Raw genomic sequence first — 72089 nt, 5'->3', positions numbered from 1 at the left:
ATTTAGACGCAAATAAGTATTAGGACGTGGAGGAATTGGTGTTAGAAGACCACTTTCAAAGAGAAAGGGTAATAAATATGTATATGACCCTGGAATAAGAATGAGATGTATCTTCTTCTTTTTATTCTTGTTCTTTTTAGCCTTATTTACTGGCATTTGAACTTCCTCTACGCCTATCTTCTTTGAGTCAGACTCAACTCTCATGTAAGAAGTTTCACCCTCAATTTTTGCTTTTCTCAGCATGATATTTGTCACATTTTCTAGAATCGTACCCGGTTTTGGAGTTGACTTAGATTACCATACTCCCCAATAGGTTCTTGATCATCTGCTGTTATCACATTGGCTGCACAACCAACATTCATATTTTCACTCGAAATCTTCATTTTTTCTGCATAATAGGGTCCTCTAATGATTTCTCCCCATATATTATTGTAACCATCATGTTCATCAACTTGGATATATGTTCTCTGGATTCAACTTGGAACTTCCTTGATTTATCAATCATTTCTTGTTGGGTATTTACGAGTTGTTCCTGGATTATCTCAATCTTACTAACACTTGTTAATATCTCATTCATCGCTTTCAATCTTTCGATAGACACACCCCATGTAACTTCAATTTACTTTTAGAGCTTCTGTCACAGTATTTTTCATGAGTTACTCTCACGTTTTCATGATTGATGCATGTAAAAATGCTTAAATTAAAGCAGTGCGAATGCAAATGTAAATGCCAAATGCGAATACAAAATGTGTTAATTTCATAAGTGACCACAATATAACAACCTTCATTTAGACAACAAGGTTTCAGTACACTAGGTAGTCAAAATAAAATTGTAATTCTTCATTTCATTGAGTCGTACTCTTCAAGGAATCTAACATTGCACCCAAAGTTGTTGGTGTATTTTATCACATTTGATGACGCCTGATGTCCTTAAATTATATATGGTTGAATCTTGAGATCTCCATTTTTACTTCAAATGTGAAGTGGCCTTCATGTCTTTGTGAAGGTTCTTCTCGTCCTTGGTATGATTGTATCTATCTCTTGAGGAAAAAATATTGGCCTTTACGCGTTTAAAGGAAGTCTTCAATCAGCTTCAAATTTCTTCATTCATCAGATGCCTTTCCTCATTGGTCTTTAAAACATCTTTGGATCTTCTGATTTTGACTACATGGCTAAGAATTTATTGTCTCATTATGAACAACCTTCTTATTTAGTCAATCACTTGTGAATTAACACCTTTGGATGACATAAAGATGCAAATGCAATAAAATCAAAATAAAATAGACATAAAACAAAAATGGGTTAGTACACATAAGATAAACAACAAGATAGTAAGTACTATAAGCATTAAATAAAACCAACCCTCACGGGTTGACTACCCATAAATGGTATGATAAATCCTACCCAAACATGTTTTCTGCCCACATGCTTTGTTATTCACAAAAAAAAAGCTCATCCACGTGATATCTAATTCGCATGACTGTTTGAAAAATAAACCTAACTGTATAATTTCTAGTTCTCAAACATTTATTCAGAAAACAAAATTAAACTAGAAAAATTAAAAGACTCAAAAGTGCTTTTCCTTGTGTATTCTTCTCACGGGACACTTAAGGTTTGGGTTAGGCTCTACATAGGTTCGGATTCTAGGTTCACTATATGTTGGGTTCATCTCTAAAGTAAAAGGTTCTCGAATTGTCTTTGTCGGTGCCCCTTGGGCTATCAGACCCTCAATCCTGGCCCATCACATGATTTCAGATCAAGTTAAATTCGAGGGAACACACCTCCTTATGTCCTTACGGAGGTGAAAACCATCACGAGGACCATAAGGCGTGAGCTCCAGGAGAGGTCCATTATCCCATACGGAGGTGAAACCACACGAATGAGTAGTTTCTCACTCCTACTTAAATCGGACAAAGCGGAGTTTTAGCTCATGTTATGATAATGCGAGTGCATAGTATATGAGGAAAAGCAAAAACAATACACAATCACATAACACAAAACTCAATCCTCAAATTACTTTTAAAACACACAATTAATCTGAAAACATTAGCAAACAAGTCATTACAACTATTTAGTGGTTAATCAAATGACAAACAAAAATTATTTAAAACCAAACAGGGGATCAAAAACCAAATTAGAACGAACTTGTAATTTTCATTTGCAAAGACAATTAATTAATTGACTATCGGCCTAACTCTTTAAAAAAAGTCCCTAGCGGAGTCACCAAGCTATCGAAACGATTTTTTCGTTGGATTTTAAAAAACACATTTTTTTAATTATTTTTTGATTAATTTTTAATTAAAAAGTAATGTGATTTTAAAAAATCCCTCGCTTTGAAAAATTTGGGATTCCCTTTAAATAAAATAAAATATGGTTCGAGGAGTCACCACCAATCTTTGATTAGGGTGTGATTGGGCACCCAAAAACATTTTGTCATTTTAATAATATTAATTTTAATTAAAACAAAAAATTTGCGGTATGCGTACCAGAAAATTGAGTTCGGGAGTCGGTTACGTGTGGGGAAGGATTAGCACCCCCACATCACCCTAAATCGGTACCTAGTCGATTAATTAATTGTCTTTGCAATGAAATTTACGAGTTCAAATTTAATTTAATTTAATTTAAGATCCCTTAAAACAACATTCGTGAATATTAAAACGAAACTAAGTAATATTTAATTATATTTCCTATTGAGAAGAAACAACCTCTCGTACTTTGAGACAACCAATTCCTACTCTAATCGAAATAAAGAAATAATACAGTTTCATTGCAATATTCAAATACACGAAATTAAACAAATTAAATTAAAAATTACCAACCATTTTAGAAAGAAGAAGAATATTTGATTATTTAAAGACTTCGAGATCAAACCTTAGATTAGTTTTAACAATCTTTTCTCGAAGAATCTAAATAGAGGAACATTTCTTGTTCTCTCATTCAAAATTTTAGATGCGGTCAAATTTTAGGTGCGGTCAAATTTTAGGGTTTCACCTAACGAGATACATCTTCGTTTTAAAACTGTCGGAAGTAGCTTTCTCATGAGTTAAGATAACCACCTCACGTCAATTTTAAAACGAAAAGGTATTACCTTTAGTCAAATTATTTGGATCGAGTCAAGTTATGCTCATGAATGTAACATACATATTATGCAAAAGTATGTATTTACAAACAATTACAAATATTTATATACATGTGGTTCACGAGCATATTAACAACATTTGAATGTGGCCAAGAAAAATACACACCCTAGTAATTTAAAAACAATAAAATGAGACATCATTAACACTAAATTACATAATGATTAAAGGAAAACATTTTAATTATCATTAAACAAATAACAAAGTTAAAATGGGGCTTAAACATGCTTTAAATGGATATACATGTATACGCACGTGACGTAGTAATTTGGACAGGTAATTAACATGCATTTATATTAATGTCATGAAGGACTAAAACCATAGATATTAAAAATAAGAGGGCAAAATGTGAAACAACAGATACATGAAATAAACATGTTATAGGCTAAAATGCAACTTAGCAAAAGTACAAACACTAGAACCAGCATAAACCCCAAACACGCATAGGACTATAATTAAAATCAGGCAAAAATACATTCCAAATGTTAGATAACATGGATTAAGAACAAGGTAACGCATGACGAAAAACTAATGCGCATGAAATATAAGGCCAAATTCAAAAGTTCGTAAGATTCTGTCCCCCATTTCCACCTTCAGCCGCTTCTTTCTCCCCTCTCACGCATCCCCTCTCTTCTGCTCTCAAACCCCAGCAAAACAAAAGGTCATCGTGGCCTTCCAACATGCCGGCTCCGACGAGAAACCAGGAGACCCTAAACCAGAACCTAAAAACTGGTTTCCTCTCTTTAGGCTAAAACCTCACCTACAACACTCCTCTGTGAACACCGATGAGGGTCAAACCACCCTAAAACGAGCCTAAAATCTGAAACCCTCTAAATCTCTCCGAAACAAAGCACTCAACGACCTCCTTTTCTTCAGAACCCGACACCCTAAGGCTTAAATGCCTACGAAGTATGACCTCCGAAAACTACCCGATACCATACAACGAGAAGCTAGAAGACTCGAGGGCTTACCCTCAGCTGATCAACGTCGTCTGGACACTGGGAGATGGTAACGAAGCTTTTCGGATGGGAAAGGTGAGACTTTTTTTTTTTTGCTCTTTTCTTTTGGTTGGTTTCTCCCTCATAAACAGAGAGAGTTCTTTTGGTTTTGGGATGGATGATTTATTTTTGGTTGCTCTCTTTCTTTTCTTTCTCTTGTTGCTTTCGGTTGCTCCATCTCCTTTTCCTTTGTGTGTTTGCATGTTATATATGGAGAGGGATTTTTCTTCTCTCGTGCGAGACCGTTGGGGGCACTCCTCATACTACTCTATCTCGGGTAAGGACTAGTGATTCCTTTTCCATTTCTGTTGTCCTTTCTTGCTGACGTGGAAAATTTGTTGAGGTGGCCGACGTGGAACAATCGACGATGGTGGAGACCACTGGAATTCGTTAGTTGTGACGGCGGTTGAGAGTTTTTTAGGTGACGTTTAGTTCGTTGAAATGTTTTTGAGGGAATTAGAATCTGTGAAGAAATTAGAATCTGTCAGAAATTAGAATCTGTCAGGAAATAGAATCCAATTTCATATTCTGTTTGGTTGGAAGGAATTAAATTGGAAACCAATTCCATATTTTGTTTGGTTCGCAGATATATAAAATGACAGGATTGCTCTTCTTCTTCTTTGTTTAATTTTAGTTTTACAGGATTGCCCTTCTTTCTTTTTTTTTAAATTTTAGTTTGTTTTATAAATTACATGTAGCAATATATTATAAAAATTTAAATTTAAATTTTATTGATTGATTATTCATTTCAATAAATTATAAAAATCATACTAATAAACATCATAAGTTAAAATCATCTCAATTAGGGATGACCATGGGTCGGGTTGGGTTGGGTTTTTGATCCATTTGACCCGACCCGAGAACAAGGGAACCTCCATCCGAGACCCGACCTGACCAAAATAAGGTTTCACCCGACCCAACCCGAATATATGAATTAGAAACCCGACCCGAAATAATAAAAAAATTATTTTTATTCAATAAAAACAGTGACTTAATTGAAAATATATATAGAGAGAGGGGTATTATTGTAATTATTCCTAAATATATAAGGTAAAATTATATATTTTTGGGTCGGGTCGGGTATTTTTCACCCTGAACACGAACTCGACCCGAATAGCACACTTAAAAAAACCGACCCGACCCGACAAAAATAAAGTTTCACCCGACCCAACCCGAATATATGAATTAGAAATCCGACCTTACCCGACCCGAAATAATAAAAAATTATTTTTATTCAATAAAAATAGTGACTTAATTGAAAAAAATTCTATATAGAGGGGTATTATTGTAATTATTCCTAAATATATAAGGTAAAATTATATATATTTTCGGGTCATGTATTTTTCACCCTAAACCCGAACTCGACCCGAATATCACACTTAAAAAAACCGACCCAACCAAAATAAAGTTTCACCAGACCCGATCCGAATATATGAATTACAAACCTGACCCAACCCGAAATAATAAAAAATATTTTTATTCAATATATAAATAAGTTACCAAAAGATTTATGAGGGTGGTATGGTCAAATTTCAATTCCCTCCAACAAGGGAATTGAATTCCATCATAGAATGGATGGAATTCATTTTCCCTCATTTGATGGAAAGTTGAAGCCATGAGGGATTTCAATTCCCTCAGAAAACTTGAACCAAACATAGGAAAGTGGTGGAATTGGATTCCAGTTCCCCTTAATTCCAAGGGATTCATGCGAACTAAAGGCCACCTTAGGGTTTGAAAACCCTACATATTACTCACGATCTGGGCTGTTGGATTAGCACTAGATCTGACGGCTCAGATCACTTGGCGACATTGGAGACTTGTGGGAAAACCCTAGTGGGCTGTAGTACTGGGCTTCCATTTTGGTTCGGGTTTGGCTATTGTTCGGGCCTCAATCCGGACTCCCTCGTTGGGTTGTTTTGTAATTTATTGTGGGCCTGTAACATAAAAATAAAAATAAAATTTAATACATTTTAAATTAATATATATATATATATATATATATATATATATATATTGATTAGTTAATTGCTTATTATATATATATTTATACGCATATACATATGTAATGGTTACACATTCAAATCATTATGTATATGACCACAAGCATAATTATGTGTAATCATAAGTAATTATTAATAAGTAATATATATAAACAAAAACTAGAATGAAACTCCGGACAAAATGAGTGTCTACGATAGTGGGTGACTCAAGATCTGTAATCACTGAGCTCTCCTCGGATGAAGATTTCTCGAAAGTAAGCGCCCGTATCTGGGAGGCATAGCGGTGAGAGGAGCTTTTTGATGCATGAACCTGTAATTTTATTCCTCGAGCTGGTAATCGGGCGATACACCTGTTGTTGTATGATGATGGATTGGATTTGGGGTATAACTTTTGGATTGAAGAAGTCCCTCGGCGGGTCGAGGAACAACCTAATGAGGACAAGAGGTGGTTAGACCCTCGTTAGATTTGAGATTTGGTTGGATATTGCTGTGGAGTGAAAGGCTCAATCTGTGTTCTTCTCTACTTCTCTGATCGGTGGGAGATGTCAACGTTCCTTTGTAGTTTAGTCCGGAGAAGATGAAAAACATGCCATCTCTTACTTTGCTTTGCTTTTAATTTCCTATTTTATGAGTTTTCCTTGTTTTTATTTAACTTGCTCAGCATAAATTCTTTGGTTAGTCCTAAGATATTGTTTCTTCGATATTATTATTTCAATAAATGACGGGCATTTCTTTTGGCTCAAAAATATTATTTCTAAATCTATTACTGATAAATACAATATGAGAAGCGGAATATGAACGGTGCTGGGTGGAATTGGGAACAGGTACCGATACATCAGAAACCTGATGTACAGACCATGAAATTGGGCCTGGTTGGAAAATTTCTCAACAGGTCCTTTTAAAATTACAACTTACCAGGACCCATAATAATACAGCCCTAGTTTAATTTCTCCTTTTAACTTGCCATAAATGCATGTTTGCACTCAACGATCCACTTGCTCATGGCACTCATTTGCTGCTTCTAGGCCACATCTCTACTGATCGGACTAAAAGCTCTGCCAATTAACAAAATAAGACTCTTCAAAATAAAATAAAATAAAATAAAATTAGAGAAGTGTTATATTTCCTTTTATTTCCCGTTTGGTTTTGTTTTATGCTAAGTTATGGGTTGTCGTTTTCCAATTCTTTTCATTTATTGTATTTGTCGGTCCAAAGTAGAGAGAGCTGATTTTGACCAAATGCTTAACTAACTTTAACCTAATAATTATCTAACCCCAAGAAAGGAGGCTTAAAAATCTCACCAACCATCTCCACGTCACCCCTCAATAATTATATTCATGTTTGATACTTTATGGACTCTTGGTATAGTTTAGTGTCTAACTTTGAGTATCCTTGTATTTTTTTTTAGGATAAATTATGCGTTTAATATCTAAATTATTTGTTTTGATCCGTTTTAGTATCTAAACTTTCAAATTTTTTCAAAACTATACTTAAAGTTTAGTTTTTGTTTCATTTTATTATCTCGCCTTTAAAAACTTTAGTTTTTATTTTATTTTAGTATCCATATTCAAAAATTAACGTTAACTTTTGAATTTATTTTTTGAATTTTAGGTACTAAAACATATCAAATTTGATGGTTTAGGTACTAAACGCATTAAGCTTTCAATGGCGGGTATTAAAATGAATTAAAAACTAAATGTTAGGTACGATTTTGAAAAAATTAAAAATTTAGGTACTAAAATAGACTAAAACTATTAGTTTAGATTCTAAATGTGTAGTTTACTCGTTTTTTTATCTTCTTAGTGATATAAATAAATAAAAAATTATATGTGAACTGATGATGGAAAATGATATAGAATAAGGTACACAAATCCCCTACTAGGATACTATTTTGTTGAGTCTTCCAACTATTAGAAGTTACAAAATGGTCCTCTGACTATAGCATCCTACTTTTTTGAGTTCCATGACCATTACAAATTACTAAATGGTCCTCGACTATTGGGCATTGCTTTGTTGATTTCTTATACTATTAAAAGTAACAAAATGTTTACTCGACTATTAATTATATTCCAAACTGGATTTTTTATTAAAAATTTGATGGTCATATCAGCCAGATGTTAACATGTTGAATAGGATATGATAGTCATTTGAGATTCTGTGAATAGATTTTAACATATCTCAGTCTGTAAGTTAACGTCCAGCTCAGACTACTGTCAATTTTTTAACGAAAAATACGAGTTTGGAACATAATGAATAGTCATGTTACAATTTTATAAATTTTAATAGTCGAGGGACTCGAAAAAGCAATACCCTATAATCAATGGACTATTTTGTAACTTTTAATAGTTTGAAAACTCAACAAAGTATCATCCTATAGTTGAGGGATCGTTTGTATACTTTATCTTAAAAATAATAAAAATTAATTTTTTAAACTATAAGTGACTAAAATAAAAAATATATAAAATTTTAAAGGGGATTTTCAGTGTGATCGAACTGTATATGAGATGGTGGCTTCATAAATGTGGGAGTGGACGACCAAGAAGTTACATTCATTTTCATATGAATGATTTTATTAAGGCTACAAAAAGGGTTCAAACGGCGGTGCCGTGGCCGACGGGACACACTCTTCTATATATACACACACACGATCCATGCAAATATGGGTAACTATACATAAATCATCCATACCCAAAGTCTCCCTACCCACGTTCTTATTTTTTTTAAAAAAAATTGAATCTAAATTCAACTTGATCCTCTATTTTTAATTATATATTATATAGATCCATCAAACGATTTTAATAATTAAAGAGACTATTATTCTCTTTAGAGATTCTGAGTTCAAACAACTGTATCTCAAGTGCATATATGTTATCAATAATTAAAAAAAGTTTTGAACGGATGTTACTTTATAACAACCCTAAACTATTAAATTAAGGAGAAGGTGGCAGGACAGATATAGAAACTGTGGGATCCATGTAGATCCACATTGGATCGAGTTAGTACGTAGATGTGTTAAGCATGCACATGGGGTTTTGTGTTCTACCCAGATAAACTTTTATTTAAATATCAACTCCAAACATACATAAAATAAGTGGATCAACGAATATGACCATCTGTTGGGTGAGAGGAAACGTGTCCTCAAATATTTTTATAGGATAATATCAGAGCTCATTCTTAGTTTGAATATTAATCAAATGTGTTTATTTAAATATTTAATTGTAACGTTTGACTCTAGTTTTGTCCCTGAATGGAATAAATTTTAAGCACAGATAACTTGCAAAGATCAACCTCCACATCAAATCCAAGCTAACATTTAACATCCGAATCCGAGGACATTTAACCCTAATTATAAATTGGGCTATGATTATCAAAGTTTGGTGGGTTAGAAGATTATGATCTATATAAAAAAGTTTTAACAACTTGCATTGACAATTTAATGAGATGTTAAGGAAGATGCAAGAAATAATTGGAAATTTGGACCAACCCCCCAATCCAAACCTAATGGTCAAGTATAACTACTTTCCTTAGCATGCTCTTAAACACCATATTCGAGAGACTTCATGCAAGAAGGAGATGATATTGACTTCTACTTTGGCATTTTCTTTTCCTTACAGGCTTGTAGTATTAGGGTACATAGTCCTACAATGTGACCAATGATTGCAGTTGAATTTGTACCCATTCAAAGGTAGCTACCACAGTTCCTTTGAAGGGTCACATTCAATACTTCCCTTGCTTTACTGCTTGGATTTTGGGGCATATTTGTTGAGTTGCTTTGTGGTAAAAACTATTTGAGTTTGTAACTTTGAAAAGGTTTCGAAATCAAATATAGAAATAACAACGGGACTAGACAAGACACAACCCTCAACACAACCGAATTTGTATAAAAATATGACATAATATTTATATTTGTTTTAATTCTTTATTATAAAATTAATATCTAAATTATATCACTTTTTATGTTAAGTGTTTAATCTTTTTCTTTTATTAAAATATGTGTTTAATGTTTTATTTTTTTAACTATTTTTAGGTAACCCACTAAAGAAACTGTTATCATCAATTGATGTGTTATTCAAGCTCTGATTTTTTTGTATCTAACTGTATATCATATCGCATAGATAAATTTTATCTAACTGTATATCATATCGCATAGATAAATTTTATCAATCGCAATATTTTAGAATAAATTTTTGGAACTTATGATTTTTTATTTTATAAAAAAATATAAAAACTCATAGATTCATACAGGGTTGAGTGACTCATTCCCATGTGGTGAAGTACTAATGTGATTTTAAGTTATACCAGTAAAAAATATTATTTTTTACTAAAAATTGTTAACATTATATAGTTTTATGTCAACATTTTAGATTATTCTAAAAAGTTATTTTAATAAAATAGTTAAAAATAAAATTTAACATTATATTTGAACTAATATTATTGTGTATAATAAGATAAGGCGATTTTCCCCAAAAATTACCGGTGATCGGTATATATACCGATCTAACACCGGTCAGATTATATTTTCCGATCTAACACCCGTAGCAGTAAAGCGCGCCCCTGAACTGCGCTATATGCTGATTTGGCGCCACGTGGAGTATAGCGCTCCCCTGTACCGCGCTATACGCTGACTGTGTTACACGTGGGGTATAACACGCCCCCTGCTCCGTGCTATATGCCACGTAGGGGTATAGCGCGGATCAGTAGCCGCGCTATACGCCGTACCAAAATTATATTTAACGCGGTCCCTGATCCGCGCTATATAATAATTACATATAACGAGGTGCAGGTACTGCGCCTTATATGTTTATAAATACCTCCCGTTCTCGCATCTCTCATCTCTTATAAATTAATACAACAATTCCGTCAACGAGTAATAATTCTGGCAATCTTCTTATATTTGATTTAGAAGTTCGTGAGATTTTTCGTTTTAAGGTAATTTTGTTATAATTTTTTAATTATACTTATTGTTTATTATCATTATTTGAAAAAAAATATTATACTAATTATTTTTAATTAATTTTTATGTTTGTAAAATTGAAAAGAGGGAGCATACGTCGAAATATTTTTGCAGTGCAGGTAATAATATAAAATTATATTATTTAAATTATTTACGTTGATGTGTAAAAAAAATTTTGTGTTTTATTTTCGTTCATATATAATTTATTTAATAAGGTTTGTTTAAGTTATTTGTTTTTGTAGATATAATATTGCCGCACTTTTAAACTCAAAGAATGGCGCGACTTTCAGCTATTGTTTATTATGATGGTGAAATTCGAGAAGATGAAACCGACGTTGTTTTCGTATCAAATGAGCATGTTAAAATATCATTCAAGAGAAACATAACTCTTGAGGAGCTAATAACGAAAATTTTGAGGAAGATTCATGTTGGAAGTAACAGAAGAATGTCGTCGTTGCAGTACATATTTCCAACATCATTGTTTCCATTAACTTATACAACGTTCGAACTTTCGAACAATGATGATGTTCAAATGATGGTTAAAGCTCAAAGTAATTATTCAGACGCCGTTATTGAGATGTATGCACATTTTGTTCAAGTGCGTGCTGTTCGTCAATCTTAAGCTCACACTATGGGTTGGCTGAACAAGTTGATCAAGTTGACAGCCCGACTACAGTAATGTGTAATGATTTTAATGCCATAATGGGGAGACATTCATCTGTAACTCCTTACGATATGTACCGAGGTAGGTCCACGAACAATCCGTATGGCATAACCGCGTCCAGTTCAAGGGGAAGGCATTCATCTGCAAATTTCTTTGACCATATGGAGATGCCATCGACGCAACCATCTGTGCAGTTTCCATTTGACACGATGGCTTCAAGCTCTAGGGGAGGCATTCGACTGCGAGCTTTTTCGATCGACTGCGAGCTTTTTCGATCTCAATGTCGATATGCCTTCCAGTTCAAGGGGAAGGCGTGCAAGTAGTAGTAGGTTCTTCAACCTAAATGTGGAGAGCATGGAGAAACCATCATCTCCACCAGAAGAACTGCTTCGTGAGCCTGGTACGGATGGTGCTGAGACGGACTATTCATTCACCCAGAATCACCGCAATCCAACTCCGATGATGATGAAGTTCCAAGAAATGTGGCACAAACTGACCCTCCTGCACACATGTATGAAGCTGATTATGGTGAAATGTACGAGCCAGAATTTGCGGATATGCCTCATCTCGGTGACTATGAATATTACTCATCAATAAATAATGGTGAGTTATCTTTAGGCATGGAGTTTTCAAGCAAAGAAGAAGCAATGATGGGTATCAAAAATTACAATATCCGTAATTCTGTTCAGTCCAGAGTCAACCGATCAACGACCGAAAAATATGTATACTACTGTGCCCGACGCGAAAATGGATGCAATTGGATGGTTCGCGTATCGAAAATGAAGAGGAAAAACAACATATGGGAACTAACAGTATACAACAGTCCTCACACATGTTGTGCTGGAGGGGTCAACCAAGATCATCCCAACTTAGACTCTGGAGTGATATGCCAAGCCATCATGCCCATGGTAAAAGCAAGCTCTCATATAGTTGTTGCAGTGTTGATTTCAGCTATACAATCGCATTATGGGTACACCGTCTCCTATAAAAAAGCTTGGCTGGCAAAACAAAATGCCATTGTCAAACTTCATGGCGAATGGGATGCATCTTACAACGAACTTCCAGGTTGGTTTAGGCTGGTGCGGACGTTGAATCGTGGGACCATTGTGGACTTCGAAACCTCCTATGCATACCATAATGATTGAGTTCTTCGCGATTGATGCCAATTCTACCAGTTTTTTTGGAGTTACCCACAATGCGTCAATGCTGCCAAATACTATAAGCCTGTGGTCCAGATCGACGGGACTTTCTTGTATGGAAAATACAAGCAAGTTTTATTATTGGCAGTTGTCCAAGATGACAATCATAACATTCTTCCAGTTGCTTTTACTCTTGTCGAAGGAGAAGATATAGATTCTTGGGCTTTTTTCCTCCGAAATTTACATACACATGTTATCACGAGGGAAAATATCTGTGTCATTTCGGATCGCAGAGCTGGGATCAAAGCAACAATGGAGTCTTTGGGTCCAATGTGGCAACCACCCTTTGTCCAACATAGGTATTGTCTCCGACACATTACTGCGAACTATCATGGAAGGTACAAGAAGAATGATGAGCGTCAATTAATTGTGCACATGGGTAAGTGAAAGCAAGTTAGTAAGTTATACATTTTTTGATCATTTTAATTTTGCAAAGAAAGCAAGTTAGTAAGTTATACATTTTTTGATCAGGTTACGAACTACTTCCTCGAACGTTTGAATCAATGCTTCAAGATTTGCGGGCGAAGAACGAGGAAGGATACGATTACATCAGCCTCATCGATAAAGAAATGCGAACGAACGCATATGATGGTGGATATCGATATGGACACATGACAACCATCTTGGCTGAGGCAATCAATTCAACCTTAAAGGGTGCACGTCACTTACCTGTAGCAGCTTTGGTAAAAACTATATATTTTTGTTTGGGGGCGTTTTTTGCGAAGCTCAGGGGACAAGCTCAAACCTGGATATAAGGCGGTCATGTCTATCACCCTAGATTAGTTACAGATCTACAGAAAAAAATTGCTGCATCAAATGGAATGTATGTAACAAGCTTCTCAAGAAGACATGAAATGTTTCGTGTCACAGAGTTGCCGCGACCTCTTCAAGGGATTGAAGCTGTGTCGTTAAGAGTAAATCTAAGGGACAGAACGTGCGACTGCGGGTTTTTTCATGCTCTGAAGTATCCATGCTCTCATGTGATAGCAGCTTGCTCACATACACGTCAAGACTATAACCATTTGTGGATCCCGTATACCTACTATCTGAAGTTTTTAAGGTATACAAATTTGAGTTTCCCCCATAGGTAATGACAAAGACCCTGATGAGGTTCAAGATTGGCTTCTGATTGTACCAAATTCGAGTTTATTGAGGGAGCGTGGTCGTCCAAAATTCAATCGAATTCATTGCGATATGGATATTCGAGAAAGATCTAGACAAGATAGAAGATGTGGCAATTGTAGAAACCCAGGACACAATAGAAAACATGTCCACTTCTATTGTCATCAAGTAACAATTGATGAGGAAATGATGTATTTGTTTATCAAATAATAATTCTTTTATTTTAATTTGCATTTACTTCAAGTTAATGTCATTCGATAATCGCTGATGAAGATTAAAAAAATGAACAAAATCATTAAATTGTATCAAACTAATAACAATTTGATATTTAAATACAACAAACTTACAATAAGAATTAAATGGTAAATGATAACCAAATTAAAATAACTGATATTAAATGGTAATAAACAAAATTAACTGAAATATATTAAAAAATCCAACAAATTTAACAAAATAAAGTAAGTATTAAATGAGAAATAATAAAAAATTACAATTAAACAAAATAAAGTAAATACAAATATAATAAAAAATATTATCGATGTCTGCATCACGAATGTGTTCCGTATGGCGGTGGCTGTCGGTCTCGAGGAGGATTTCTTCGTATCACTGGTTCTGACTCCTCGCTGTCATCATCATCGTTATCGTCACCATCGTCATCATCGTCATCGTCTTCGTGAACCCCAAGTCAGATCTGCAAACATAGACCCATAATAGCCTCTAGGAGGGGTCATCTGTGACGGTGGCGGTGGCGGGGTCATAAAACCAGGTAAAGGCCGCGACGGCGGCATCTGGTAATGGAAAGGCGATGGCGGCATCATATATGGCTGCGGTGGCTGCTGGGAAGGTTTTGTTGGTGCAGCTGAGGATGAACCCGAAGCACCTGCTCTCCCTCCATGAGTCGGGGGACGATGGTGTTGTGTCGGTGAACGTCTCTGTTGACGTCGTGGAAAGGTCTGCCCTCGTGCATCCTCGGGAAGTAGAAACGGTTTCCTGTTACTGTTGAACCACTCATAATAATCCTCAGCATACATCAAGAAGTTAGTAAAAATGGGCTCTCTACGTGGAAGGAGCCGATGTCGATCCTCCCACAACATGACCCACTAATGATGCCTCACCAGCCAATCTGTATCTGTCTTGCTGTGTCTATCTAAGCTATGCAATTCATCCATATTGCGAGGTGCTTCCGGAATTGGTTGAAAACAACCAAACTGTCAGAGCACGCGATCAGTGGAGTGCCACTCGACGGTCGCATAACAGATCAGAGGGACCATCGCCATCCAAACATCTAATGGACCCCTCAACTCAGGTGGGATCTCCGCCCTCACATAATCAGTAGAATATGACACCCCTTCAAACTAAAACAAATAATATATAATTTTTATCAAAATAATAATCTAATTATATAACTATAATCTAAAATCGATTTTTAACATTAAAATTCATACCTGTGTGCCAGCCTTCTGATTGATTAGCACCCTAATTTTTTCTAAATCATCAGGTAGCTCCTGATGATTTTTCCTATCAGTAGACCACCTATTCAAGGAAAAAAATTTATTATACGCTATATAAAATTATTAATATACAAAATCAATTTTATAATTACCTCAGAAGTAGTGGAAATACGAATGTGTTCTTCACAACAGGACATAAAAAGGGAAATCGATACCATGCCCAAGACTGCAGCAGCAGGAGACATCCACCGATAGCATTACGTATGTAGTCAGTGGCTCCACACATCTCCATGTACATCAAAGCCAAAACTGCCGAGCCCCAACTGAATGATCCGACGAGACGAAAGTCGCTAAGATGTCGCAACCACATGCAGTGAACTAGGTTGTGCGATTTGCCCAGCATCAGCAACCCTCCTATCAACTGCAATATGCATGCCCGTGCATACATCTTAACCTCATCCTCAGAGGCATCTGCGCTCAACTCCCGAAAATTGGCATCTAACCAATTTAACGGTATCCTACCTCCGATAAAATTTTCCGGGACACGTCTTAGACTATCCCGACACAAAGTAGTCCAAGAATCGGAAGTTATCCCCGATATCACATCTCCATCCACCGAAATCCCCATGTGCATAGAAACATCCTCAAGCGTGATCGTGCACTCTCTGCACAGAAGATGGAATGTGTGGGTCTCCGACCTCCACCGCTCTACTAAGGCAAAAATCAGGTCTGGCTCTATCTTACAGTGACCCTGATATCTACCTATGTAACCGAATCCAGCCTCTACTAAATACGGCAAGACACGGCTGGGTATCACTAACTTAAGATTCCTAATAAAAGGATCTAATACACGGTCCTTCTCCTAAAAATAAATAATTACAAAAATTAATTCTTACTGTAATAATCATGCATTAAATAAATCAACTAATTATTACTAATAATTTAAATTAAATTGAAACGTTAAAATGCTATCGTATCAGCAAAATGTCGAGATATTTAATTCTTAAACTAATAATCATGCATTAAATAAATCAACTAATTATTACTAATAATTTAAATTAAATTAAAACGTTAAAATGTTACCGTATCAGCAAAGTGTCGAGATATTTAATTCTTAATCTAATAATCATGCATTAAATAAATCAACTAAATATTACTAATAATTTAAATTAAATTAAAACGTTAAAATGTTACCGTATCAGCACAGTGTAGATATATATGATTTCCATCCGAGCGAAGTAGACTGCCTTCCATTATATATCTGCAAAAGAATTATATTAGTAAATTATTACATAAAGTAAATACATAATAGTAAAAATATTATAAAATATACCTTAAAAAGATAGAATATTTGAGAGAATTTGAGAGAATTTGGTGTGATAAAAGTGATTGAGGATGGAAGAATTTATAGGGAGGATGGGGACGTGAAGAGTTGGGTATTTAGGAGTATAGCGCGCCCCCTGCACCACGCTATACCCCACGTGTCAGATACCCAGGTATAGTGCGGATCAGGGGACGCGCTATACCCACGTGGCGCCAGATCACTGTATATCGCGGGTTAAGGGGTGCGCTATACCCGCGTGGTGCCAAATCAGCGTATAGCGCGGTTCAGGGGCGCGCTTTACTGCTACGGGTGTTAGATCGAGAAATATAATCTGATCGGTGTTAAATCGATATATATACCGATCACCGGTGATTTATTGAGAAAATTGCCAATAAGATAATTGTATTTAAATATGGCTGATAACATACCCAAACTAATCCAAAACCAAAGTTTATAAACGTCTACCCTTCTCCATTAATGGGATTAGGTAGCTATTCTCTTAGAAGAACCCAAAACTGCTTAGCTAAGTATATCTTCAAGATATTACAGATTTAGAAAGTTAATGCATGCCTTTTCATTGGGGTTTACACTTACTACTAGTATATTCTTTTTTACAAAATTACAGTATGGCAATACATGGAGCCTTGTGATGCATTTATGATGAGTTATGGACCCCTCCTCTCTCTCTCTCTCTCTCTCTCGGTGTAATGCACAGCAAATTCACCATATATAAAACCTATGGCATTAGCCTTGTGCTTCATTGGTTCTGAAATGGCAGCAGCAAACTACTTTGAAAGCAAATGCTTCCTCTTCTTCTTGCTAGCTTCACTCGTTGTGGACGGCATTGTTGCTGCTGCTGCTGTACCGAAACAACAGCGACTGGATCGAATCTCTTCGCTTCCGGGGCAACCGCCGGTGGCGTTTTCACAGTTCTCGGGCTACGTTACTGTCGACGAGACACACGGCCGGGCTCTCTTTTACTGGCTCATCGAAGCCACTTCGGTTGCTGAGAAGAAACCTCTGGTGCTTTGGCTAAATGGAGGTCAGTCTCTTTCTATATCATCTGTTTCTAGTTTTACCATGTCGTACCGAGCTTGCATGCACGATAATAAAGATCTTTAAAAAACACAATGCCATGAACTGCAACAGTTTAAGAGCAAATTAGTAAACTGAAACTGAAACATCCCACATGCCTAGGGCTGCAAAATGAGCCGAGTTGAGCTCTGAGTATTACTGAATTCGAATAGTTTGCTGTATGTCTGATCTCATTTACCATCCTAGTGGGGACCCGTCGTCTTTCTGTGTCTGTATCCTCTTTTAGGGTTTTTAATTCCTTCTACAAACTGCATAAACCCCATCATAATTCCCTCAAGCAAAAAAGCTTCTCCCCTCTGAAGAATTTCATTTGTCACTTTATTTATTCGATTTGTTTGTATCTGGTAGTTTGTTTCTCGAGGCAAAAGAGAAACCCCAAAAAGCTACCACAAAAGTGAAGCAACTTTTTCCAGTAGGAACCGTCCAAAGTTCCCATGCCTTCTGCTGCAAAATGCACCCCTCCACCTCTCTTTATCTTCTTTGTCTTCGAGTTGACTTGAGAGAGAAGGCAGCCATGGAAAGTACAGAAAAAAAGAAGAAGCTTTGCCTCAACTCTCCTACAGTTCCCTTTTGTAATTTCTTTGAAGCACGCGCATTTCTGTGAACACGGTGATGATGATGATGTGGGGTTGCACGAGCTGTTCTGACCCAGAAATGGAGGAATAATTCAACGACTATTTAAACTGGATTAACTCACCCTAAGTCCTTAAAACAATGTCTCAGATTCTAAATTACCCTAAAACACTCTAATCTAGTCAATTAAGTCCTCATATTTTAAACGTATTAAAATATGTGGATCAAATTGTAAATTTGGGGTGATGTTTAGTGAAAATAATAATAAAATGGGTCCCTATCTGGCATATTAATAACAGAAGCTGACATCTGAGAAGAAAACCGTCAGGTTAGATATTTTATTAAGAGCAAAGAAGGTAAGGTGTTCCTTCTCAGATTGCTCCAGTGACACCATTAAATGTTATATATATATATATATATATATAATATATATATATATATATATAATAGTCACAATCTTACCTACTGGTTTAGGGTAAACCGAGACTTTGAATATAGTTCAAGGACGGAAAAATAAGTGTGATTTAGATACAAATTCTGGGGTAATAATGGCCATTTCATTGGTCCCTGAGAGCCCCAAGTTTCTGCAGTATCTGCTCCACTATGCACACAAAGGTTGACCCTACTGCAAGTGGTTTAGCTTAGCTAGCTAGACAAAGAATAGAAGGCGTCACGTTTTACATAGTGGAGACCGAAACTGGACCACTCTTTGATGTTGCTTTGCTTTCTTGCTTGAAATCATCCATTTTTTAACCATTGGAACCTCTCATTTCAAAGGTCACATCTCTTCCTGGTTCATCAAGAACCTGTCCCAGTGCTCAAAGTTTGCATGCTTTTCCCGTGTATTTTGAAAGTAAAAAGTAAACAGTTGATGTGAATAAAATATTGAGGATTTGATGATTTTGAACATGTCCTTGCTCACTGTGCACAGGACCTGGTTGTTCATCTGTTGCATATGGAGCATCAGAGGAAATCGGACCATTTCGGATTAATAAGACTGGTTCATCCCTTTATCTTAACAAATATTCATGGAATACAGGTAATAATCCGATGTTTATTACTAGTTTAATCTCCAGTATCCGAGCTCGACGCGCGTTCGATGTTTGTTTTCATGCTTGTATTTCGTATGTCCGAATATGACAAAGGTATCAAGTTATAGTTAATTCATCAAACAAATTCTTGTTCTTCATTGTTTGCAGAAGCAAACATTCTGTTCCTGGAATCACCGTCTGGAGTTGGATTCTCCTACACAAATACGAGCTCGGATCTTAAAGACTCCGGAGACAATCGAACAGGTGATTGAACGGTTTCAATATTGCACCCAACCGGATTTTTCGAGATCTTATAATCTGATTTGTTCATGATACAGCTCAGGATGCTCTTATATTTCTCATCAGATGGATGTCGAGATTTCCGGCCTACAAACACCGGGAATTTTACATTGCCGGAGAAAGTTACGCAGGTAAATAACAGTACTGGTCTCGGTCGGAAATTTTGTTCAACTTATAACAAGTTTCTATCACTGTTTATATAGGGCATTATGTTCCCCAGTTAGCCAAGAAAATCCATTATTATAATAAAGCTCACTCGAATCCAATCATCAATCTTAGAGGATTTATGGTAAGTAAACCAGACATGTACATAAACTAACCAGAAACAATCAACCAAAAAAAGATTAAAAATTGTTTGATCATATACAGGTAGGAAATGCTGTGACAGATAATTACTATGACAGTATTGGAACTGTTACATACTGGTGGAGCCATTCAATGATTTCAGATAAAACATACAAATCCATCATGAAAGACTGCAATTTCACAGAAGAGAAAAGCTCTGCAAGATGTGATGACGCTGTAAGTTATGCCATTAACCACGAGTTCGGTGACATCGATCAGTACAGCATTTATACTCCATCTTGCTTGGCGTTGACGAACGGTTCACGACAGCATATGAGGGTCAAAAACGCTCTCTTGCATCGACGGGTTTCAGGTTATGATCCATGTACAGAGAACTATGCCGAGAGATACTACAATCGGCCGGACGTGCAAAAGGCTATGCATGCAAATACTACGGGAATTCCTTATAAATGGACTGCTTGCAGGTATTTTTCCAAGTACTTCACTTTATCATTTAACTTGAACTTTTTGTTGAAATGGTTCCTTTTTGCCATTGGACAGTGATGTTCTTATCAAAAACTGGAAAGATTCTGAAAATTCAATGCTACCAATATACAAAGAGCTGATTGCAGCAGGCCAAAGAATATGGGTTTTCAGGTGAGTTTTTCTTGGAACAAGTCGAATCATATGAATGACAATAGAAATTTGTTTGTCGTGAGGGGTGTAAAAGAACATGTTCACGAATATATAAGCAAGCATATATTTGCAAACATTAAATGAACTTAATAAATACACAAACGATAAACGTACACGAATCAAACATAAACACCTTAAAAAATTCTCAATACCAATATGCATGATTTTTAATCTGCTGTTGCAGTGGAGACACAGATTCAGTTGTACCAGTGACAGCCACCAGGTTTTCCCTTGGCCATCTCAATCTGCACATCAAAACTCCATGGTATCCATGGTACTCTGGCAATCAGGTATTCAAATCCCAAAATCTTTTTTCTCTTCAAAAAAAAATTCCCAATTTGAATCTCTAAAAATGTGGTTTTAGGTTGGAGGATGGACTGAAGTTTATGAAGGGCTGACCTTTGCAACAGTCAGAGGAGCCGGCCATGAAGTTCCATTGTATCAACCCAGGCGAGCTTTCATTATTTTCAGGTCCTTCTTGAAAGGGGAAAAGTTGCCAAAGTCTAAACGAATTTCTTTACAGCTATCATTTAATTAGTGTGTGTTATTCGAGTTTAGGAATGATTCATTAGTTAGGATTCGTTCGACAATCTTGAGCGCAAGCTCTTCATATGTTCTACATTTCACCATGAACAATGAGAAAATACTCTCTGCGATGTTTGGTTTCCTAGAAAATAGGTATGGAAAATGAAATTGAAAGGCAATGAATTCAACTCTAAATAGAAATAATAACTTATGTAACATCAAGGAGTTTTAGAACAGAGCGTGAATTTGATCAGGGAAACCAAACTCGCAATGCAAATTCACAGTAAAACATACAAAACGAGCATTTCTACCATTGGTCAATATGCAAAATCGAAGCTAACCCCCAGTGCCAGTCAAGAGATTATCGTTGCTTCAATCCCTAACCAATCTCCATTCGCGTGCATATTTGAGAGATTATTGTTGTTTTAATCCCTCACTGAGACCTTGTGGCATTCCTAAGCTTTGTGCAAGGTCACTCATTCTTTCCTTCATAGGGAATATCATCAGCAAAATGATTTCGAAAAAGATTCCATCTGATAATTATGAAAGATCATGAGATTATCACATGGACACTTTTTTGGTGTGCATCCTTGTATGCTTCATTAACTAAAAGTGATAGCTTCTACAAGAATTAAGTATAAAAAGTTAGCAACTTGATATAGGAATCAAGCAAAACCACACAAAACAGCATTTAAATTATCCTCGATGGCTTATAATTGCAGCCCGAGATGGCTCAGTATCGAGACCTCACTAAACAAGTGGAAGTTCAAAACGGTTTCTTCCCTGAATGACTCCTTAGAAGGATTTTGAAAATAAAAATAACCCTCGGCATGCCTATAATAGAGGATGGTTCTCAAATAATCTTGTGGGGAAGTAGTTCAATAATCATACTCACTTCTGCACCCAATTCCATTGCTGCCTCAGTAATCTCTATGCGTATGGGTTGCTGATTTCCGGCTAATGTTGCCTGAAAAGAAAATAATAGAGAGATGCATCAGACAGCTGGTTTGAGATATAAAGCAGTAACAGAGCATACGACATTGCTAGAACTAGCGCGAAAGAAAGAGAACCGTAAAATAATATACCTTTATGAGCTCACCTTCACAGTAGCCATCGAACTCCGCTCTGTATTACAGAATGGGAAAAAATGAAATTCACATCTCACAACAGAAATAAATTAAAGTTTAAGATAGTAAAATTAATAGCAGGTAACAGAAAGTTCAGTACGCAGCGAGTTCTTTTTGCACTCGCACAGCCTCAACCTGGACAACCATTTGTGCTTTCTTCACTGTCTCGTAGAGGTTTTGCATATTTCCAAGAATTCCTGCCTAAAATAAGATTAGTAGGAAAGACGCATTAGTTTCCAAGGAGGTACATAGTCAACCATGATGCAATCTTTAAACTATCAAGTGCATTTGTGAATGATGATGAAGCTCGTGTAGCAGCCAATCAATTTTGGGACTTCGAAACAGATTAGTGATCACGAAACACTATGTAAATCTCATGATAAGACACTAGAACCATAATCTCTCTCTATGTATATGAACATGTTTTATAAAGCAGAAAAACAGACGATAAATCATCACGGCATATTGACTCCCTTAATTTTGCAGACAACATCATTGGATATATTCCACCCATGGATATACAAAAGTGGTCTGTTTCTCATTATCTTTTCAATTGATAAAATACAAATAGCAGTAAAATACGAAGATCAACATAACTAGTAATAAGTAAAATGCTAGCAAGATCAAGTGCTAGCAACAACATGTTAGCTATACCGATAAAACACAAATAAAGTGGCCTGTTTCTCATTTCTCAAAAAAAAAAAAAAAGGCCTGTTTTTCAGTATCGACATTAATCTACCCAACTACCAGGATCAAATGCTAGCAATATGTTTTGCAAAAACAATTAGCAATAATAAGTAAAATATGAATAATGGTTTCAAAGAAAACTTAAAAGGTCATTGGAACCGAGGGATATCAGCACCTGAGGCATAATTCGAAACATCATTTTCAATTATAGGCAAAGTTGGGGCCAACATAACTAGTATTAGCAACTATAATAAAAAAGCCACAACAATATGAAAGCATTGATAGTACCATAGCAATGCTAAAGAGGCTATCGTCCTCATAATTCAGATCATATCGATGCATATACAAATGCAGCCATTTTTTTAAAAAATGGTTGATATTAACTAATACATGCATCACAAGGCTCACATCAAAGGAAGAAGTAATAACTCTTCCAAATGATCCACTCATCCAAGCATTGGAAAAAGAAGATCAGAACAGAAGCAGACTTACGATGACTTTTTGAATAGGATCCTGATCTTATTTAGTCAAGATGTATTCTGGAGTTACAACCGTCTGTCTCTTATCTTTCCAACGGTTCTTGAATCGCATCAATCCGATATCGAGAACTCAAGATATGACTATTCTACTGAAGACTGTGCATGCAGAAAATCCTATACGGGATTAATACGGGATTTTGTAAATATTACGAATTTTCAATATTTTTATTGATTATTTGTAATATAACTTAATATAGGATGATGCATTATCTTTTAGGATTGGATTTATTATTTTATTAGGAATTAAGGTTGGGTTAAAAATATTATCTTTAGTTATTATTATTTTATTAGGAATTAGAGTTAAGATATGTTTAGTTTATTATTATTTTATTCATTAGTTATTTAGGACCTTTAGAACTCAGCCCCCTATATAAAGGAGGCTTCATTAAACTTTGTGATTCAAGATTTCTTTGATTAATAATACAACGAGAGTTCGTTTTTGCAAGTGCTGATTGTCTTTTGCCTTCGAAGCTTCTTCTCATTGAGTTCTTTCAAGTTCTTGTGAGGGAGATTAATCTTCACACTCCAATTTGCCTTTTCATCGCGACTAGGAGGGTTGGTTAGAGCCACATTATCGTGTTTGCCTTTTCATTGCGACTAGGAGGGCTCGATAGGACACTTATCCATCTATTTTCCACAAATTCATCCTCGCCATCATCATCTTTACCGTTCACCTTCATAAGGGAGATCTTTTGATTTCTTGGTTATCTTATTTTATTTTCAATTTCTTTATCTTTTGTTTATTGTTCTAATATTGTTCTTATCTTGTTTTCAGCACCTCAAAGAAACCCTAAAAGAACCCTAGCTATTGCCGCCACCTTCTCTATTCATTCATCATTGTTCTTCATCGAGTCTAGAGCTTTCTAGGTTTGATTCTTCAGCATGAGCAACGTTCATTAACCCGCCACCGCTTCCCTATCAATTGGTATCAGATTTGGGCCGATTCTTGGAAAGAAGCAAGCAATCTTGCTTGTTCTTGCACACAAAACCGCCAAGGTATCCCAACGGAGCTAGTCCAGAAAAGATTCATCGTTTCAAGTTCTTTTTATTTAATTTTAATTTAGATTCAAATCCTTCTTGTTAGTTTGCTATTTAAAAAAAACAAAAAAAGGCAAAAAAAAAAAACAAAAAAGCCAAAATTTCAAAAAAAAAAAATTCAAACGAAGGTATTTAGGGTTGATTTTATCCAGATGTCATATTCATCCTAATATAAATCTCCAGTCCGAAATACATTCTTCAAGTTTTATCGGCAAATTTGGTCTAGGATCTTGTCGAATTTCTTGAAAATTCTACAGGAGGAATTTCGTGGTGAAAATTTCTAGATTGCAACTTCATATATTGAAGATCATTTACAAAAAAAAAAGCAGAATATTTGGAGATCAAGAACACCTTCGAACAAAGTGATCAAGAAAAACAGATTGTTTGAGGACTCACCATTCAACAGAGTCCACTGGATATTACTGAAGGTATTTGGTTCTGAAATTTTACAAGCAGTTTCTTGACGCATCGAAAGACATTCAAGAATTTTCCCAAAATATTTGGACACCGATAACCCCTAAAAAACGTTGCTCAAGTTGATCCAGCGTTTTCCAGGTTTCTGGGTTGGTTTTTTTTTTTGACTCTTAGTGCTTTAAGTTCTTTTGTTTTTTCTTTTTATTGTTCTTGTGCATTATCTAACACATTATCTTTCTTGTGTTAGTATGACTAAAGAGTTTGCATACTTCTTCCTTCTTTGCATTCTCGTTCTCTTGGAGTCTAACCCTTGTTTGGCCTCTTAGAACTTTTAAGTTTTTTCTTATCGCCTTTGCTAGTAATCAAACTCCGATACGAACTGTGGAAGACTACTTGGTAAAGTGAGTTTTAAAGAGTACAAGATCAGCTTACTTGCCTCTCGTTGTGTTACTTTCTTGGAGTGACTTGTGAAGTTTCTTGCTTTGTTGAATTTTCTTCCTTTTATTTTTATTTTACTTTAAAATTTTCTTTTGAGTGTTATGATTTCAGGATGGGCGACAATAACAACAAGACACTTACGGCTATCTTAGCCACACTACCCGACTCACGACTCAAGTTGAAAGATTTGATGAAATCGTGAGAGAACGACAAAAACCACAACTGGATCTACCAAACCAGAATCCAAGACCTAACAATGCTGAACTTTTGGTACCCGGGCGAGAACAAACACGTTTTCAAGCACCCGAACTCTTTGCAAAACCAAAGTTCACGATCCCGTCTTTTAAAGGAGACAATGATCCAGACAGGTACATCGAATGGGAAGGAAAAGTTGATCTCATGTTCACATACCATGACTGCCCCCAAGCTAAACAAGTTCACCTCATCACCACACAATTCGAAGGATATGCTCGAACTTGGTGGATGCAAACAAGGAAAAAGATCCAGAACTTCCAATTCCACAATCACTTCTTGGACCGACCTCAAACAAACCATGAGGAACCGATTCCTACCGACACATTATACACGAGAAGTTAAACAATGACTACACCGGCTTCGACAAGGTAGAAGTTTAGTTGAAGATTACTACAAGGAGATGCAGTCCTTACTCAATAGGGCTAACATAACCGAAAAAGAAGAAGTCACCGTGTCAAGATTCGTCGTCGGCTTAAACTCAAACATCACTGATCTTCTTGATCTACAAGGGTACGAAAACCTTGAAGATACACTAAAGAAAGCAATGACAATCGAAGCACAAATCCAAAGGAGATCTCGATTCAGTGAACATTACCAAGGTATTTCAACCTCTTACCAAGGTAATCCTTCAAATCCTTCCTTCTCTCTCTCTATCTCTGAAAAAGCTAAGAGATGACAAAACCTGACAAGGAGAAAGAACGACCAAAGAATGACACACTTCCAGTCCCTAAAGATCAAATGATAATTTGTGAGGAGGTAGGGAAAGCAAAAAAAGAAAAAGTGAGAAAGAGGCAAAAGCAAAAGAGGGTCACTAGTTATAAAAGCCAAAAGAATAATGACCCATGGGAGGTGAGTGAACCTAAATGTGAGAAGAAAAGAGTGACTCAAAATCTATGTGTGAGCACAAAAGAATTGAGAGAGAACCTTCTTTACAAATAACCTTTCATCATTGTTCGCTTTAGGGAATCAATTGTTTCAATTTCTAACATTAACAAGGATTTGTCTAGTGTGTTTTCATCTCTTTTACAGGATTTTTGAGAAGTGTTAGGTGATCTACCTAATGAACTACCACTGAAAAGAGGAAAACAATGCCAAACCAATCTAATTCAAGGTTCCATCATACCTCGTCAAACATACAATCTCGAAGAAACTAAAGAGTTGGATTTGTTACAAAAAGGCTATATCTAGGAAAGCTTGCTCGTGACGCCATCTTAATGACGAAACATGACTTGAACAACACTACATGCTTTATAGTTCGTGCACAGAAAATCCATGTAAATGATGAAATAGTAAAAGCAACACGAGACTGGCCCACACCATCTTCCATAGCCAAGAGTTGTCGAATAATATTAGGTGACCCTCCTGATGGGTTACCACCTGAAAGCCCTAATCACTATGCCATATCAATGAAGAGTCACGATTTATGGGAGTCCAAAGGTAAATATTTTATTACTCATTTTAATGACATTGTAACATACTTCTTCTCCTTCTTACAAGGTAAGACTCGTGAAGTTGTCATCCATACTAAACACAACTCCTTTAAGTGCGTAGCTGACCGAGGTAAGCAAAACACATTAGACGATGCACTACCACGAAGGTATACTCTTAAGCATGCTACTATTCCAAGAATTGAACATATAAAAGATGTATATCACGATAACTCGGATATTTCTGATATTTCTACCCATACTTTTAATGAGTTTTATCTTGTATATGAGTTTCCTTGCCAACTAAACAGGTTCTATAATCCACAAATCTCATGCCAAGAATTATTAATTCATTAACCACACTTAGGAGACTTAAGGGATTACTTTTACAAACCAGTTGACATGGTTTTTAAACACTCATTCTCACCACACACGAATAAAACCATGGAGAAATTATCTGAAGAAATCATATAGAAAGCAAACAGTGGTCGACACCATGTTGAATTTCAACCTAAACATCATATTACAAGACTTGTATGCAAAAGAGGATTTCAAGACTACAAGAAATCAGTTCCTACAAAGAAGAAACCTCGACTGAAACGTATAAAGACACATCACATTGATCCTGGTAAATGTTTCACAAGTTTTCCTTTCAACACATCTAAGTCTCTTTCTCTTGGATTTTCAGATTCGAGGACGAATCCTTTTGAAGAGTGGGGGAATGATACATGCACCAGATTCCATAATATATGCTTATTTGGACTAATGTTTCTACTCGAACCTATTAGAAGAACAAAGTCTCGAGGATTCAAAGCATATCTATTCGGTAAGTATAATGTGAATGAATCATTAAAAGATTCTAATGTTTCCCCCTTTAATGTTTCAGATTCGAGGTCGAATCTTTTTGAAGAAAGGGAGGATGATACATGCATCACAAGGCTCACATCAAAGGAAGAAATAATAACTCTTCCAAATGATCCACTCGTCCAAGCATTGGAAAAGAAGATCAGAACAGAAGCAGACTTATGATGACTTTTTGAATGGGATCCTGATCTTATTTAGTCAAGATGTCTAATGGAGTTACAACCATCTGTCTCTTATCTTTCCAACGGTTCTTGAATCACATCAATCCGATAACGAGAACTCAAGATATGACTATTCTACTGAAGAGGGTGCATGCAGAAAATCTTATACGGGATTTTGTAAATATTACGAATTTTCAATATTTTTATTGATTATTTGTAATATAACTTAATATAGGATGATGCATTATCTTTTAAGATTAGATTTATTATTTTATTAGGAATTAAGGTTGGGTTAAAAATATTATCTTTAGTTATTATTATTTTATTAGGAATTAGAGTTAATATATGTTTAGTTTATTATTATTTTATTCATTAGTTATTTAGGACCTTTAGAACTCATCCCCTATATAAAGGAGGCTTCATTAAACTTTGTGATTCAATATTTCTTTGATTAATAATACAACGAGAGTTCGTTTTTGCAAGTGCTGATTGTCTTCTGCCTTCGAAGCTTCTTCTTATTGAGTTCTTTCAAGTTCTTGTGAGGGAGATTAATCTTCACACTCCAATTTTCCTTTTCATCCCGACTAGGAGGGTTGGTTAGAGCCACATTATCGTGTTTGCCTTTTCATTGCGACTAGAAGGGCTCGATAGGACACTTATCCATCTATTTTCCACAAATCCATCCTCACCATCATCATCTTTACCGTTTACCTTCATAAGGGAGATCTTTTGATTTATTGGTTATCTTATTTTATTTTCAATTTTCTTTATATTTTGTTTATCTTGTTCTAATATTGTTTCTTATCTTGTTTTCAGCACCTCAAAGAAACCCTAAAAGAACCCTAGCTATTGTCGCCACCTTCTCTATTCATTCATCATTATTCTTCATCGAGTCTAGAGCTTTCTAGGTTTGATTCTTCAACAAGAGCAACGTTCATTAACCCGCCACCGCTTCCCTATCATTAACATGTGGTATAGATAACAAACAAATGCTACCATCACTTACCTTGGAAGGTTCATCACCCTTCTCACCGTTTTCCTTTTTACCTCCAAACAAACCGCTTATGCGTAGAGATCTATAACCCCGCTCAGATTTTGTAGGATCCGACACTGATAAAAACTGCTTACCAGCTAGATTTTTATTCAAATTGAGGTTACCTGATAGCCATCAGTGGAAAAAATATATTACAATTCAATGCTTTTCTTTTCTTTTCTGAGCAAATCGGAATTCACTATTTAGCATCATAAATTAGGAACAATTGATGAAGATAAACACACAACTGTAAAATACACACGGGTAAAAAGAAGAGCGTGTAGAAAACCAAACAGTCCTCTGTTAGGCTATTGGGAAATTTCTGTCACATAATAAAAATTAAAATGGGAAAATTAAAGTTCAAACCTTTTTTATTAAAAGGAATTAAAATGAGACCTGGTTCAACAATTTCACCCATGCTGCCTAATTCTTCATTTCTTATGAATAATAATCACTGGAACAAACCCATAAATCAAAATCAAAACTTTTATCATGGTCTATTCTGATCCTCTATTTTCTCAGCATCCAAACAGAAAGAGAGAAAAAGAGTTACCATGAGAGAGTGAAGGGATAGGCTTTTTCCAATCAGTGGCTACAAGTTGATTTGATATTTGAGCAGTCACAATACTAGAGTTTGGTATATAGGCTAGGCCCGCGGGTTATCCGTTTAACTCGTAATTCGTGCGGATTTCGGGTTTAAAAAATTGAAAATCATTTAAATTTCGAGCTTTTTAACCCAGACTGTTAAATTCGCAGATTTAATAGGTATAACCGCGGGCTACCCGTAAAACCCGTTAAAGCCCGTTTAATTTAAAATTTATAAAATTTTAGAGAAAATAAATTTAAAGAATTTTATAGAAAAAGAAAATAAATTATTTAAAAATATGATGTTACTTATAATTATTGTAGTTCTTAAATTTATTAGTGCGTTTGTTATAATTCTACCGCTGCTTAATATTTTTTCATTTAAATATACATCATTAATGTATCAAATTATTCTTCATTTTAAAAAATAAAAATTAAAAAATTTATATAGTATTTTAGTCTTATTATAGCATTGAATAATCATGTTTTATAAAATTATAATGTGGTTATTGTTTTATTTGTTTTACAATTTGGTGATATAAGTAAATATTGTTTTTTTAATTTGAGTTTAAGTAATTATACCATTATATATATATTTTAATGATTAAAAAATTTAAAAAATTATTTTATAATCATTTCCGGCTATTTAAAATAAAATTTAAATATTATTTATTATGTTGACGGTGCTATCTTCCTTTTCAAGTTGCTCGATCATTTTTAAAGGTGTAGTAAGTTAAAACATTATTTTTTATTGTATTTAAAGTATTTAAAATTATTTTTATTAAACAAGCCGCGGTTAAACCCGTTTAATCCGCAGGTTAAATGGACGGGTCACGGACCTTAAAATTCAAAACCATTTATGAATACAAACTTTTTAAACCCCTCCATTTAAATTCGCACCATCAAAATCCGTAAACTTCATTTAAACCCGCACCGTCAAAATCCGCAGGCTAAAGGGCGGGTAGCTCCTTTACCCACCTCTACACAATACTCGACGAATCCATTTCCTTTGGAGGATCTCTTCACCCGAAAATAAAAAATCAGATACTTTTACACAAAGCACATATATGATATATCAGAAGGATAAGGTTTATGCTCTCTCTCTCTCTCTCTCTCTCTCTCTCTCTCTCTCTCTCTCTCTCTCTCTCTCTCTCTCTCTCTCTCTCTCTCTCTCTCTCTACTTTTAGGGTTGATATTTTCGGGCCCAATTTTGTTTCAATGTGTTTTATAGTTCCAACCCAACTTGGAAAGGCCCATAACCTAAATTGATCGAGCGGATGAAACTTTAAATCTATTTTAAATCTTGACATTATAATTGGAAAAAAGAATTGGAAAAAAGAATAAATCATAAAGTTGTATTCTAATACATATTTATAATATTTTATCTACAATTTTGTTTCAATGTGTTTTATAGTTCCAACCCAACTTGGAAAGGCCCATAACTAAATTGATCGAGCGGATGAAACTTTAAATCTATTTTAAATCTTGACATTATAATTGGAAAAAAGAATTGGAAAAAAGAATAAATCATAAAGTTGTATTCTAATACATATTTATAATATTTTATCTAGATTAATTGGATACTTTTTGAATAATTTCTTAAGAAAATCAAATACTTATGTACTTACTACCATTGTTTAAAGTAAGTCATTTTACCATAGCTTTTTCTGTTTTGATCTTTCCATGTGACTAGGGCCGCAAAAAGTTGACCCGATCTGTAAGACTGATTGAAACCGACTTGAGTCAAAATTGTTTTTGACCTGCACTGTGGCGATCCGAAACCGACTCGAGTCGGAACTGGTGTTGACCTGAACCGATTTGGACCTGAAAATTGTGAATTCGAACCCGACCTGCATCCGACCTGAGAACGACCTGAACCCGAATTGAACCGAAAATATGATACCCAAACCCGAACTGCATCCGAATGATATGAACCCGAACCCGAGATTAACCTGATAAATAACTGGTATTACCCGACCTGTTTTCAACCTGACCTGTTTTCAACATAACATGTTTTCAACCTGGCATGTTTTTAACCTTACTTACTTTTAACCTAACTTTTTTTAAACTGACCTGTAAATGATCCGACATTTTAATGATCTGATCTGATATTTATCTGACTTATATATTACCATGGAAATCCTATAATTTTCAGTTTTTTAACTATGATTAATTAAAATATTAATATGATTACTTTTTAAATGTATAATAAAATATTTATTATGATAATTATATTAATAAATATACCGATTATATAAAATTATTAATAAAATTAATAAAATTATTTAAATGTAAATTAGATAAACATTATAATAATGCAAAGGAAAATTAATATAGTTTAATTATATAAATTATAGTTTAATTATATAAAGAAAAAATAATATTAATAATTAAAGTATTTATTATGTATATTTATTAATGGTTTACATTAATAATATAAATAATTTTGGCAATAAAATAATAATAATTGATAATAAATGAAATTAATATTAAATGTGATTAATTCTCTAAATATAAAATATAAACTATACCGTTAATTTTGTACAAAAAAATCTAAAATTATAACATAAATGAAAAAAATAATATATAAACTATACCATTTATATAAACTATACTTATACTTTATATAGTTTATGCATAGGTTTCTATAAATTGCATCGAATTGAAATTTAAGAAGATATTTACAATTAAACCATGACTAAAATAAAAGAAATTAAAAATCAAATACAAGGAAAAATGAGATTGTTGGAGGAGATGAGACCTAATTAACCCAAAATGTCTTGTTGGACACTATATTTGGTGCCAACTTCCCAAATTTTTCTATTCCCTCTAAATTCCAATTTCCCTATTCTCAAAATTTAATTTCCCTCTAAATTCCCAAATAAAATAAAAAATTTCACACAAAAATCTTTCTTTTAAAAGGGTTCTCCCACCACTCACTTTGAATAATTATATATATATATAATATATATATATATATATATATATATATATATATATAAGTATATAAAATATATATAATTAAACATAAGTTACTAAAATAAAAGATTCTAAAATTAACATTAACATTTAATAATTAGCCTACATGTATTACAAATATATGCATTTGATAAAAAAAAACCCTAAACTACTTCTAGCCACCGATTTTTGTGGTGTAAGAGAGAAAAATTTTGACTTTGGTTTTTGAAAGGAGACAAAACACTAAATGTTGGCCTAACTTTTTAGGTGGCGTGATGTCACTGATCCATGGCTAAAGGTACCAACAAATTCCAATCCTTGGATCAAAAGTAGATCCAGTGGCCAATATATTATCTTCTCCAAAAAGAATCCAAGCTTCATTAACGTCCTATATATAAATTCTAATTATTTTTAATTTTCCTTCTTTCTTTAATGTGCACAATTATTAAATGTTAATGTTAATTTTAGAATCTTTTATTTTAGTCACTTATGTTTAATTATATATATATATTTATGTATATACTTATATATATATATATTATTCAAAGTGAGTGGTGGGAGAAAACCTTTTAAAAGAAAGATTTTTGTGTGAAAATTTTTGATTTTATTTGGGAATTTAGAGGGAAATTAGGAAATTTTGAGAATATAGGAAAATTGAGAATTTATAGGGAAATTGAGAAATTTAGAGGGAATAGAAAAATTTGGGAAGTTGGCGCCAAATATAGTATCCAACAAGATATTTTGGGTTAATTAGGCTCATGCTCCTCCAACAATCATCATTTTTCCACTTGTATTTGATTTTTAATTTCTTTCATTTTAGTCATGGTTTAATTGTAAATATCTTCTTAAATTTTCAATTCGATGCAATTTATAGAAATACTATGCATAAACTATATAAAGTAATAAAGTATATAGTTTATATAAACCTTAAACCCTAAACAATAAACCCTAAACCCTAAACAATAAACCCTAAACCCTAATGTATGTATAAACCATGTATAGTATATATAATTTATATATATATATATATATATATATATATATATATAAACTATATAAAGTAAATTACTTATATAGTTTATAGAAATACTATGCATAAAAACCCTAAATAGACTAATGCATACATATATATATTATATTAATATAAATTATAACATATAAACTATATATTTTATATAGTTTATACATATATAGTTTATATATATACTATATTATATAAATAATATTTTATAAACTATATACTTTTATAGTTTATACATATAGTTTATATACATAGTTTATATATATAGTTCACATAAACATAATTTTATATATAGCTTATAATAATTATATAATTTTATATACATAGTTTATATATAGTTCACATAATATAATTTATATATATAGTTTATAATAATTATATAGTTTATATATAATTTTATATTATATATATATATATATATATTATATTTTTCAATTTTTTAAATGAATGCAAGTTAGTATATTTTTCATTATTTCTTCACATTTTGCATTTATTTCGATTTAATCCTTTTGTATTTTTTAATTTATTTCAATTTTAAGTCTTTCACTTTTATATGTATTCAATTTAGTCCTTAAATTTATATTTACATATTCCATTGTTAGTTGTTATTTATTTATATTTTTGTAATTTTCCCATAATTTTTTAAATGTGTTTAATTTAGTCATTTTTTATATTAATTTAAACCTCACATTGTAAATTTATTTCGATTTAGTCCATTACCTGTGTTTAATTATATTTTAAGATTTTATTTGTAATTTTACATTTCTTCAATTTTGTCATTAAATTTATATTTTTTACAAAATTGATCCATGAATATTTATTTTTCTCTTAATTTACTCGAAATCATATACAATTACAACTTGCAATTCAACAATCACGAAAGATGACAAAATAATTAATCCAAAAAATAAAAACGACCCGACCTGAACTCAATCCGTATCCGATAAACATCTGATCTGAATTTTATCTGTCAATGGTGTGACCCAATCTGAACAAGATCCGACTGAAGTCCACTCGAACCTGAATTAACCTGTCTTTATCTGCTTCGAACATGAACTGTTTTTTCCTGAACTGACATCGATCCGAATTGAAAATGACCCGACCTGAACCCGATTTGGATCTGGTGTCAAATCAACCTGAAAATAACCCGAACTGATTTGACATGACCTAAATCCGATCGGATCTGGTGTCAAATCAACCTGAGTTGACCTGTACCCGATTTTACCCGACCTGTCAAGATCCGACTGTCATGTGTTCAACATTCGACAAAAGCCAGCTACTCCCATTACTTGTTCTTTCAAAACAAGTTCAAACCCTAGAGTCATGGTCTAGTTAAAAATTAAAAGTATTTCATACAAGGACGAACATAAGATTTTATATCATAAGGGATGAACTTATAAATAAGAATAACATATACAAATTTTTAATAAAAATATAAAAATATTTAAATTATATAAGAATCGAAATTTTCAAGGGACCACTATCTTCAACTACCTTTTGATACATCTCTATCAGGCTACCTCCATACAAGCCTATGAATGTTCCAACCTTAATGTAAAGCTAAATTCGGTATTTTTCTTCTCATTACACTAATATCTCTTTCACATTTCAATTCCAGATCAAATTTTGGTTTTGCAAACAGTCATAATGAGCACCACAAAGTGTCATCAATGGTCGAAATGGCCAACTTGATTTGGAAAGTGCATGCCAATTACTTTTAAATAGTTCAACAGAAGAAAACAAACAGTTATAAAAACATAGATTGCATGTTTTTCCTCAACCTTTTGGTCATTTACTGCTAAAACTTTTGACAGAATTCCATGCCATTGTTTTCACTTTCACATGGAATGTCAAACTCTCAGGCTGGTTAAAAAGAAACAGAACTCTTAAAGACCAATCATGCAATTAACATTGTTTGTTTCAATCACTGTCACAATCCATATAACAAATGAATATTGATATGAATGGTCACGCCCCTTGGTTTATGTTTGTTAGCTTTATCTATCAATCGAAAACTGCCAAGAGGGGGTAAATTGGCCTTTGAAAATTTTGAGGTGGAAGCAATCGAAAATAAAATTTTGCACAAAGAATTTAGAGTGATTCAACTTCTAAACCAAGTCTCTATCCATTACCTTAGCATCCACACTAAGGATTTCTCAAATCCACTAGATTTGCAAACTTTCAAGGACAAGGTGTAACCTTACAAATACATCAATATTTATACCCTAAAATCTTGAATACACACCCTTCCAAAGAGTAATTACAAATTTAGCAGACAAAAGAAAAACCTCACAAAAGCAAAAGTGTTTGCACAACTTAAGCACTCACCCAAAATCACACTTGAGCAAATTTAATAATGTAGCTCACAAGTGTGTTACAAAGAATTTGACAAATTTTACTCTAAAACTCTATTGATGTTGGTTTGATCTTGTAATTGACTTTCTTGTTGTTCTCCATTTGAATATTGGTCCTTTTTATTTCTTCTAACATTAATCTAGCCGTTTGGAGCCGTTGGGGATTGAATATAGCTGTTGGATTCATTAATTTTGAGCATTTAATGCTCACCTCCACATTTGGTATCGATATCGGGATGTTGATATTGAGACCGAGCATCCTAACAGTTAAATTTATAGTTAGTGAACCATCAATATCGTTACTCACCAACCAATCTCTATACCAAGACCATGGTTTCGATACCAAAAAGCCTTTTGGAATTTTGGTATCGAGATTGGAATGCTGGTCTCGAGATTGGAAGAGGTTTTGGCTAAAAATCAAGTGTTTTGAGATTTAAAACAATACTTATAAAATGTGAAATTACTCAATAACACTTGTGATTATTTTTCACACTTAAAAACGCTTTAAAATTGTTTATGAAAAATTATTTATAAAATCGTGAAATGCAAATTTTAACAACTTAAATCATTAAAGATTAATGCTATATCAAAATCAAAAGTTGGTTCAACAATCTCCCCTTTTTGATATAACAAACCTTATGTGAAAATTTGCTTTAAAATTGATTTGTCATATTTTTTTGAAGAATAACATCTCCCCTTAGTAAAACAATTTTTGGCTAGCAAATTTTACACTCATAAATATTTCTCCCCTTTTTGTTATAACAAAATTAAATTAAGCTTCAAAAGAGAAAATATGTTACTGTAATAGGGAACTCAAATAATTCAACAATGTAATATTATATCTAATTATTCTTAACATATAAAAATGAAGTTCATAAGCATAAAATCATCAATAAGAGTAGTTCAAACATAATCCATAAAGCAACAAAATAAAAAATATCAAACATATAGTTCTAAAATAAGTCATAAAGTGCATAAGTCTAATCAAGATGCAAATGTCCTAAAAGCATCATAGAAATGTCTAATCTTCTGGATGGGGTGGCGAATAAGAGAGAGGCATCAAGTGATGATGTATCAAGCGAATGTAATTCTTAAGTGTGTCCAAGCAACGGTCCATAGTAGACTCAAACGAGTCCAAGCGACGATCAATTGTAGACATATAAACATTTACATTCCCAAAGTTTTGAACCATATAATCATACATGGTCTTCATCGATATCTCCTCTGGAGGTGGTGGCATTGGTGGCTCTTCCATTTCGTTTCCTTCTTAGATGTCATGGTGATTTGAGATCGATGGCACTAACGAATGGAATGGGAGGGTCATAGGTGGTGGACACTACATTTTCCCCTAAAGATGTAACTAAGAATGCAATCGTAGGGAAGAGTTTTGGTGTAATTGACCTCTTTAGAGACAACATCAACAAGGTCTAAGACTATGATCATAGCAAAATTTGGACGAATTTTGTTCTTGATATGATAAAACCATCAAGAGTAGCAACGAAAAACCACGTAATGAGGAGTAACAAGAGGCGATCGGGGAAATCAAGGGAAAAACCACATGTATTTTCCTTAAAAGATCATCATCATCATGGATATTTAAGTAGGTAGCAATAGAGAAGGGACTAAGAGTAAATGTTTGGCCCATGAGCTACGACTCTATCTCAATGACTCTATTCTCGTTATTTTCAACATGGACAAGTATAGCATTTGAGAAGAAAGCACAAACAAGGTTAGGATTAACCTTAGGAGGAATGCTAAACAAGTCTAAAGGGAGTGGTTTAGTTTTGAAAAAAATGATTAAATAGGTCGAGTGCATTAGGGTCCCTAAGCAAGCATTTTCAAAACTTGCAGAGTTAGAGGATTGACCTTGATGAGAAGTACCACTAGGCCTAAGACGTTTTAGGTTCTTTCCAGGAGGCATTTTTTTCTCAAAACAGTGGCTCCGAAAAAAGGAATGATCATTTGGGAATTTTGACTAACACTTAGTGGACAAACATAAAACAAGGATTCTAAGCAAAAAAATGGTGAATGGGTTAACTTCTTACAAGAAAAATATGCATATATATATATATATATATATCCAATAAACAACCCAATTGCAACCAATTATGACAACTTTTTGCACATTAAAAAAATTAAAAACCCTCATGAATGGATTTTTTGAAAATTTCTTAATTAAAAACATGTTGATTCAATGGAAATAAGTTCAAATGATATATATCTCATTTCTAGAATCAAAAGTAACTTAAAAACATAATTAAAAATTATTTAAGAACATAAATTTTAAAAAATAGAAATTTAAAGTTCAAATAAGATTACCTCAAATTTTTGATGAAAAATAGTGATGTTGTTGATGCAAAATCTATTGTAAATGATGGAGTAAAGAATAGTCATAATGCAAGCAAATACTCCTAACGTTTGACAATATTGTAAAATTTGCCCATATTGTTTTTTTGGGATCGTTTGACCTCCAAACGTTTCATTTTGGGTCAAGTTGGATGGAAACTGTTAGTCAACTAATGGTCAACGAAAGGTGCTGACCAAGCCAGAACACAAGGACCTAGATGCTGATATGGCATGTCCAGGTCATAATAGATGATGGCGTGGCACTGTCACGTCATAATTTTAAATAAAAATTAGAATATTATTTTTAATATTTATATATTTTTATTTAATATTTTTATCCAATAAGATGATGACACATGTCAACACCATATTGGTTTAAATTTAAACCAAACAAAACATGCTTTTGTGGAGTTAAACATGGGTCAAATGCTTGAAATCGCATCACCTAACCACTAAGCCAAACCATTCATTTGTTTATTTTTGTATTACAAAATATTTAACATATATGTTATGTCTCTGACACATTTTATCAAACACCTTCTTCGTCCCCTCTTGACATGTAATTTCTCCTCCCTTTTATGAACCTCTTAACTATGTGGTTTTACACATAAATAAATAATTAACACGAACCCTTGGTAATTTATTTTTTATTTTTTCTTTTAGTTGTATTTAAATTTTAAAGTGGGTTTTTAACAAAACAATGAAAATAATGTTTGACAAAATTTAATTATTTTTCTATAATTTATTAATATAATATTAAATTAATTATCTAAAGTAATATAATATATTTTTGTTCTAAGGGGTCTATTTTTTTAATTTCGTTTGGAGCTCCGAAAATATCTGATATGGCTCTGGAAGACCCCCATCGCTTCAAAGCTTTGTCACACTGACCATCTTCTTCTTGTTGCTTTGCTGTACAATCTGCCAACAACAATGCAAAATCTTAGTTTTCAGGACTGCAAAATAAAAGAGAAGCTGCCAACTATCATATAAATTAGCAAATGGTCTAAAAACTCTGGCAAACAATGACAAAAACCGGGTTTTTCTTTCATCGGAATCGACAATTTTCATTTCATTGGTTTGCAATGCCTCTTCCACTTGCAAAAAGAAACTCTATGGACTTGTATTTTCTGTCATGGTGGTATCTAAAAGCATAACCATGGAAACACCATTGCAGGTCATTAGAATTTTCAGGCTAGTAGTAGTGAGACGGAATGTCTACGAATCGGATTTATAACCTAAACATAACTTCTCGAAACCGAAAACTGGATTAAAGAGACGGTTCAAAGATACCTGTACAAGATGTTTGCGGATGGATACTAATGGGAACCGGGTGCATCCTTCATGCTCACGTTCATACTGTTTCGCATGGTTCGTCTACCGATCGAACCATTTCCTTTCTTCATCATGTCAACAAATTCACCGTAATTGATTCTTCCGTCCTGAAATGAAGCATAAGTCACAAAATTGGAAACAATTATGAATGAAATAAACTAGTTAGTTTGATAATATTGTTTTCATCCGGTTGTGCAGGCGAAATGGCGTACGTTGTCTTGATCAACCTCTCTGATAATATCCTCGAGCAAGACATCCGTCATGTTATGTTCTGCACAAGCTTGTTGAAGCTCGTCCACTGTAATATAGCCACTTCCGTCCTTGTCGAAGTATCGGAACGCTGCAACGAGATGTTCCTCGCGCTCTAGTTTATTAAGGTGAACTGTTGCAGCTATAAATTCTCCGTAATCGATGGTGCCACTATTGTCGATATCAGCCTGGGAAAGAAAAAGGAGCTCAGATTGTTATCTCTGTATCCGTCATGGTTGAAAGAAGGGAAGGAATGAGAAAAACACACACAAAAGAACATGAAACTGATGTTCCGATATTTGTTTCACAACAAACTTACAGCATCCATAAGGCCCTTTATCTTTGTATCCTTCATGGTTGAACCATATCTTCGCAAGCCAGCTTTGAGTTCATCGAATGTGATTGCACCGCTGTTATCAGTATCCATAGCCGTAAACATTTCCCTCAAACCTGCAATCTCCTCATTTGCTTCTAAAAATCTGGCTGCAATAGAAGAGCAATATCCAATAAAAAAATGAATAATTACCTCTTTTGAATTCATTTGCAGCTAAGTTGTATTTTTCACAACCCTTTTCGAACTCGATGCAATGTTTAGTTTGGATGGTTTTTTTTTTTTTGCAGCGTGCTAATTTGTGCTTTGAATCTGTGAAATTCTTTGCTTGCTGGGTAATTTTCCCTGATTAAAAGATAACCATTGCAGTGGAATGTGACTTAAATTATTTAATATACTGCTAGATCACACAAAGCTCATAGCTTGTGGGTTTACTGGACAAAGTTAGCTAAAACAAGTTGATCAGATCAAATTACATCAGCTGTAGTTTTGCTTGCATGAATCATTACCGTGTTTGGTCAATGAATTGTGTCACTGCCTTCCAGTTTGATAGCTTAAATATTTTATGAGCAGTTAGTGTTAATTATATATTTATGTGTAAAACCACATAGTTAAGAGGTTCATAAAAGGGAGAAGAAATTACATGTCAAGAGGGGATGAGGAAGGTGTTTGATAAAATATGTGAGAGACATAAAGTATATGTTAAATATTTTGTAATGCAAAAGATAAACAAATGAAAGATTTGGTTTGGTGGTTAGGTGATGGGATTTCAAGCATTTAGCCCAGGTTTAACTCCCCACAAAAGCATGTTTTGTTTGTTTAGTTTAAATTTAAACAAATATGGTGTTGACACGTGTCATCATCTTATTGGACAAAAATATTAAATAAAAATATATAAATATTAAAAAAAAAATTTAACTAGTTGAGGAATAATGAATAAGCACTAGATGTGTATCTTAATAAATGAACTGAAATAAGAAGTTGGTAAATTACTATGTGAGCACTAAGGGTGCGAATGTATAAAGTTTATAACAAATTAAAAGAGAGTTATTGATATTAAACATAAGTATTAGAATAGAAACTATTCCAAAATAAAAGATGCGATGGCCTAACTATGCAATTGACAGAAAAATGTCAATTATGCCAGTTAGATGAACGATTAAGTACTCTTGAGTACAAGAATAATGGTCTAACCGTGTAATTGGCAGAAAGGTGTCAATTATGCTAGTTAGATAAAGGGTTAAACACTGTTGAGTAAGAGGATAAAGAATATTGTGATATGAGTGGGGCATAAGTGATATGAAGGGATATAATATATATATAATGTATAACCACACATAATTGGTATGGAAGAATGCCATAAATGAAATGTATAATAGTGTAAAAAAAGCACGAAAGGATATCACAGTGGAGATGGTACAATGGTGTATTATAAGCATGATGAGATGCTATCAATGAAAATAAAGGTTTAGGACTAAAGAGATAAATGGAGAAGAAAATATAGAGGAAGATAGGTATGCTATGCATACTATAATACTTAAGATAATTGTGAATGGAATACAGTTTAGAGGAGGAGGATCATAGAATCCTTAAGGAATATACAATTTAGTACAAATTAAATATAAAGATCGTACTTATGTATACACAAAGGTTATTTTATAATATTATGTATCGTTAAGTAAATACTTATGGTGTGTTGTTTCCACGTGTAGGTAAAAAAAGAGATTAATTGAGTAAGGAGTGCAGCAGTAGCAGTGGGTATCATTAGTTAGGGTTGACTCTCATCAGTAACGGTAAGATAATCTTATTCAAATTATAAACTTAGTTGGCATGTAATTAAAATATGGTAAACATTTTGTAATGTAACTAAGTGAAGATTTGAGTATGTTGCTTTAAAAAATATTCTATTTTGTGGTTAATCAAATTAAAACAAAATTTTAAGGGTTATAAAATATCAAAATTTGTTTTCAGTGATGTGACATCCATATCTAGTGTACGGAAGGGTATACTTGAGTTAGGTGTTACATTTATTGGTATCAGAGCTATAGGTTTACCCGATTCTCAGACAAAACCGGGTTTAATTGAACTGAGAAAAAGATTACATGCCACTAAGATTGGCAAAGTTACTGATATGATGTCAATTAGAGTGTGATAGACATCACTCCTTACTAACTTGAGTGTTATTATTATATATGTTCTAATAGATGTCGAAAACAAAGGAAAAAAGTAGATAATATTGAAAAGATGGTCGAGATTAAAAATCGACCCAAGAGAATTCGACATGACTTCAGTATCATGTTTTAGAAGGGTAAGAGTTGTTAGGGATTTTCCTCCATTCTGTGGAAGGAATGCCCCATCGTTTAACGATGTTTTTGCAATTAAGAAATACTTAAGTGAAGCATTAAAGTATTTAAAGTATGGTTAAATCGAGTAAGCAGAAATGAATAAGCGGTAAGTACATTGACTGCTAAAAACTAATAGAAATTGAAGTTGTTAGTGTATTAACTGATTATGAGTTGTCTAAGAGTAAATTGGTTACTAGAATAATTTTAGCATTAACTGCTATGAAATTATTGCTACAAAGTTGTCAAGTCTTTTTAGTAAATGATGTGGATAATTAGATTTTCATAGTTGAAATAGAGAATGTTTCAACTATTCGAGAATATTTTAAAGGGATATGGAAAAGATATACGGATTTCCTCAATAAGGAAATGAAAGTTTTTAAAGTAAAAGTATTCTATTCAACTTAATCTCGTGTGAGATGATAACAGTAAACCCAGTGGGTCATGGTGCAAAGATGAGTTGGATAGGTAGTAAATAATTGATAAAAATTCTAGGGGCTATGTTTCCAGTGAACCGATGAATTATCATTTTATGAGTTAAAATCATATTGGAAATAAGTTGTTTGTCTTTAGAGAAGATTATTTCAGAAAGAAGCAGATATTATGTAAATTATAGTTTTTAGTGAGAAAGTAAAATCATCGCTCAGAGTGATATCGATAATGATGGTGAAGAAAATGATGTCAGAAAGATATATATATATATATATAGCTTTTATGGTTAATGATATAGATACTTGAATAATTAATTGAGAGATGGTGAAGAAAATGATGTCAGAAAGATATATATATATATATATAGCTTTTATGGTTAATGATATAGATACTTGAATAATTAATTGAGAATTTTTTGATAATCTCACAAAAATTTGGGAATTTATAGATGTCTTTGTAAGTAAATTTATTGAGTTACCTCCATATTGAAAGGTAGAGTTCAAGGTTAATAGTTATTAAGGTATTGAACATGTTTCCATGATTTAGTATTAAATGACTTAAGTGAGTTAAGAGAATTTGAGACTCAATTATAAGAGTTGATTTAGCAAAGTTTTATCAACTCGAGTATTTTATTTGGGGAGGTATATGTGTTATTAACGAAAAGAAAGATAAATATAGGTGGTTATACATAAATTTTGACAATTAAAAAAAGACTTTTCGAGAGAAGAATTTGTTTTCCAAAATATCCAAATGTGAAATTCTGGTTAGCATAGATAACTTTCATTTGCCAGGTTGTTTTAGTATACGGTATAAGAGTATATTCTAAGAGAAACTCATGTTGTTGTAAATTAGAAATTTCCCTAAAGAATGATCATGAAATTGGACTTATTCGGGGCTTGTTGGGTACTATCTAAAGTTAGTGAAGAAATTTTCAATGTTAGCTTTGCTGCTAACCAAGTTTTAAGGAAAGATATGTCTTTTTGGGAGCATGAAAAAGGGTCAAGAGAGTTTTGAAATACTAAAGAGGATTGTAACATGAATTCTAGTATTTATACAACTTGAGTTGGATAAAGATTATGTAGTTTTTATTAAGGCATCTATCAAAGGTTTAGGAAGTGTGCTTATGCACAAAGGTAAAGTTGTGACATATGCCTCGATAAAGTTAAAGACTCACAATAGGAATTATCTACACATGATTTAAAGTCGGCCGTAGTTGAGTACTTTAAATGATTTGATATTATTGCTTGTATAGTGAGCTATGTTATAGTGGTGCTAATTACAAAAGTCTTATGCTGATTTAAAAAGAAAAGTAGTTGAGTGGCAAGAAAGTGATAAAGTTTTACTGAAAGCATTGATTTAAAAGGAAATATTGTGGTTTGGACTTAGTTCGAGAATTAGTGAACCTTAGTAGATTTTATCAGTTAGCTTTTGTCTCCTGAAATAGACAAGACCTATAATGTTTTCATGTGTCATTGTTTACTAATGACCAATAGAATCCATTGCATGTTCTTACTTTGGGAAATGGGGATTCGATTAAAGTTGAATTATGAAAAAGACCCAATACAGATTTGGATTAGAGAAATTCAGGAAACGAGTAAGAAAACATTTTTTTTAGTTGAAGTATAGTGGAAGAGCATAAAGCTTTAAATTCGAGGAAAAATTTTATTAAGGAGGGGAGAATTGTAATACCCCAAATATTGATATAAGAACTATTTTGAAATGATTCAAAATATTGATTAAGAAAGATGGAATGGCTAGGATTAATGGTTAAGACTAAATTATGACTATGGATTTTTAAGAGGGAAATTTGGTCTTTTATATGAAAGAAAATTTAAATTGGTATTTATAATAAGGGAAAAGGGGATTAGGTTGAAAATAACAAGCTCTTTTCTTCTTTCTCTTTCTTTTCCCCCCGTAGAAGAGCTCTCTCATAAGCTCAAAGGTAAGTTTTAAATCAAATGGTTTATTCTTTAAATTTTTTTTAGCTAATGAATCCTTGTATATGTTGGAAGCTTAATAAAGGTTTAGAGGGGATCAAAACTAAGTTATGAAGGAAATATTAGAGATTGAGCAAAATGTGAGGGTTATGTTGAAATATGAATGTTTATGGATGTTTATTTGTAAATTTGACTTGTCAAATAGGTATATAAGAGATTAGAAGCCTTGATATTGAGTAAACACATATTAGAAAAAGTGGTTTGATTCTTAGAATAGAAGGTTCTTGAATGGTTTGAGATGTTCAAAGAGACTAACTAAAGGAAAGTTAGTTAAATTGTTGATAGTTGAGTTTGGTAGCATAATAAGGGCTTTATATATGAAAATTTGGTGAACTGTTGATAATTTTTGGGTGAAAACATGTTGTTCTGGGCAAGGGGTATCGATACCCTATGAATGAGTACCGATACCCTAAGACCAATTTTGATAAACATCTTCAAGAGGTATCGATACCATCAGGCATGTATCAATACTTGTAAATATCAAACTTAATTTGGGTACCGATACCCCAGTAGTGTATCGATGCCCTTCTAAAGGGAAGTAACAGTACCGTACTTAGGGGTAGCGATACCTCTTGAGGGGACAATGTGAATTTTGTTCCTTAAGTAGCTAAAGTTATTAGAATCAAATTATATGTTTAGGTTATGATAATGACTTAGGAAGTTAAAAATAAATATTTTGATTCATGTTAAGTTATAAGTGTTAGGAAATATACTAACAATTGACATTACACATGTATTTAATGAATGTTGGATATATAAAAATCAACCTCCCGAGTTGAGTAAGGCGAAAGGCAAGGGCTAAGTTCTGGAATAATTATCTTCTCATTTTGGATATCTAAGCAAGGCGAGCCATGTGAGTACATTTAAATATGTACGTAGATGTTACAATAGACCTATTTGTATGACTTATTAATGTAAATTGGTGATTTACAAAGGGCACTAAGTGTGCAAAATGTTAATAAATCATACTAAGTGTATGAATTTCAGATAGGGCGTTTCGTACGCTAAAATGTTAAGAAATCACACTAAGTGTATGAATTTCAGATAGGGCGTTTCGTACGCTAAAATGTTAAGAAATCATACTAAGTGTATGAATTTTAGATAGGACGTTTCGTACGCTAAAATGTTAAGAAATCATACTAAGTGTATGAATTTCATATAGGGCGTTTCGTACGCTAAAATGTTAAGAAATCATACTAAGTGTATGAATTTCAGGTAGGGCGCTTTGTACGCTAAAATGTAAAGAAATCACACTAAGTGTATGAATTTCAGATAGGGTGTTTCGTACGCTAAAATGTTAAGAAAAATCATACTAATTGTATGAATTTCAGATAGGGCGTTTCGTACGTTAAAATGTTAAGAAATCGTACTAAGTGTATGAATTTCAGATAGGGCGTTTCGTACGCTAAAATGTTAAAAAAATCATACTAAGTGTATGAATTTCAGATAGGGAGTTTCGTACGCTAAAATGTTAAGAAATCATACTAAGTGTATGAATTTCAGATAGGGCGTTTCGTACTCTAAAATGTTGGGCGTTTCGTACGCTAAAATGTTAGAAAATACTAAGTGTATGAATTTCAGATAGAGTGTTTCGTACGCTAAAATGTTAAGAAATTATACTAAGTGTATGAATTTCAGATAGGCGTTTCGTACGCTAAAATGTTAAGAAATCATACTAAGTGTATGAATTTCAGATAGGGCGTTTCGTACGCTAAAATGTTAAGAAATCATACTAAGTGTATGAATTTCAGATAGGGCGTTTCGTATGCTAAAATGTTAAGGAAATCATTCTAAGAGTATGAATTTCCAGATAGGGCACTTCATGTGTTAACATTATAAGAAATCCATACTAAGTGTATGGATTTCTGTATTGGACATTTTGGGTGCTAAAGGACAAGAAATTAATACTATGTGTATGAATTTCCATATGGTAAACATAAGGGTATACACATAAGAAATACATAATAAGGAAATGGATCTTTATATTGGTAATGAGTATGCCAACCACACAGATTATAGAAATAGTTGAGGAATAATGATATAAGCACTAGATGTGTATCTTAATAAATGAACTGAAATAAGAAGTTAGTAAATTACCATGTGAGCACTGAGGGTGCGAATGTATAAAGTTTATAATAAATTAAATGAGAGTTATTGATATTAAACATAAGTATTAGAATAGAAACTATTCCAAAATAAAAGATGTGATGGCCTAGCTGTGCAATTGATAGAAAAATGTCAATTATGTCAGTTAGATGAATGGTTAAGTATTGTTGAGTAAAAGAATAATGGTCTAACTGTGTAATTGGCAGAAAGGTGTCAATTATGCTAGTTAGATAAAGGGTTAAACACTGTTAAGTAAGAGAATAAAGAAAGTTTAATGTATTGTGATATGAGTGGGGCATAAGTGATATGAAGGGATATTATATATATAATGTATAACCACACATAATTGGTATGGAAGAATGCCATAAATAAAATGTATAATAGTGTAAAAAAGAATGAAAGGATATCTCAGTGGAAATGGTACAATGATGTATTATAAGCATGATGGGGTGCTATCAATGAAAATAATGGTTTAAGACTAAAGAGATAAATAGAGAAGAAAATATAGAGGAAGATAGGTATGCTAGGCATAGTATAATACTTAAGATAATTGTGAATGGAATACAATTTAGATGAGGAGGATCATAGAATCCTTAAGGAATATACAATTTAGTACAAATTAAATATAAAGATCATACTTATGTATACACAAAGGTTATTTTATAATATTATGTCTTGTTAAGTAAATACTTATGGTGTGTTGTTTCCACGTGTAGGTAAAAAAGGAGATTAATTGAGTAAGGAGTGCAGTAGTAGCAGTGGGTATCATTAGTTAGGGTTGACTCTCATCAGTAACGGTAGGATAATCTTATTCAAATTAAGAACTTAGTTGACATATAATTAAAATATTGTAAACATTTTTTTAATGTAACTAAGTGAATATTTGAGTATGTTTCTTTAAAAAATATTCTATTTTGTGGTTAATCAAATTGAAACAAAATTTTACGGGTTATAAAATAACAAAAAAAATTTCCGTGATGTGACATCCATATCTAGTGCACGAAATGGTATACTTGATAGGGGTGTTACATTATAAATCGTATGTACAGGTGGTAGATACGACTTTGAACCTCTAGTTAAAGAACTAGGAACCATAAATATCAAGGTCAAAGATAGGAGAGAAGCCACAAGCACAAAAGTTTGATAAGTTGATATAGTTCAATGAAGAACTTGAAGATAGAAAATTCTAACAAAGAAAGTTAATTGATAAGTATGATATGCCTTACAAATGCAAAGACATTGACTTTATATAAATTACAAAGGGACATGGTCGAAAAGCCTTGTATCTATTCAGCTAAGGTGCGAACAAAGGGTTATGCCTTTTACGAATGCATGTGACTTTAATGAATGTATATGACCCTTGGTTGAGGCACCAACTTGAATGTTCATGTACTTACCTGAATGAGTAGCTGATGGTTCAGGTAGATATCTCCTTGAATGCACTTGGATTTGACCGAATAGTTATGTCTTGGTTCGACCTTGAATGATCATAATGGTTAAGCTAATTGCTTCTTTGAATTTTTGTGATGGTTCGACTACTTAGGAACCTCCCTTGGATGCACATGATGTATAACTAAATGCACATAACTCTTTATTATCTTTGGCACCAAGATGAAAGCACAAGGTGTATGGTGAAGACACATGGCACTTGATGAAACTACATGGTGCTTGATAACAAAGTAGGTCCTTTCAACTCCTTAGCTGAGACTTGAGCTCTATTAGTGGCTTGCTTCACTCAAATTCACTAGTAAGGTCCCTAGTCTCCAGCTCTCTTCCAGATGGCTTTAGCTCACATGCTTAGCTTTAAGCTACCTAACAGTTGAGTTTAGCTCCTTAGCTTTAGTTTTGAGCTCTTTTGAGTTGATTGAGCTGCCATCTTTCAGCATTGATCTCCTTAAGCTTCCATTCCTTAGCCATTTTACTTAAATAAAGCAAATTAAGGTAAGTAAGTAGATGATATAATATAAATATAGCTAATAGCGTATGATAACATAATACACGCCTACGAATGAATGCAAATGCAATCTAAAACATATGCAAATATGTATAATATAAGGTAAATATGACATAAAATAAATATAAACATATGGATAACATGTATCATGCATAATAATCATGTAAAATGCATAGTATAAGGACTAATGTATGGAAACATATATTCTATCATAAAATGCATAATACAAAATACGAATATGTCATGAACGTGAATGATATGCATAACATGATATCCTAAGTATATTATGATATAAGTATGAGACATATAATATAAGAATACAAATTCAAGGTATAAATTAAATAAAGATGTGTAAGGATAGAAAAAGGTCCCTTTACTTTCATCCTTATGAATAAAGATGAAAGAGTGATGAACATAAGTACGTGTTTGAGTATGCTCACATCATCCCATTCTTTTGGCAATTTATCCATAAATCGAAGTTATTCCTCAATGAATAATCATTTGTTGTTAGGTGATTGAGTCCTCATTTTCTTTTTCTAATGGAATATTCACATCTTTTTGCTCAACCTACAAAACAATAGAAGACACGTTTTTTGGTTTCTTGTTAGAAAAAGTCTCATCGATCATAGGTCGTGTCTAAAGGTATTTTCTAATTATTTCTTTGTTTGAAGAGGAACATGTCTTTTGGGATTCTCCTTCGTGTTGTTTGGTAACATTATGATCATTCCTCATGGCTTCAATACTTTGCTTCATTCTTGCTTGATCGTTCTACACTTGTTTTGAAGTTAAGGGATCCAAAACAATATTCTTTCCTTCATTCTTGAATGTATATTGGTTGGTGAAGCAATCATTAATGGTCTTTTTATAATATTGCCAAGGCCTCTCAAGTAGAAGAAGGCTTGCATATTTATGTACAACATCACACAAGGCTTCATATTTGTAACTTCCAATGGAGAACATAATCAATACTTGTCTTGTCACTTTCAATTCTCCTCCATTGTTGAGTCATTGTAACTTGTAAGGATTGTAATGCTTGGTTGTATTTAGGCCCAATTTCTCCACCATTATAGTGCTTGCAACATTGGTGCAACTTTCTCCATAAATGAATATCAAACACATATTTCCATTAACATGACATCTTTTATGGAAGATGTTTTCTCATTATTCCTCTTTAGTGGCCATTTGAGTATTCAGAACTCTTTTGACTACCAAGATCTCACCATCAACAATAGCCTCTACTTCCTCTTTAAGTGTTTATTCCTCATTTTTTTCTTCATGCTCGAATTCAACTTCACCATTGTCCAAAAGAAGCATTGTATTTTTATTGGGAGATTGGTTGGACATTTGACCTTTACCAAGGCACTTGAAGCACTTGATATCTTTAGTGCGTTCATTGTTGATCACTCGTTTCCTTTTATCCTTTTCCACAATTGTTTGCTTCAATTTTAATAGTTTAACCATCTCCTTAATTTGAAGAGTTGTGGACTTCTTATAATTGCTTTGACTTCATATTGGTGTTGTAGAATTGCTACTTTAGGACATGGATATTTTCTTGATTTGGTATTCAAATTTCATGGCCATGTGCACCATTTCACCTATTTCCACATAATGTTGTAACTCCATCACATTTTTAATTTTTGGATTAAGACCAACAAATAATCTTGCCATATTTACCTCTTGGTCCTCCTCAAAGTTTGCATGGATCATTGCAACCTCCATCTCTTTGAACAATCTGTAAAGTAAGTGAAAGCTTAAAAGAGATAGACTTGGACAATTGATGTAGGGTGATGAAGTTGGGCTTGAATATAAGTGAATATGATGAAGATAGGGGTTGGTTTGATGGTTGTGAGGCATGATGTAGGCTTATGAAAGAAAGGGATGATGATGTTGGTGATAAGATGACAATATCTTAAGAAAGACTCACAGAAGACCCTCTACTAAAGGGTATAGATGCAACCTTTATATGTTTTCTTAAGGGGTGGTAAATAAGGACTTGGACCTATTAGATATGAGATTTAGGAAACATAGGTATTAATGGAAAAATAGAGGGGTTGATGCCACAAGTAAAGATACTTGATAAGTTTATAAAGTCACAAAAGGACTAAGTAAAAACTGATAACTCTCACAAGTATTTTTAATGATCAAAAGGTTGATTTTATACAAATAAAATGCCTAAGTATTTAAAGGAAATGAAAGGGTAGGCCGAATGGATACATGGTGTTTCGGTAAGCCCTTGTTTCATTTCATAAGTATATAATTATTCAAGTACAATGGGTAATGAATAGAGAGGATGGTTCAACTAGAATGAGGGGTAAGTCTATAAATGAGACAACACAGATAACGAGCTACATGAGATCGACTCGATCAAAGCTCGATGAATACTCGACTCAAATAGACTCGACTCGAGCTTGATCTCAGCTCAAGTTTTTAACGAGCCAAAATGAGCTACTTGTTACATTACTCTAAAAGTTCGTGAGCAGCTCGAAAATATAATATATTAATATTTTATTTTTTAAATAAATTATTAATAATAATAACATTTATGTGTTGATTTTTTTTAAAAAAATACAATATAAGGTTTTCATGTATTCAATGTTCAGATTTGAGTTTGAGTTTGAGGTGGGCTTGAATATAAGTGAATATGATGAAGATAGGGGCTGGTTTGATGGTTGTGAGGTGTGGTGTAGGCTTATGAAAGAAAGGGATGATGATTGTGGTGATAGGATGATAGTATCTTAAGAAAGACTCAAAGAAGAATCTCTACTAAAGAGTATAAACGCAACCTTTATATGTTTTCTTAAGGGGTGGTAAACAAGGACTTGGACCCACTAGATATGAGATCTAGAAACCATATGTATCAGTGGAAAAATAGAGGGGTTGATGCCACAAGTAAGGATACTTGATAAGTCGATAAAGCCACAAATGGACTAAGGAAAAAGAGATAACTCTCACAAGTATTTTAATGATAAAATGGTTGATTGTATACAAATGAAATGCCTAAGTATTTAAAGGAAATGAGAGGGTAATCCAAATTGATACATGGTGTTTTGGAAAGCCATTGTTTCATTTCATAAGTACATAATTATTCAAGTACAAAGGATAATGAATAGAGAGGATGGTTTGTCTAGAATGAGGGGTAGGGTTGTAAATTAAGCTACACAGATAGCGAGCTACTAAAGATTGACTCCATCAAAGCTCAATGAATAATCGATTCGAATGGACTCAACTTGAGCTTGAGCTCAACTCGGATGGACACGACTCGAGCTCGAGCTCGACTTGAGTTTTTAACGAGCCGAAACAAGCTACTTGATACTCGACTTGAAAAGCTCGTAAGTAGTTCAAAAATATATAATATATTAAGATTTTATTTTTTAAAAAATAAATTGTTAATAATATTAACATTTATGTGTATTTTTTTAAAAAAATACATTATAAGTTTTTCATGTATTTAAGGTTCAGGTTTGAGTTTGAGTTTGAGGCTTTGGTCAAGTTAAGTTTAAGATTTTTTTTCATTTCGAGCCTTTTCAAGCTTTTATGAGCTTCAGTTCATGATTTTGAGTTTGAGTCAAGCTTGAAAATTTTAGGCTCGTGAGTTTTCGAGTTGAGATCTATTTCAGAATTTTCGAGTCGAGTCGAGCGCAACAATACTCAAGCTCGACTCTGCTCATTTACAACCCTAATGAGGGCTCATGTGCTTTAGCCAAATAGTGTTTGAACCTTATCATGTTGTCTTCCAGATGAGTAGTTATGCCTTTGGCTTAATAGGTTCTTCATTTCCATTTGAATTTGAGCACCTAAAGTATGTCAGATGGTAGGATGGTTTGTAGCCTTATATTGGATCTTTCTTTTGGTGTCATGTGCATGCCAGGCCTTATGCTTAATGTATCATGTGCTCCACACCTAAGGAAGATATAAGATGCTGCTATGGTACTCCTTAGGTGCTTAGGTGACTTAGGTAGGTGTCAAGTAAGTAGCTAGGTGAGTTTGAGCTAGCTAACTCATGCTAACTAGCTAGTGACACTTCAGCTACTCAACTACCATTTTAGCTACACTTCAGCTGCCTCCATTCCACATCTCAGCTACCAAGTCCTAAGCTGCCCTTCAGCTCATTTAACTATTTTTTTTAGCTCTATTAATATCCTTTGAGATAAGTAAGTTAGCATAAAATTTTATAAGCTAACTCTGAGCTAGCATGCTTATTGTTTAGCTCCACCAAGCTACCAAATGATGTGTAAGCTAGAATCATTCCAAATACATGTTGTTGTCTATATGAACCATACAATTAAGCTAAGATAGTATAAGGATGAATACATGAGCTAGCATAAACTTGATATAAGCTAAGTATGAACATGCATAAGCTATTAAATGATACAAATTCATAGTAATAACATAGATTAAGCTAGGAATGAAGGTAAAACATAACATATGCATAATATATACTAATTATATGAGTGTGGAGCATACTATTAAGCTTTATACTTAATGAATATGAAAATTATGATACTATCATTCATGATTAATAACCTAAAGATAAAATGCATAACATAAGGTAATATGTAAAAACAATAGATGACAACATAATGCATATGAGCATAATATATCACATTAACTCTAAGTATAAAATGTAAAAAGAAAAGAAATGAAAAGAATAAGAAAACTCCCTTAATCTTTAACCATGAGAAAGATACAATAAGGAAGAATAGTAAATACGAAAATAGGATTGTATCATCCCCCTTTTTTGAGGCGATTTGTTCCCAAATCGAAATCCTTGATATGCTCAAATTCCCTCTTCTTAAGGGCATTTGTATCATTTTTCCAATCACAACACCTTATGGTCGAATGATTATCCTTACTTATATCTCTTGGGTTAGAAGCTTTCATTTTCCAAAATCCTTGTTCTTTCACTTGTGCCTCATCGAATAGGCATCCTTCAAAAGGTGTCTTTTTACAAAGACTTCTCATAGGCCTTTCATTGGATAGGAACATACCAACATTCTCCTTTTGGGATAAGTTTTTTTAAATGACTCCCTTGAAACTGCCCCTTCACGTGAAACTTCCTGCAAGATGAAAAAATGTGTTGGTTGAGATAAATGGGTACTTATCTCTTGGAGGCATTGGTCCAATACATTATGATTTTTCACTTCAGCATATGTCCTTTGGCTCCAATCCTCACGAGTTTTCAAAAATGGATTAATATTTTCACTTTCTTCTATTGGAATGATACATCTGTTGGTAAAAATGTTAGACTTTGTGTAATATCCCCAAAATAGGGTTAGTGACTAAAATGTAAGTTTTTGAAATTGTGTGATCAAATTCAGAAAATTTAAAAGTTTAGGGACTTAATTATAATTTCTTTATGTAGGACTAATTAGCCAATAAGGAAAGATGAGAAAGTATAATGGTCATTTGATAAGAAAGATTTTTATTTTTTTTATGGGATATAAATCACGTGGAGAATGAGAGGAAATGAAAGAAAAGTCTGGAGACTTGGTTTAGTTATCCTCTTCTTCCCATGACTTCATTGGTAAGGTAAATTGGTTTCAAGTTGGTTATGTCTTTCAATTTAAAGTTGGTTTTGATTCTTGGAGTGATAAAAAAGCCTAAGGGAAGCTTAAGGTTGCTTAAAACTCAAAGAGAGATAAGTTATGAAAGATTGAATATGAAGAGTTTTTAAGTGAATTATTGAAAGAGAGTTTTTTAATGAATTTAGAAGTCATATTTGACTTGTCATCAGTTAGAATAAGAGATTAAAGAGGTTAAAGGGGATGAATAGCAAAGTTGAATAATTGGTAAGATTTTTAGTTTCAAGTGTCTAGTAAGATATTGGATGTTTAGATGTGTTAAAGTGATATAAGATGGTTTAAGTAAGTATAGTTGAGTTTAAAGTAATGAGAGGAGTTTAGATAAGTCTTGGTAAATTTTTGGGTTAAAGAAATGTATTCTAGGCATGGGGTATCAGTATTGTTCATCCAGTACCGATACTTCAAAGCAAAATAAGTAGAATCTTGACCTTGGGTATCGATACTGTTCATACAGTATCGATACCATAGAGTAAAAATGGATGAAATCTTTAAGAAGTATCGATACCTAGTGTCTAGTATCGATACCATTATCAAGTTATAAATACAGAATGACAAAATGGTATCGATACCTTGGGGTATCAATACCATAAGAGGGTAGTATCAGTACTATAATAAGAGTATCGATATTATTAATCTTGAAATGCTAAATAAGTGGTTCTTTTAGCTTAAGTTATATTGATTGGTTATAAGAAATTCGAACTCCGATATTCATATAAGTCGTATAATTGTGTAGATATCGATCGGAAGTGAGTATCTGATGATTCAACGAGATAAGATCGAGCAAGAAAGAAATAAGTGTATAACTTGGACTAGTGAGGCTAAGGTCAGTGCATTCTAGTTGGTATATGATGTTTAATTGAAATAAGACTTGCGACGAGTCTATTTCCTATATTATAATGCATGAATTCAGGAATATAAGCATGTGTTTGATATGAGTATATGTGTTATATGTTATTGTATATATAAATTACATGATCTGTGTGAATATATGTTAATGTGATAAACCATGTGAACTGGTATAAATGATCTATGTGATTACATAAAAATATGATATAAGTTATATGATATGGATAGAAGGGATTATATGAATATGTAATATCAGTTATGTGCTAAGGAATCATGTGAATATATGTCTATGAGAAGATATAAGAATAAGATATAAGCCATGTGATATGAATTACGTAACTACGTGTTATTGACTTAAGTAATTATATGAACATGTGACATGTGAGTATGAATCCTATAAAATGTTCTAAGTTTAAGTGAACTATATGACGTATGTTATATTGTACGATAATGATTTAAGTGAATATATGATAACAAGGTATAAGTTATATGAATTAGATCTAGGTGAACTGATATAATAGACTTATGTGATTAAATAAAGACTGAGATAAGTTAAGTAATATTATATATATAATAATAATAATAAAAGAATTGAATATAAGTTAGGAGATACTGACATAAGTAATTATTCTAACATGTAATATTAGTTGTATAGTAAATATATATGAAACTATATGAGAATACATGTCTAGTTTACTATGTGAAGCTGAACTAAGTGAATATATGAAACTAGTATAAAACTTATGTGATACAGATGATTAGGTAAATTTGTGAGATAAGTTATATTGTATTAATATACGAATTATATTAAAATATGTATATGAGTATTTGTTTAAATTATATGCGTTGATATGTGAAAAATAAGAGAATAAAGGATAAGTTATATGATATAAGCTATGTGATTACATGTATATGTTAATATACCTTGCTTGCATTACATGTTATGTGATATGTGTTATAAGACAATGATCTAAGTGACCATATGAAAATGGTACATGAACTATGTGATAAAAACTATGAGATTATATGCCTATGTGACATAAATTATATGATACGATACAAGAGATTATATTCTCATACGATATATGCTATGAGATATGATCCATGTGACTACATGTGAAATGATATAAGTTATGTGATGATTTGTGGGAATATGTGGTTATATGAAAAATATAAATGATAATGCTCATGTTATGTGATATGATAGCTAGGGGTATTGTTGGCATGCCAAGAGTAGAGGGTTCTATGTGGTCTTTCGGGATATATATGTGGTCCTTTGGGACAATTATATATGTCACTCAGTGGAAATTTATACGAGCTGTGGTGACAACATTTCTGCACAACCTCAATGTACTCACATATCTTTATTTCTCACAAGTGTACATGGGATATTAAAAATATATAACATAAATAAATTCTATATGATGATTATGTGTTTTGTTGTGTGGAATGTATGATATGATGTGTATAAATGTTAAGTACAAGATTAGATGATAAGAGGGATTAATTAGAATAATTTTGATAACTATAAGAAGGTTGAGAATGATAATGATGAGATATGTGTATATATGTATTGTGTTATATGAAATATTTTATAGTTTTGTGTGATATTATTGTATGAAGTGTTCATGCATTATTAGATAATTAAAGTTTCCATTATATGTTTTATATGCCTCACTAAGTCATAGACTTAGCGTGTGAATGTTTCACACATAGGTTTCGAGAAGATTAAGGAGAAAAGAGGGACAATACAAGTCAGCTTCTCATTTCCGAAGATCAGATTAAAAAAGGAATGATTAGTATGCATTTTTGTTTAATAAATATAGTTGGCATGTAATCAAAGAATTAAATCGGATACGCTCTGATAGGTTTGTAAAACTACATGTTTTTATTAAATAGAAATTTTTTGGTTTTATTTTAGTTGTCCAATTGAATTTTTAGTTATTTTGTAACTGTATATGATTTGAAAAGTAAGGTGACACCTTAGGCTCGTATCCGGGTCGGGTACTGGTTGGGGTGTTACATTGTGATTTTCTCTTCCTTTGACTTATAAACAACTTGTACTTTCTTAAAGGTTTCCAAATCTTGATCTTATTTTACTTCCTTCGATGATATGAAAGTAATGTGATTTTGCGTCCTTTATGCTTGAATGTATATTGGTTAGAAAAAAAAATCATGAATAGCTTTCGTATCATATTGCCATGGCTTCCTAAGTAGAATATGACTTACATGCATAAGAACCACATTACAAAGTACTTCAAGTTTGTACCTTCCAATGGAAAATAGAACTATGACTTGCTTGGTCACCTTTAACTCTCTTCCTTCATTTAGCCATTGTAGTTTATATGGAGTTAGATGCTTCAAGGTTTCCAAACCTAACTTGTCCACCATGAGGGTACTTGACACGTTTGTGCAACTTCCACCATCTATGATCATAAAGAATACCTTGTCTTTAATCTTGCATCTTGTGTGAAATATGTTTTCTTGTTGCTGCTCCTCATTGGCCATTTACAAGTTTAAGATTCTCTTCATGATTATCAACTCACCACCTTCGTCAGATTTTTTATCTTCTTATTGTTGTTCAACTATTTCTACTACTCTTTCTTCGAGAACCTTTTCTTCAGATTCAGAAACAACTTCTCCATCATCCAATAGCAACATGGTATTTTGGTTGGGGCATTGATTAGAAACATGACCTCTTCCTAGGCACTTGAAACACTTGATATCTCGTCCTCTCAGAATTACTAGTTTACTTCTCCTTACCTCGGTTAGTCTTCACCAAGTTTAGCTTTGGATTTTGTGTCTCCACATTCCCCTTTATTTGCAAAGGAGTTTGTTTTCTGAAGTTATTGCATTCTTGCCTCCATTATATTGAAGAAGTCTTTCCTCGGTTTAAAGTTTTCCTCTTGAGTTGACGTTCATTCTTTATGGCCATGTGTACTATTTCTTCCATCTTAACATAGTGATGTAATTCAACAAAGTTAGCAATTTTAGGATTAAGACCAAATAAGAACTTTTCAATTGGTTCTTCTTGATCTTCCTCAATATTGACCTGAATCATGGCTATATCCATTTCCTTAAAGTAATAACGCTCCTATTTCCTTATTTGAGATTCTGGAGTTTGTGGAATAGGTCTCTATGATAATGCACTGGAATAAACTCTCTCTGCATGATAACTTTTATATCATCCCAAGTGTTGATAGGACATTCATTATTCCTTCTCCAGTGCTCACCAATTGATCCCACCAAATTAGAGCATAGTCTATAAATTCCATGGATTTCATTCTGACTTTCTTTTGTTCTGAATAATTGTGGCGTTCAAAGTCATGTTCCACCTTAGTTTCCTAATCAAGATACGTTTATAGATCCGTCATCCCTTGGAATGGAGGAATAGAAACTTTAATGTTGTTTAGGTTGTCATTAAAGGAGTATCGTCTTCCTTGGTTCCTTGGTGTATTCCTTCTTGATCCTTGAAAAACTTGATCAATCTTCATAATCTTTTTCTTCTTGCCTTGGTCATGGTTGTCTTCTATAATTGCCTATGGATGCTTCAACTTGGTCCATATGTTCATATAGAGGTTCAACTTCTAATCTGAACAATCTTGATATCTCTCTAATAAGTGCTTGGTCTTGTAAATTGGGTGTTTCTCCACGGGGTCATTGACATGATTCTCGAGACATGGTTAGTGTAGATAAAGAAAAGAATATGTAGCAAGACCTTACTAAAGTACGCTTACAAAGCCTCACGAGAACACTCCAAAGAAACTTGAAATGTCACTCAACTCACTCGTGTTTTCACTCTAGGACTTTATGTCTTTTACACGTCCTCTTATAGTCTCACCACACTCAACCCTTTTTCCACTCAAACTCTTTTTACAAAGTTCTCTTGTAGACTTAATCAAGACCTTCACAAGTATACTTCCTTATGTATGTCGACTGTGAATGTTAGTAGGATAGGGAAAACAAAAATATAATACAAATGGTTGTTTAGAAATAGAGAGAAAATAAATAAAGGGGTTACGTACAAAGCAAGTCACTTATAACCTCACTGTCACCACAATCAAGTCTTCAAATTGCTTACTCGGTTTGATGGTTTAAGATGATGTTGCTTGTCCTTTGAACCCTTCTCTTGAAGTGTTTTTTTTTTTAATTTATTTTATTTTCTTTTTGTTCCTGAACTTCTTTCGTTACTTGTTGTCCTTTTTTTTCACTTCACATTTCTTTTATTTTTATTCTTTTTGTATTTCTTTTATTTGTTTTTTATAGGGACACTTTTTGTTTTTGTTGTTGCACTTTACTTCTTCCACTAAGGCTCTAAATATCGCTTGATGTAAGGGTTACCTACTTTTGATTGTGGATCTATGAAGAAAGAAAACAACATGTAAAGTAAGTGAAGCCTTCAAAGAGATAGGTTTGGATGGTTGATGTAGGGTAATGATGTTAGGCTTGAATATAAGTAAATATGATAAAGATAGGGGCTAGTTTGATGGTTGAGAGATGTGGTGTAGGCTTATGAAAAAAAGGGATGATGATGGTGGTCATAGGATGATAATATCTTAAGAAAGACTCAAAGAATGACCTATACTAAAGAGTATATACCATGTATTTATATATTTTATTAAGGGGTGGTAAACAAGGACTTGGACCCACAAGATATGAGATCTAGGAACGACAAGTATCAATGGAAAAATAGAAGGCTTGACGCCACAAGTAAAGATACTTGATAAGTCAATAAAGTCACAAAAGGACTAAGGAAAAAGGGATAACTCTCATAAGTATTTTAATGATCAAAATGTTGATTCTATACAAATGAATTGCCTAAATATTTATAGGAAATGAAAGGCTAGGTCGAATGGATACATGATGTTTTGGAAAGCCCTTATCTCATTTCATAAGTACATAATTATTCAAGTATAAAGGGTAATGAATAGAGAGAACGGTTCAGCTAAAATGAGGAGTCATGTGCTTTGGACGAATAGCGTTTGAACACTTTCATGTTGGCTCCTAGATGAGTAGTTATGCCTTTGGTCGAATGCATTCTTCCTTTCTATTTGAATTTGAGCACCTAAAGGATGTCACATGGTATGATGGTGTATAACCTTGCATAAGATCTCTTCTTTGGTGACATGTACATGCCACACTTTATGCTTGATGTATCATTTGCTCCACTCCTAATGAAGATGTAGGATGTTGCCATAATACTCCTTAAGCGCTTAGGTGACTAAGGTAGTTGTCAAGTAGGTAGCTAGGTGAGTTTGAGCTAGGTACACTCAAGATCTAGCTAGTGACACTCAAGCTACCATCTCAACTACACTCCAACTGGCCTTCAGTCCTTAGTTCAACTACCCTTCAGCTATCTTTAGCTCCTTCCCAGCTTCTTTAGTTAGCCTTTTAGCTCCATTAAGCTCCTTTGAGATAAGTAAGCTAGCATAACAATTTCTAAGCTAACTCTGAGCTACCATGCTTGTTGTTTAGCTCCACCAAGTTGCCAAATGATGTCTCACCAATGTGTTTACCTATGTGAATCAAGAAATTAAACAAACAAGTGATGTGTATGCTAGAATCATTTTAAATGCATGTTGTCGCTATGTGAACCATTAAATTATTCTAAAATAAGCTAAGGATGAATGCATAAGCTAGAATAAACTTGATATAAGATAAGTATGAATATGCATAAGCTATGAAATGATACAAACTCATAGTTATAACATAGATTAAGCTATGAATGAAGGTAAAACATAACATATGCATAATATATAGACTAATTATAAGAATGTGAGGCTCCTATTATGCTTTATACTTAATGAATATGCAAATTATGATGCTATCATTCATGATTAATAACCTAAACATAAAATGCATAACATAAGGTAATATGGCATAATAATATATGATGACATGATGCATAGGAGCATAATATTTCACATTAATGATAAGTATAAAATGTAAAGAGAAAATAAATGAAAAGAATAAGAAAACTCCCTTAGTCTTCAACCATTTTAAAGATGCAACAATGAAGAAAAGTAGATGTAAGAATGAGATTGTATCAACTTTCTTCTTTTTTGAGTAGCTGTGACATTCAAACACATGATCTACTTTGTTTTCCTAATCCAAATAGGCTTCCAAATATGTTTTCCCTTGAAATGGTGGTATGATGACTCGAATGTTGCTGAGATTATCATCAATTTGTGGATGACTTTCTTGGTATATTGGGGAATTCCTTCTCGATCCTTGTTGTAATGATTGCTCAACCTCTACTTCATCATCATCATATTCCTCATGATACTCTTATTCTTGCCTATATTGATTTGGTCTTCTAGGAGCTTAATTGTTTCGATTATTGCCTTGAGAGACTTCAAGTCTATCAATCCTCTCATTCAATGGTTCAAGTTCAGCCCTTAATTTCCTTGTCATCTCCCTAAAAATGGCTTGCATTTGGATATTTGGTGGTCCTTAACCTTGGTGATAATGACCAGACCTTTTTGATATGGTTAGTTAAATGAAAATAAAAGAAAAAAAGACCTTACCAGTGCACTCACAAGTCCTCACAAATTCATTCTAAAGAAAAAAATAAAGATGAAGCTCTACTATTCACTCGTGTTTCATCACTCTGGGAATATGGCTTTTTCTTCCCTATTGATTTCACACTCTCGGTGTCTTTTTCCACTCCTTTCTCTTTTGTATAGTTCTTTAAGGAACTAACTTCAGACTTGGTCAAGTAGTGCCCTTTGGGCATCGATTGAAAGAAAAGTTAGGGTAGGGAAAGAAACAAATATAATGCAAGATAGGTATATAATAAGTAAGAATGGAAAGAAAGGGTTACTTACTGATCAAGACACTTACAACCTTCCTTAGACCACAATCAAAGTCTTGAATGAATTTAGGCTTGGTTTTTGTAGACGACTTATGCACCTTTCCACCTTTGCTTTGTGCTTTGTTATTCCTTTTGTACATTTTCCTTTGAACTTTTTTGCTTGAAATTCTTCTTTGATGATGTTGGAGTTCTTCTTGCTTTTAGTTTCTTTTTCTTCTTCTTTTTTTTCCTTTTATTTTATTCCATTTGCACGACTTTACTTCAAGGATGTAGGCTCTTTCTTTCTTCCAACAAAGCTCTGATTATCATATGATATGAATGGTCATGCCCTTTGGTTGATTTTAAAGGAGTGCAGCTTTTGATTGTATGATTTAGGAAGGCGTGCAAGTTTACCTACAAGTAATATAGGCCTAAAGAAAGGGTTATAGATAGTAGATGTTAAGGACATTTAGGTAGGCTTGGAAATGATCAAATATGAAATAAATATATATATGGAAGGGTGGGTTGTTTTGACGTGGTGATGGATATGAAGAAATGGGATGGTGATGGTGTTGAGAATATGAAAAAGAATAAGGAAAAAATATGTTATATTAAAGCATAACCCCAAACCTTATAAGTTATATGTTCGGGTGGTAGAAAGGACTTGGACCTCTAGTTAAAGAACTAGGAACCACAAGCATCAAGGTGAAAGATAGGAGTGACGCCACAAGCATAAAGGCTTTATAAGTCGATTTAGTTCAATGAAGAAATTGAAGATAGAAAATTCTGACAAATAAAGTTTAATTGATAAGTATGAGATGCCTTACAAATGTCAAGGCATTGGCTTTATATAGATGACAAAAGGGCATGGATGAAAATCCTTGTATATATTTGGCTAATGTGTGAACAAAGAGTTATGCCTTTTGTTAATGCATATTAATGAATGCACATGACCCTTGGTTTAGACGTAAACTTGAATGTTCATGTACTTGGCCAAATGAGTAGGTGATGGTTCAATTAGATGTCTCCTTGAATGTAGTTGACTTAGTCAAACAGTTATGTGTTGGTTCGGCCTTAAATGCTCATGATGGTTCGACTACTTGCTTCCTTAAATGCTTGTGATTATTCGGTTAATTAGGCGCCTCCCTTGGATGCACATGATGCATGACCGAACGCACATGACTTTTCCTTGTCTTTGGTACCAAGATGAAATCACATGGTGTATGGTGAAGGCACATGACACTTGGTGAAGGTATATGGTGTTTGGTGACAAGGCAAGTCCTTTCAGCTCCTTAGTTGAGCCTTAAGCTCCCTTGGTAGCTAACCTCACTCCACTCCACTAGTCAACTTACTAGTCTTTAGCTCCCTTCCAATGGGATTTAGTTCCTATGCCTAACCTTGAGCTTCCTAGAAATTGAGTACAACTCCTTAGCTTTAACTTTTAGCTGATTGAGCTCCTATCCTTCATGATTGAACTCCTTAAGTTCCTATTCTTTGGTCATTTTACCTACATAAATCAAAGTAAGGTAAGTAAGCAGATGATATAATATAAATGCAACTAATAACATATGATAACATATTGCACACCTAGGAATGGATGTAAATGCAATCTAAAACATATGCAAAGATGTATAATATAAGGTAAATATGACATAAGCTAAATATAAACGTGTGGATAATATGTATCATGCATAACAATCATGTAATATGCAAAGTATAAGGACTAATATATGTAAACATATATTCTAACATAAAATGCATAATAGAAAGTACGAATATGTCATGACATGAATAATATGCATGTCATGATATTAGAGGTGAGCAAAACTCGACTCGAAAAATAGATTTTTTTTCTTCAATTTTTCGAGTTATTTTAGTCGAGTTATTTAAGTCAAATCGAATTATAAATTTGATTTTCAAGTTCGAGTCAAGTTGAAATTTTGAATTTTCGAGTTACTCAAAAAATCAAAAATTTGACTAAGTATTTTGACAGTTTTACGATTTCGTCCCTCATTTCATTATTTCTTCAATTCCTTCTTCATTTTAAGTCCATTTTATACCATATTTAAACCACATGCTCCTAAATGATAGTATAATACATGTGTACTTTCAATTTCTCTTTTTGATAACAAATTTTTTTTTATTTAGTCCTTCAATTTTTAATAATCTCCTTATTTTTTAAATTCGTCATTTATTTTAAGTCAGTTTTTATCAAATTTGAGCCACATGCTCCTAAACCATAGTAGAATACATGTGTACTTTCAATTCCTCTTTTTGATAATAAACTTTTATTTTTCAATTTAGTCCTTCAATTTTTCATAATATCCTTATTCCTTCAATTTGTGATTTATTTTAAGACCTTTTTTTACCAAATCTGAACTACATGCTAATATACCACAATAGAATACCTATGTAACTTCAATTGTTATTTTTTTACTAAAAATGTACTCTATTTTTTATTTAGTCCCTTAACTTTACATTTTACTCAATTTGGTATTTTGACTACAATTGTTTACAAATTCTTTCTTCTCATTAATTCCTTGACTCATTTATACTCTCATCAATATTTTACACTCAAAATATTTTCTTTAAAATATAATATTATGAATATATTTCATAATTTTAGATTGTATTTGATATATTAAATAATATTATAATATGAAAGAATAATATATATATATATATATATATATATTATGGTTAGATAACGTCAAAAAATTGAATCAAGTCATTGTCATAATACAATAAATAATTATAATAAATTTAGTATAAAAACTCTAATAACTCGACTCTAATTTCTTAAACTCGACTCGAAAAAAATTTAAGTTAATTTCGAGTTGTAAATTATGACTCGTCAACTCGAATAATTTGAAATTGTTTGACTCGACTCGATCAAATGTTCACCCCTACATGATATCCTAAGTATATTATAATATAAGTATGAATGAGACATAATATAAGAACGCAAATTGAAGGTATAAAATAAATGAAGATGTGTAAGGATAGAAAAAGCTCCCTCCACTTTTCAACCTTATGTGTATCAACCATATGAATAAAGATGAAAGAGTAACGAGAATGAGTAAGCCTTTGAGTATGATCACATATAGGCAAAACAAGGGAAGCACATGGCTGGTGACGACTAGCAATGGGGCCTGGAGCAATGTGAAATAAAACCATCTCTTTTCTTTGAATCCAGTACAGCTGAAACACCGGAGCTCTAACAGGGAAAACCTTACTTTTATCCTTTTGCAGCCCTCCTCTTTTCATCCCACTCTTCTTGCATCAAAGGCTTCAAGTTTACCGTTTTCTCTCTCTTTCTTTGGGGGTGGGGAATGAAACAGACAAAAGACGAAGAAAAAAAAACCAATCTTCATCACTGTCTGTCAAGTCAGCAAAAAAAATGTTTTTCCATCAAGTTATCATGTGGCCTTCCTTGGGTCTTTCTCTTTGTCTCGGTAAGAGTTTTTCACAGACTAAACAGCAAGACGAAAACCTTCCTACCTATCTCTCTCTTTTTCTTTCTTCCTTTTTCATCAAAGACTCTCCCCCCCCCCCTCTCCTTTTTATTTCCTTATTTTGATCTTATGGGTTCTTTCTCTCTCAACCTTGTGATCTTTAACCATGAAGAAGATGAAAGGGGTTGTTGCTGCCATGGCGTATTCCCCATATGCGATGTATGTGGACCAAAGGATGAGGTTCAAGCACCTGTCTCTTATGCAAGACTTTGAAGACTTGCACATGGTAACTTCTTTCCCCAGATTATTTAGATATGGTGCTGGTGTTCTTGTTTTTTTTTTCTTCTTTTCTTCAATATTTAAGAATTGGGTTTTCTAGTTTTCATTGATATATGTATTTGATTTTAATTCATTGCTATGTTTGATGATTAAATTGTTGATTTTTCGACCTAAATCCTTATTGTTTTCTAAATGGAATGCTTTCTCCAATAGAAATTTGAGGGGGAGGCTTTATGTTTTCAGGAAACAGATGCCATGATAAAGAAATTGCAGAAGAGAGCGAAGATTGACCCTGTTGGCCGAAGTTGGGTATGATGTTGTACCTCCTTTACATTTTAGGATACATATAGCCTTAGAATCTTAGATACCACTGTAGAGTTCATATTTCGGTTTTTCGAGTTTCGACCGGGATTTTGTTCTTAGGTTTTTGAAGAGGAGGCACACGTTCTTGATGCAAAACCATTCATCAAGCACCAGCAGGAACTTTGGGCAGCCACCGAATATGGTGGTTAGAAGTAAATCCAATGTGAAGGAAAAGAATTCAAGCAGAAGGGAAAGTAGTTTGCGCTGCCTAGCTGTGTCGTTTGATCTGAACCAAAAGAGGAAGACCTATAGTGAAAAGGAAGCCTCTTTCGTTCATCATTCTCATATGTTTGACCTAAACCAGAAGCAGCACAAAAATATCGAGGGAAGGAGGATGTTCTTTTGCAAAGAGGCTACTGCTCAAACTATGGAACCTATTTTCGATTTAAACCAGATTTTAGTAATCTATTTATAGCCAAGACAAGTTATATTCATCACAATCCCCATGCTATCTTTTAAAACAAACTAATTTCATCTCAATTTTTATTTCATTGCAGAGAGAGGAGGAAGAATTGCAGGCCATGGACAATTCAATGAGAATTGAGGAATTCAAGAAAAGTTCGATCCGAATTGCAAGTGACGGGCAGCACAATGATATTAAAATATCAACCTGCAGGAACACGGGAAACGGACCGAACAGAGTCGGGAAAAGGAAGATCTCCTGGTAGGATCAGGTGGCATTGAGGGTTTAAGTCTCTTGTAACACAAGTTGCTTAGTTGGAGGGATTGAGGACTAAGTAAATTTAGCTTGCCTAACTCCCCCCTCTTTTAATTGATATATGTTCTTGTTCCTCTTTTTGTAAAGAAAATATAGTAGGCATATATAAAATTGCTTCATTGCAATTTCTGTGGTGTAAATAGTTGTTACAATTTTTATTTTTATTTTTTATTTTTTACCTAGCTTCCTTAGTTGACATTTCCATCTTGCTACTCGAAATGGGTATTTGGAGTAGGCTGGAAGTTGTCACTTAAAATTAGAAAGCGACCACAAACATCGATATTTGAGGGTGCCGGTGGGTCCGAAACCAAGGTCTTGAAGCAAATGCAAGCAACAAATGATGTCTAAGTGCATGGTGAAAGTTAGTCCAAATGTTACAGAAGAGAGAGCTTGAATGTTAGGTTAAGTATAAATTCAAGCACCCTTGTGGATCAGATAATGTTGCAACAAGGTCAAAACTAATGGCATTTTATCTCTAAACCCTTGGCATTTAATAATAGATCAATCTTGGGTACGTTTTGGGTTTCAGCTAAAATTCCAATATCTGATTAGAAGTCTCAGATGGTAATTACAGACTTTAATTTATCTTTGCTTAATCAGAAACCGCATCAGAGACTTTTGGCATCTAAGCATCATTAGATCTTCCCGGCTCAGTGACAGTATCTGTGATGGCTGTGACGAGGGAAGCTATATTACGTTTGCCGACTTCAAGGAGTCGTCGAGTGTGCCTTTTCCCTGTTTTATGAGTTTTCATAACCACTCCAGAATGCGTACCGACTGAACAGATTTCACACCAAAACTTAAATTTTCTCTTTTTGCTAAATCGTGTCTTCTTCATCTCATCCATTGCAGTTGGAGTGTGTTTCTCAAGGAAATCTGCAGATTTCTTTTGCGGAAACCATTTCGCCTTTCCCTCTGTCTTAATCAGTTGCTCATCCTCTTCATTCTTTATCTTTTCATTGCTAACTTCTGGTGTCTTCTCCATGTCATCCCTTGCAGTTGATGCACATTTCATCTCAAGGGAATCTGCAGGTTTCTCTTCAGTATATCTTTCCGCCCCTCCTCTCTCTTAATCAGCAAGTCCTCCTTTTCGATCTTTATCTTCTTAGTTTTCTGCTTTGCTTCGTTAGCCTTGTGCTTCTTACCTCCAACGTGTTCAGCCAAAGTTTTCTCACTCGAAACACTGATTTGACAAATGGTACAGCACCACTCATCATTTTGTTTCACCTTCGAGCTAATTAACAGTTGATGCAGTTCGCAGGTTCCTGCTGGAGGCGGTGTTTTCCACTTTGCTCCAAGAAAACGATTAGGATCAGGCTTAGGCTGCATATGGTACACAAAAGAATCAATTAAACAATTGCCAATCACTGCACCATCAGTCTTTCCAACAAAGATAAATCTAACCATCAGCCTTTCTTTCTTGGAAATATAACAAATATATTGGTTTCTCGGCTGTCATGAGAAACTTTTGAAGCATACAACAGAATACCAAGATCAGATGAACTTCCATTGAGATCTCAAAGAAAATGATAAATAAAGCATGTAGAAGCATACATGCAATGCATGAACAAATCCGAAACAAAATGGAGTATGCAGCCGCCATCCGCTGCTACATGATACCAGATAACATGCCATGAAAAAGGATATTGCTAATCTAGGAAAAAAGAAATAGGTCACTCTAAATGACTGAGACACCGAGTAAAAGCAGCTACGGCAATCTCGGAAAAATATCTTCAGGATTGATCCATGGCTGCAATGTCTTAATAGGAAACAACAAGGCTTAACAATATGAATTAATTGCAAACTCCAGATGCATTCCTTGTACCAACTGCAACATCAGCTAATGCGAAACGAGCACAAGAAACTGAACTAGATCGCCATTAGCTTATGGTCTCAAAGGCTTGATCTTTGTTGGCTTGTTGGGTTCATGCGTCTATCTATGGTCATTGTGCATAAGGACCTTACAAGAGAAAACAGTTTATATAAAGTTTGTTCAAGTTTATGCCTTTAAACTTGGACTTACCAGTATAATCAGCTCATTCTTTTTGTCTTCCGACGCATCCTTAACCTGATAGTCCAAATTCTCTGTTAACGGTGGGGGCAACACGACCGGAGGCGGCAGCAATGCCGGTGGAAACAAGTTGAAAGCCCTCCAGCGGTTGAGGCTATGTAGGTGAGGCACGAAAGGAAGCCTGGGGTCGAGGCGCATTGTGAGGCTTTTCTCGTAAGACAAACCCGTTTCCCTAAATCTCTGCTGGACCGCCATTTCCCGTTCGGCCATCAACTCCCTCCTCACCTCGGCTTCCAACGCCCTCCGACGCGATTATCTCATCCCTGAAAAGCAACTTCTCCCGTTCGACGGTCTCGGGTCGACCAAGAATGACGTTACGATGAGGTCGAAGTATTTGACCCGACAGTGATGGATTGAAGCTCGACGACGATGAAGGAGCAGAGCTCGACGGTTGATAATCAACCGCTCTGAATTTGAAATCCATTAGAAAGATTTAGGCTTCTTCTTCTTCTTCTTTGGCCGGAGTTTTCAACTCTCAAAGAGTGATTTTGTGAAGGTTTAGTATAAGTGAAGACATTAGTTTTTTTATTTCATTTTATTTATTATTATTATTTTGTTTTAATATTATTATTATATTTTTTTATTATTATTAACTAAATAATTTTAATATATTGCAGGCCCAAAACCGGATCGGCCCAGTTACAAGAGTCCAAACCAGATTGAAACCTAAACCCATTTAAGGTTTCTACTAGGGTTTATAACCCTAGCGTCGTCGTCTCAAGATTCCAGCTGCCTTGTCAACGCCTCCACTGCCAGATGGTCCAACCAGTTGTTGCTGACACTACTGCTGCCACGACTCCAACCTCGCCGAAGTCTCTAGAATGCCACGAAGCCACCCACGTCGAACTCTATGCTGAGTCACCACCATAACTATGATGACTCACCACCATAACTCTGGTGACTCACCGAGACTTCCACTCTTTAACCGGTCCGAAGAGGAGCATCGTGGTGGCTATAAAAGCCATCCTTCCCTGCAAAATAAAAAAAGGGAGGAAAAGGAGAACATACAGACAGTAAGATATCAACAGAGAAAAACCACGAGGAGAGACACCTATAGCAACCACGACAGAAACCCAGTAAGCCAAACAACACCCACAGCATCTAATCGAAAGCAAAGAGAGAAGAGAGAAAAAGACTTACCCTCGTAGAACTCAAACGCCGCCATAATCCTTGTAAAAACCGAGGTAAAATCCTTCGGTTATCGCTTAGATCTAGGTAGATTGGCAATTTTTTAGGATAAAAGGGCTTCGAAATAGGCTTTAGGGTTATCGGGGCTTTATTTGGGGTAGGTTTACAAATCCTGACCACCGTGAGTGGTGGCTGGCGGTGGCCATCACCACCGGAGCACGGTGGTCGGCGGCTGCCGGAATTCCCTCCGGCGAAGGAAGCTATAGAGAAGCAAGAGAGAATTCTCATCTCTCTCAGCTAGAGAGAGAATCAGAAGAGAAAATGAGAGGTTTGGCTCTTAAGGGGCCGGTTAAAAGGGTTTATATATCTCTCCACGAACGTCGCCATTTTGGGATGGGTATGTTCATAATTTCCATCATGGGTAAACCCTGTCCGCAGCGTTCCAAGTTTGTATTCTTTGCAATTTAGTCACTAAATTAAGTTTATGAATATTCTGATTTGGTCTTTTAATTTTATTTTATCTACAATTTAGTCCTTATTAGTATATTTAATATTTTAGGGTAAATATCATAATTAACCCTTATGATTTTAATAGACTTTTATTTTAATCCCGAATAAATATATATGGCTAAATTACACTGTTAATTATTATATTTCATAATATTTGAATTAGAGCTTTTAATTTTAATATGTTGTATTTTAATCACTAATTGATAATTAAGGGATAATTACAGTATTAATAATTATATTTTTATAATAATTCAAATTATGTTCATTAATTTAGATATCTTACATTTTAATCTTGTTGTTTAATTTTATTTAATTATTATTTATTTTCATTTTATTATTGTCCTTTTTTATTTCAATATGATTAAATTATTATTTTCATTATTATTTTATTATTATTATGTAGTCATATAAATATATATGATAAATAATATTTATTTACTTATTTTTATATTTTATATATATTAAATAAAAATCCTATTTATAAATTTAATTTTATATAAATTACTTTTAGGAAAAATAATCATATTTTAATATGTATTTTTAATATTAAGAAAATGGTTGTCTTAAAGCACCTAGATGTCATTTTCTGATATTCTTAAATAAATAAATATCCTATTTTTATATATTATATATTTTAATTATTTTTAGAGAAATATTTTATTAATATTTATTTATTTTTTAATATTAAGAAATGGGTTGTCTTAAAGCACATAGAAGTCCTTTTCTAATATTTTTAAATAAATAAATATCCTATTTTTATAAATTATATATTAATTTATTTTAATTATTTTTAGAGAAATGTTTTATTAATATTTATTTATTTTTTAATATTAAGAAATGGGCTGTCTTAAATCACCTAGAAGTCATTTTCTAATATTTCTAAGTAAATAAATATCTTATTTATAAAAATATAAATATTTTCTTAAAATTATACTAATAAATTTGAAATAATAGAATTATGAATTAAATATATTTTTAAATTCTTAAATTTCCAATA

General features: G+C 33.5%; 4 protein-coding genes across 5 annotated transcripts; 2 read left to right on the top strand and 2 right to left on the bottom strand.

The window, feature by feature from the left end:
• Nucleotides 1–17587: 17587 nt before the first annotated feature.
• LOC120197593 (serine carboxypeptidase 24-like) lies at nucleotides 17588–21588 on the top strand. Its single transcript, XM_039199071.1, has 9 exons — nucleotides 17588–17891; nucleotides 19449–19556; nucleotides 19717–19812; nucleotides 19887–19979; nucleotides 20052–20137; nucleotides 20218–20618; nucleotides 20695–20790; nucleotides 21014–21119; nucleotides 21194–21588. The coding sequence occupies exons 1-9, from the start codon at nucleotides 17588–17590 to the stop codon at nucleotides 21365–21367; spliced, it is 1464 nt and encodes a 487-aa protein (XP_039055002.1). The 3' UTR covers nucleotides 21368–21588.
• Nucleotides 21544–37510, bottom strand: LOC120197592 (nucleoid-associated protein At2g24020, chloroplastic-like). The gene is made up of 7 exons (XM_039199070.1): nucleotides 37366–37510; nucleotides 29891–29983; nucleotides 29311–29462; nucleotides 22582–22682; nucleotides 22440–22479; nucleotides 22250–22321; nucleotides 21544–21976 (listed from the first exon to the last, which is right to left on the bottom strand). The coding sequence occupies exons 1-7, from the start codon at nucleotides 37508–37510 to the stop codon at nucleotides 21905–21907; spliced, it is 675 nt and encodes a 224-aa protein (XP_039055001.1). The 3' UTR covers nucleotides 21544–21904.
• Nucleotides 37511–40118: 2608 nt separating this feature from the next.
• LOC120197591 (calcium-dependent protein kinase 4-like) lies at nucleotides 40119–58283 on the bottom strand. Its single transcript, XM_039199069.1, has 3 exons — nucleotides 58151–58283; nucleotides 40505–40668; nucleotides 40119–40373 (listed from the first exon to the last, which is right to left on the bottom strand). The coding sequence occupies exons 1-3, from the start codon at nucleotides 58281–58283 to the stop codon at nucleotides 40119–40121; spliced, it is 552 nt and encodes a 183-aa protein (XP_039055000.1).
• A 7505-nt stretch (nucleotides 58284–65788) lies between these two features.
• LOC120197278 lies at nucleotides 65789–66853 on the top strand. 2 transcript variants are annotated; one of them, XM_039198869.1, is made up of 3 exons: nucleotides 65789–66309; nucleotides 66546–66611; nucleotides 66726–66853. In XM_039198869.1, the coding sequence occupies exons 1-3, from the start codon at nucleotides 66190–66192 to the stop codon at nucleotides 66813–66815; spliced, it is 276 nt and encodes a 91-aa protein (XP_039054800.1). In that variant the 5' UTR covers nucleotides 65789–66189; the 3' UTR covers nucleotides 66816–66853. The 2 variants fall into 2 exon arrangements, with proteins under 2 accessions (XP_039054800.1, XP_039054799.1); XM_039198868.1 differs by having other exon boundaries at nucleotides 66516–66611.
• The last annotated feature ends 5236 nt before the right edge of the window (nucleotides 66854–72089 follow it).

The sequence above is a fragment of the Hibiscus syriacus genome, unplaced genomic scaffold (assembly GCF_006381635.1).
Source record: "Hibiscus syriacus cultivar Baekdansim isolate YM2019G1 unplaced genomic scaffold, ASM638163v2 tig00117048_pilon, whole genome shotgun sequence".
Classification (NCBI taxonomy): domain Eukaryota; kingdom Viridiplantae; phylum Streptophyta; class Magnoliopsida; order Malvales; family Malvaceae; genus Hibiscus; species Hibiscus syriacus.
Note: the sequence above shows the minus strand (reverse complement) of the source record. Positions and strands in the feature narration are given on the sequence as shown.

Coding starts and splice junctions, on each gene's coding strand:
- LOC120197278 (XM_039198868.1), top strand. CDS start 66,190: ATGAAGAAGATGAAAGGGGTTGTTGCTGCCATGGCGTATTCCCCATAT. Junction 66,310..66,515: donor ACTTTGAAGACTTGCACATG/GTAACTTCTTTC, acceptor TTTCTCCAATAG/AAATTTGAGGGGGAGGCTTT. Junction 66,612..66,725: donor ACCCTGTTGGCCGAAGTTGG/GTATGATGTTGT, acceptor TTTTGTTCTTAG/GTTTTTGAAGAGGAGGCACA.
- LOC120197593 (XM_039199071.1), top strand. CDS start 17,588: ATGGCATTAGCCTTGTGCTTCATTGGTTCTGAAATGGCAGCAGCAAAC. Junction 20,138..20,217: donor TCAATCTTAGAGGATTTATG/GTAAGTAAACCA, acceptor GATCATATACAG/GTAGGAAATGCTGTGACAGA. Junction 20,791..21,013: donor CAAAGAATATGGGTTTTCAG/GTGAGTTTTTCT, acceptor CTGCTGTTGCAG/TGGAGACACAGATTCAGTTG.
- LOC120197592 (XM_039199070.1), bottom strand. CDS start 37,510: ATGGAAGAGCCACCAATGCCACCACCTCCAGAGGAGATATCGATGAAG. Junction 29,984..37,365: donor GTTTGAGTCTACTATGGACC/GTTGCTTGGACA, acceptor CCGCGGGCCTAG/CCTATATACCAAACTCTAGT. Junction 21,977..22,249: donor CAATGGAATTGGGTGCAGAA/GTGAGTATGATT, acceptor TAATTCTTGTAG/AAGCTATCACTTTTAGTTAA.
- LOC120197591 (XM_039199069.1), bottom strand. CDS start 58,283: ATGGCCAATGAGGAGCAGCAACAAGAAAACATATTTCACACAAGATGC. Junction 40,669..58,150: donor CCTCATGGTGGACAAGTTAG/GTTTGGAAACCT, acceptor CTTCTATTGCAG/CCAGATTTTTAGAAGCAAAT. Junction 40,374..40,504: donor TAAAGGGCCTTATGGATGCT/GTAAGTTTGTTG, acceptor TTTCTTTCCCAG/GCTGATATCGACAATAGTGG.